This window comes from Ranitomeya variabilis, chromosome 4 (genome assembly GCF_051348905.1).
Source record: "Ranitomeya variabilis isolate aRanVar5 chromosome 4, aRanVar5.hap1, whole genome shotgun sequence".
NCBI classification, from domain to species: Eukaryota; Metazoa; Chordata; class Amphibia; order Anura; family Dendrobatidae; genus Ranitomeya; species Ranitomeya variabilis.
The window spans coordinates 532818470-532890558 of NC_135235.1; the positions used below are offsets into that span (position 1 = coordinate 532818470).

The window sequence follows — 72089 nt, forward strand, 5'->3', positions numbered from 1 at the left end:
AAAAAAAAAACTCCACTGTGTGCATACCCTAAAGTCGGCCATACACATTAGATGGCTGTTGGCCAAATGATGCTTAAGGGTACGTGTCCACTTTCAGGATGGCCGGCGGTTTGGACGGAGCGGCAAACCCGCTCCACCCCCTTCTGTGACGCGATGATGCCGGATGTGTTCATTGCACACATTCGGCATCATCGCACCCCACACATAGGGCCCTGTGTTTTACCTTGCGGCGGCGCAGCGGCGCCGCAAGGTAAACGGACATGCTGCGATCTTAAAAGACACGCCGCATGTCTGGAATCGCAGGGCCACCGGGTGCGTGTTACCACACATAGTGGAGACGGGATTTGATAAAATCCCCTCCACTATGCTGTAACATCTGGACGCTGCGTGTTTGACACGCAGCGTTTCCTGAACGTGGAAACATACCCTTAGCCAACTCTCCCAGACAGTGTTCTCTACGAGGAAGCCGGTGACGGCAGTCTATCCCAGAGACAAAGCAATCAGCAGTCCGAAATCGGACATGAGTAATCGACATCTGCCCCACGGGTTGACTGGCACTTCCATACACATTTGACCGATGGCCAAACCCATCAAAATCAATGAGTTCGCCCAGCATTAGTCTAATGTGTACGGGTGCCTTAAGAAAAAATAGCTGGAAACGATTATGGCACTGGTAAAAGGTAATGAGGGCGCTAGAAGGAGCAGGCTGTGTGCGTGTGATAGGAGGTAACCAAAACAGGAAATGCAGCACTCCCAAGAACTATGAAGATCAAGTGGATTCTTTATTCATCACCTAGTACATATTGGGATAGGAACTTAAAGGTAACCTGTCACCCCCCCCCCCCCCCCCCGCTCAGGCCCTATTTAAAGCTATTTTAAGACCATATTGAAAAAACGGGGTGACAGGTTCCCTTTAAAGGGAACCTGTCACCCCCCCCCCCAGGCGTTTTTAACTAAAAGAGCCACCTTGTGCAGCAGTAATGCTGCATTCTGACAAGGTGGCTCTTTTAGTTCTGGGTGCTGTAACTGCCAAAATAATCAGTTTTGTAATTTGTCCTAAATACCTTTTCTTCAGTCCTGGAGGCAGGCCTTTCCCCCATTACTGCTGCACAAGGTGGCTCTTTTAGTTAAAAACGCCGGGGGGTGACAGGTTCCCTTTAAAGGGAACCTGTCACCCAGTTTTTTCAATATGAGCTAAAAATAGCTTTAAATAGGGCCTGAGCTGTGCTTTATAACCGTGTATTTATTGTCCCGATTCCCCACCTTTGCTGCCAAAATACCTTAGTAAAGTCGCCATTTTCGCCTGTCAATCACAGCGGTCTGGTCAAATGGGCGTTGTAAATTCGCTGTTTCTCCCCCACCTCTTGCTTTTCCCTAAGTAATTTCTTCCCGGCGTTTGCGTAGTGTTTCGCGCCTGCGCAGTTAAGTCTAATGTCGCACCTGCACATTATGCTTTGCCCAACTGGGCATAGCATACAGCTCGTCTCTTTGTAGATAAGCGATTTTCTTACAAAACTTACGCAAGAAGTTCTGGATGGGGAAATTTTACCGGCATCCAGGACACCATTTGCATAGCCAGACTTCCGGGGCACACAGGTTACAGAGAAGAGCCGCGCATGCGCAGAGACGTGCTGAGGACAGTCCTGCCAAAGTCTAGGTCAGAAGTTGACGATAGGTCTAGCCTATAGTGGTTATAGAATGTAGAAGGATTTGACCAAGTTGCCGCCTTACATATAGTTTCAATCGGGACGTCTCCCCTCTCTGCCCAGGAGGATGCCATCGCTCTGGTAGAGTGTGTTGTTATGCCTTCCGGAGGGTTTTCTTTCCTCGCGGAATAAGCCAGTTTGATAGACTCTCTGATCCACCGGGATAAGGTGCTTTTTGTTACTCCATGACCCTTCTTGTGACCCTGGAAGGAAATAAACAGAGCCCTACTCTGTCGCCAGCTGCTGGTCTTTTCAATGTATTTTAACACTACTCTTTTAACGTCTAGAGTGTGATATTTCTGTTCTTCAGGAGTGGAGGGATTACTGAAGAAAGTGGGCAAGATTATTTCTTGTGACCTATGGAATTTTTTTGCTACTTTGGGAAGGTAGGAAGGGTCTGGTTTAAGAATTAACTTATCCTGAAAGGTTAACAAAAAAGGTGGATCTATAGAGAGTGCTTGGATGTCACTTATTCTCCTAGCTGAAGTCAGTGCTACCAAGAGGGCCGTTTTTAGTGATAGACATTTAATGGGTATTGAGGCTATTGGCTCGAATGGAGAGTCTGTTAGGGCTTGTAAAACTAAATTTAAATCCCAGGGTGGAATTCTAGGTATGTTAACTGGATTTATTCTTTCGCAGGCCGTAATAAATCTGGATACCCATCTATCCCCTGCGATGTTATGGCCATAGAGGGCTCCTAGTGCTGAGACATGAACCTTTAAGGTGTTTACAGTTAGACCTAGTTCTCTCCCTTTTTGAAGAAATTCCAGGATAGAATGTATCGGAATCTCTGATGCGTTAGTAAGATGTATGGAATTGTAAAAAATTTTTCCATACTCTCGTATAGATTTTTGTGGTGGATGGTTTTCTACTATGGAGAAGCGTATCAATCAAACCCCCCGAGAATCCTCTCGATCTTAGCATCTGCCTCTCAAGTTCCAGGCCGTCAGGTGGAGATTGTCCACCTGAGGGTGGAAAAACGGACCCTGGAAGAGAAGGTTGGGCGTTGAGGGGAGGACCCAAGGATCTGAGACAGACATGGTCTGTAGCCATGAGAACCATGGCCTCTTGGGCCAGAATGGAGCCATCAGTACAATTCTCGCTCCTTCTTCTCTGATTTTGCGTATAACTTGAGGTAACAATATGATCGGAGGAAATGCGTACGCCAGACTGAACTGCCAAGGGGCTTGGAGAGCGTCCAGAATGTCCGGATGATCCGCTGGAGATAGAGAAGCAAATCTCCGGACTTTTCTGTTTTTCCTTGTGGCGAAGAGATCTATCTGAGGACGGCCCCAAAGAGATATTATGTCCAGAAAAATGTGCTGGTTTAGGCACCACTCTCCTTGTCTCAGGGTGTGTCGACTTAAAAAGTCCGCCTGCTGATTGTTTGCTCCTCTTATGTGCAGCGCAGTAAGAGATGTTAGGTGACTTTCTGCTAGGTTTAAGATTTCTGTAGCAGAAGACATCAGAGTCTCTGATCGCGTACCTCCTTGTCGGTTTAGATACGCCACCGTGGTGGTGTTGTCGTACAGGACTCTGACGTCTTTCCCCCGAAGCTGTGGGAGAAAATGGTATAAGGCGTATTTTACAGCATTTAGTTCTTTAAAGTTAGAGGAGCTGCAGCTTTCCTCCATGCTCCATGACCCCTGGCAATAATCATTCCCCATATGAGCGCCCCATCCATGAGGACTGGCGTCAGTGGTTATGGTATGAGATGGCGTTATTACCCATGGAACCCCACTCATCAAATGGTTTGAGTCTAGCCACCACTCTAAGGAAGTTAAAACCTCCTGAGATAAGGTTATTTTTGCATTTAGGTGACCAAATAACCGTTTGTCCTCTTGTAAAATTTGATGTTGTAGTGTTCGAGTATGGTGTTGAGCCCATCTTACTGCAGGTATACAAGAGATAAGAGACCCTTAATAACGACATAGCTTGTCTTAGGGATATGCGTGGATTATTTATTGCGGCTAGGACTTTGTGTCTGATCAGTAGAATTTTTACCTGTGGCAGAAGACACTTTTGAGATATGGAGTCTAACTGGAACCCCAAGAACGCCTGACGGGAAAGCGGAGTGAGTCTGGATTTGTCGGTATTGATTATCCAGCCCAGGTCCTGTAGAGAGGAAATTGCGTGAGCTAAACGATCAGTACATTGAGTAACTGAATTTCCTATTACCAAAAAGTCATCCAGATAGGGCACAATCAAAGTTTCCTTCTGGCGAAGGTATGCCATCACCTCTAGCATTATCTTGGTGAAGATCCTCGGCGCTGTTGAGAAGCCGAAGGGTAAGGCCGCATACTGGAAGTGACGAACCTCGTTGTTGATTTTTACCGCCACTCTGAGGAATTTTTGGTATCTGGCATGAATAGGGAGATGATAGTAAGCATCCTTTAGATCAATGCCCCCCATCATACAGTTTAGGAAGAGGAGCTTTATGGTGGACCTAATGGATTCCATTTTAAATGTATAGTTTTCAATAAATGAGTTAAGTTTTTTAAGATTTATGATTGTCCTGAAAGAACCGTCGGGCTTAGAAATTAGGAATAGGGGAGAGTAGAATCCCCTACCCTCCTGTCCCACCGGCACTTGGACTAGGACCTGTTTTGATACTAGGGTTTGAATTTCAAGCTCTAGAGCCTGTTGCTGTATAGGCGAGCTGAGAGATGTTATAATATAAGACTCGTGGGGAACACGAGAGAATTTTAGTTTAATTCCATCTCGGATGATATTCAAAACCCACGAGCTAGATGTTATTTTCTCCCATTGAGTGGTGAAAAACTTCAGTCTACCCCCAACTGGTATATACTCAGTATTTGTTGTCTTTTGGGGGGTTGGGTCTTCTAAACATGGTACCTCTCTGCTTGTCGTCTTTAATGGTCCATGTTGTAGACCTATCCGTTTGTCTCCTTTTTCCAAACGGCCTCCTCTTAAAGGCTCTCCTGTAAAAGGGAATAGAGGAATCAGGAAACGCTTTCTTCCTGTCCTTTGCCTTTTTGAGTATCTCGTCTAAGGTTTTGCCAAAGAGGTACTCACCCTCGCATGGGATTGCGCATATTTTGGATTTAGATTGCGCGTCCCCTTTCCAACTTTTCATCCACAGAGCTCTTCTTGCGTTATTCACAAGGCCCGCAGATCTTGCTGCTAAGCGGAGTGAGTCGGCGGAAGCGTCTGCCATAAAGGCCGCTGCTCCTCGTATTAAGGGGATGGCTGCTCGTAGTTTTTCCCTTGAGCTTTTATTCTCGATTTGCTGGTCTAATTGATCAATCCAGATGATCATTGACCGGGCTGCGCAAGTGCTGGCTACTGCAGGCTTGAATATTCCTGTAGCCGCTTCCCAAGACCGTTTAAGGGATGACTCAGCCTTACGATCCAAAGGATCGACCAGTAGTCCGGCATCCTCCACAGGTAGAGTGGATTGTTTAGAGGTAGAGGCTACAGCTGCGTCGACCTTAGAGACTTTGGTCCATGTAAGAAGCTCCTCGTCACTAAACGGATATTTTCGTTTTGACGCTGAGGGTAGAAAGCTTCTCTGATCCTGCTTCTCCCACTCTCTTTTAATTGTTTTCACTGCCGGTATAACTGGAAAACATCTCCTCTTTCTGTCTGCCAAACCCGCGAACATTATGTCCTACGCGGTTTGCGCACCCTTAGTTTCCTCACACCCCATGGTATTTCGGATTGACTTTACCAAGTTGTCCACACTGTCTAAGGGAAAACATGAGCGTCCCTCGATCTCTGATGAGGATGATGATGCTGAACATGATGACAGGGAGGCGTCTGACAGTACAGGTTGGTCACTGTCGGAGTCTGACACAAGCGTCGGTGTTTTGGACTTAGTACTACGTGGTTTGTCCTGTGTCATATTTTTTAGTTCCTCCCTAATAATGGCCCGTAAATCCGTAATGGACACTGCTGCTCCCTGTGTTGTTTCCTTAAAACAGTCCTTGCAACGTTTTTTGGGGTATGAGTCAGGAAGGGGCTGGCTACACAAGGCACATTCCTTGTGCTTCGTTTTTTGTCGTTTTTTGCCCTAAGCGTAATAAGTAGAGAGAGAGAAAAGAGAGAAACAGGGAGATAGCGTCAGCTTAATAGGCAGAGTTCACAACTCACCCAGTGAAGCAAATAATACCGGATCAGAAGGCCGAGATCCTGTTCTGGAACCGTCACTTTTACGAGCGGTCTCCGAGGATCCTCTTGCGTGATCTTTGGCGGGGGGTACTGGATCTCCAGCTGTGGGGTCCATGGCACCTGGGGATGACATCTCTGCATCGCCGTTTTACTGTTTGTGAGCGATTTAAATAGTGCGCCCAAACTTCTTTTTTTTTTTCCCGCGCATGCGCAGATCGGCACCGGCTCCCCCGCCTTGGATCCGGCCTAGGCGCCCCGGAAGTCCACCATTCATTTCCGGGGTAGCCTGTATTGCGGCGGTCGGCGCATGTGCGGCCCGGGATTCACGTCGGGCCGCACTAGGAGTGCAGCCGTTCTCCTACCTCCAGCCGTACCGCCACCGCAGATGATGCCGGGCGGCCCTCCCCGGACGTCTGCGTGGTCCTTCAGACGAGGAGGGAGCCGTCTAACGGAACTCCCCCGACGCTGCTTCTGAGCAGCAGCCCCTGCCGTTCTCGCGGATACTGCACAGGCGGCATGCTTAGCCCAGGTATGTTCCCTTGAAGGAGTCCTGTCGTTCCCGCAGGAACAGGAAACCTAAACTGAGGAGGAGAGGCGGACCGCCCCCTTTTATTTCTCAATAGGTTTCCTGTTCCTGCGGGGCGGATCCCTCTCTCCAGTGGGGTGCTGTCGTGGCGAAGAGTAAAACAGTGAATTCACAACGCCCATTTTACCAGACCGCCGTGATTGACAGGCGAAAACAGCGACTTTACTAAGGTATTTTGGCAGCAAGGGTGGGTAATCAGGGGACAATAAAGACACAGTTATAAAGCACAGCTCAGGCCCTATTTAAAGCTATTTTTAGCTCATATTGAAAAAACGGGGTGACAGGTTCCCTTTAAGATGGGAATACCCCTTAAGGATTGCACGGCTCCGTGCTTGCTGTGAGATGAGTTCCTAAAGATTAACAGTTTGGACCAGCAGAATGGCTGAGCTGCTAGTCCGAACTATATCTTCTCCTACGCAGGTAGGAAAGGCAACTTTGTCCCTGCAGGATGGGAGAAGCGTAGGGGGGCTGAGGCCAGTCGCAGCCAGTCACCTTCAGAATGGAGTGAGCAAAGGCGACACATGATAGTGGTGCATGCTCCTTACCCGGCCCGTCTAGAGACTACATGGTGGCAGTATAAAATTAAAAATCTTTCTGTTCTTGAGAAGGCAGAGGATTTTTAACCGGAGGTAAATTGGTTTTTACAAGCACTTTGCAATTATGCCCAGATAGGAACTTCAGACAACCCCTTTATCTTCCTTACTTTGCCCTTAAAGTTTTCAGTACTTATATCTGACCTTGAAAAGTAAACTTTATTTTGCCGCAATCAGCACTAATAGAAGTTTCCATGACTACAAGACACATAATAAGCGGCTAGTCATATGACTGCAGGTCCTCTGTGCCATGGATTGCATTATGCCGTCGTCTGGATGCCTCTGTGCGCAGGTGGTAGAGGAACACTATTAGCAGCTGCACAACAGTCATCTCACACATGCACATTACATCAGACTAGACACCGGGTCTATTCTACTATTATATTGTTACTATGTGTATGGGGGGATCCATTCATCTAGGTTTATTCAAAATTATGTAGTTGTATGGTAGTTTGATCACACATTATGTATCTTGTGCTTTACATATTGTGCCATACACTGTCATATTTTGATCAAGAAGGACCAACTGAAGTTGAAACACTACATGTCCTCATTGAAAAAGGATCCACTTCATATTTGGTGGGCTGCGGTTCCCATCAAGACACCCCTTTATCTCACACACGTGCCCCCTGTCTCCAGCAGACTTCCCCTCATGCCCCGTCTCTATAAGACCCCCCTGTAGACAACCTCCCTGTAGACCACCACCCTCGTGCCCCATTTGCCGCAGATCTCCCCATCGTCTCCCGCACAACTCCCCCATCGTGCCCCCTTGTCTCCCGCAGACCTCCCCCATCGTGCCCCTTCGTCTCCCGCAGACCTCCCCATCGTGCCCCTTCTCCCGCAGACCTCCCCATCGTGCCCCTTCGTCTCCCGCAGACCTTCCCCATCGTGCCCCCTCGCCTCCCGCAGACCTTCCCCATCGTGCCCCCTCGCCTCCCGCACATCTCCCCCATCGTGCCCCCTCGCCTCCCGCACATCTCCCCCATCGTGCCCCCTCGCCTCCCGCACATCTCCCCCATCGTGCCCCCTCGCCTCCCGCACAACTCCCCCATTGTGCCCCCTCGTCTACCGCAGACCTCCTTATCGTGCCCCCTCGCTTCCCGCAGACCTCCCCATCGTGCCCCCTCGTCTCCTGCAGACCTCATTGCGCCCCTTCGTCTCCCGCAGACCTCCCCCATCGTGCCCCCTCGTATACCGCAGACCTCCCCCTCGTACACCGCAGACCTCCCCCATCGTGCCCCCTCGTATACCGCAGACCTCCCCCATCGTTCCCCCTCGTACACCGCAGACGTCCCCCATCGTGCCCCCTCTGTCTCACGCAGACGCCCTATGCCCCATGTATCTCACGCTCTCTGCTCTCATTATTAGCAATCACTAGAGAAGCCATCTTCCCCACCTTCTTCTCTCACACGTCTCCGTCTCCCACCCGAGAACTCACTTCCTGCATCGTCTGGTCACATGGACATGACGTCACCACAGGTCCTCCTAGTTTCTACCAATGGAAGAGAGTGGCGCGAGATTCCGAGCGCGCGCTGTGACCTGGTTGTAGAGTTTGGCGCGCAGAAGTCAGTGTGCAGCTGGCGCTCGGGGTGGCTGTGTCGTGAGGTCTTCAGTCCCGCACTGCTTGTGTTGTCGCCCTCCTTACAGTAAGTATTTAGCGACTAGTTCTCTACCCTGTAGCAGCGTGTTCTGTGGTGATTTATGGTTCTCACAAGCGGAGCTCTAACCAACATAATGCAGCTATTCTACGTATGTAATCGCATTGTGTTACCGCGTTTGTCCATTCGTGTATATAGCCGCTGAGAACGTGTAACATGCGCCATTAGTGTAAAGTGTATGTCAGCCTTTATATTATCCACTGTGCACATAGGAAAAGAAGCAGCGACCACCAGGCAGCAGTGCCGCCCATTCTGCAGGGAGCTGCTGGCCCCCTTCCCCTCCTGATAGGGATCAGCTGATCCTCCACATACAAGCCTCCTGCATCAGCTGGGGGTTCTCTGCATATTGAATGCGGAAAATAACAAATCCATACCATATTTCCGAGGTTTCTAGTCTGCGGTGTAGCATGTAGGCACCATATGGCGGCACTCGGCACCAGATTAATGACTGAGTGCCGCTGTTAATGGTCTGGACATTAATGTGCCACTTGTGCATGGGATCCCTATATAGGTGAGTGTTCAGGTGGGTTAAAGGGAACCTGTCAGCAGGATTGTGCGCAGTAACCTACAGTCAGTGTCAGGTCGGCGCCGTTACACTGATTACAATGATACCTTGGGTGATGAACTCCGTCTTGTGGTTGTTAATCTTTATTTTCAGCTTTGAGTTGATATGCTCGTGCTCCGGGGCCGCCTGTGGGGGTCTTCATGTGGGGGCTCTGATTAGGTATTCATCTGTATGGGCTTAAATGACCTCAGTGGCTTGCCCCCTATTTTACATAATGCATATTGTTTGCTGAGTTTTTTTTAAATTTTTTTCAAAGCCAAGTGGAGCCAGCGCCTGTGCTTTTTAAAGCCAACACTATTTTATATGCAGTATGTAAACTAGGGGGCAGGTCAGTGACGGATCAGTGACCTGTCAGAAGCCATACTGATTAATACCTAATCAGAGCACCACATGAAGACCCCCACAGGCCGCCCCGGAGCACGAGCATATCATTAACTCAAAACTGAAAATAAAAATTAACAACCACAAGGCGGATTTTTTAATCAGTATAACGGCGGCGACCTGACACTGTCTGTAGGTTACTGTGCACAATCGTTCATCGGAATACTTGTTTTTGCATAAACATTCCGTTAATCAGCCACAGAACGGGCACACCACTCATTCCTCATGTGATTAGATCATTCATGTCAGCATTAAAATCCTCTTTATCTGCAGCACATCGTCCTCTATAAACAAGACTTGTGCTGTCGATAACTGTATTCTGAGCTGAGAGCGATCATTTAACAATCAGCCTGTACACATAGGATTCTTGTCGGCCTAAAGGGGCCATTAAATGTTATCCGGTGTAAAGGCATATTTGTAATGACCCGGCTCTATCATTGGACTCTGTTAGTGATGACCTAGTATAGGATGGGAAGATTTATCGCCGATTGTTTGTGGTCAGCCTTAGAAAATCGCTTCAATCGACAAATATTTTTTTGTGACAATGATTGTGTCCAATGTGAAGTGAGGGCAATAAAAATATATGGGAAATTTATAGTAGAAATAAAATGACCACCAGAAACTATTAGATGAGGGGTCAGATGAGCGATATCTCAACTGCATTGGCCATTAGTGGTTTTTGTTTTTTAGCCAATAATGCAGTTCGAGATGATCAATCGCCGAAAAAATGCAACATACCCAATTATGTTTTTAACGATTTTGAGTTCGGCCATCAGTTTATGGTCAAAAATGACCATGATCTTTCTTTATTCTAATATGTATGGCAACCTATAATGCCAGGTTCCCATGATCCGGAACTAGCAGCGCATGTTCACTGCGTCCAAAGCGCTGCCTTCTATTAAACGCAGGTAAACCTGTATGCGTTCACTTCACTGAACTAGCGTCTCCGCAAGATAAATAGACATGCTGCGGTTTGGAGAGAAGCGCACCGCATGTCATCATCCGCGGGTGATCCGCAGGCGTCTGCACGCATAGTGGACTTGTGATGTCTACAAATCCCATCTACTATGCTGTAACATCTGGTCACTGCGGGTTTGATGCTGCATAAATACACAGCGTCAAAACCGCAGCAGTTCCTGATCGTGGGCATGTACACTGAGGCCCCCACACACGTTGCTTTGATATGTAGTTCTCCCTACTTTCCCACACTGATGTTCGGCCGAGCATTCCTGTGTGCTCTATAATAGGCTCCTCTGGTGGAGATTAATCTGCGAGGAGAGAAAAGGTAGGAATCTTCTCTCCCTTCTCAGAGCTGTGGCCACAGTGATTTATTTAGGTTGTTTTTTAGGGTGTGGGGGTCTCTATTTTTGGGGGGGGTTTTTTGGGTTGTCACATTTCATTTAGACCTTCAAACTGTCATGTTGGCTTGTTTTCATTTTGAGAAGATGCTAAGGTAGCATCCAATATTGCTGAAACACCTATTGCCACTTCTGCCTTATGATGACCCTATCAAAAGAAAAATAGAAAAATGTAATTCAGGCAATGAGCACGTTTTGGCTATTGCACATCCTCATGACTGCTAATAAACAGTCAATTTTATTAATGACAATCCTCCTTACTTTGCTTGCACAATCTCACTTATTTTGTTCATTTTCCAAAGCTTTTAGTTAATACATATTCTAGAAAAAAGCATTGTCTGTTTAGGAGGAAAATGATAATCCCAGTTGTCGCCGAAAGGGTTAAGCTTTGCCACCTGTTTTTCAGCTCCATACTGATTAAATTTGTTAACCTGCGAGCTGCCCTCCCTGTCTCATTCATTAAGCTATAACTGCTCCCTGTTGATGACTTAATCGGGAGCTTCCCAGAAGCTTGTTAATGGGAGGACTGGGCTCATTACAGAAGCGCGGCCTGGAGATTGTACTGTTAAATACAGAGCACCTCTGGTGAGCAGTGTACACTGGTAACATGTGCCCTGCCGGCTGTTATTGAACCACATTATCTAATGTCTCCTGTCTGTCTCTATGAAACACTAATAATCTGATTGTAAAAAAAAATATATAGATGTATTTTATATATTTATGAAGTGTATTTATATATTTTTGTTTTTCTATAGAAATGCCGAGCACACGCTCCCAGTCTCAAAGATCCATTCAATTCCCAAAGACAAAAACTGCCAAAGTTCAAGCCAAAGCACGGCTGCATGTACGTGGCAAGTCAGACACAATAGCTACTGTGCCACGGTCACCTGTGTCCACAGAGTTACCTCTCAGCCCACGGAAGAGGCTTGGTAAGAAGCTCTGTTTTTGCCAATGGCGTAGATCCATGGTCTCTAACCAGGGATGCTACCGCTCCTAGCATGTGGGAGTTCTAGGTTTGCTCCAGTTGGTGTAAATCAATGTTTCCGAAACCTTGTCCTCATGGTCACCCAACAGATCATGTTTCAGGATTTCCTTAGTATTGCTCGGGTGAAAAACCTGTTGTGATTTGTCATGCCGTGATGATAATTCCATCACCTGTACAACGCTAAGGAAATCCTGAAAACATGATGTGTTTGGGGCCCGTAAGGACTGGAGTTTGGGAGACACTGATGTATAGCTCAGCATCTTACACTTTTGTTTCCTCTCTTTTAGGCGATGATAATCTTTGTAACATCCCTCAGTCTCTTCGATGCTCCCCACCCAAACAAAGCTGTAAGGAGAATGGACCTCTCAGTCCAGCCAAAGGGAGGCGTCTTATTTTTGATGAGAACCAGGCTGCTGCAGCCCCTTTGTCTCCCACAAAGAAGCGAGAAGACTTTGCTTCATCTCCTCAGAAAAGAGGTCAAGAAACCCCTTCCAGCTCATCTCAACTGGGGCGGCATGAGAGGAAGAGTGTGGGTACCTGTCTGTTCAAACAGGAAGGTGAGAAGCTTTTAATCCTAATAAACAATTATCATTTCAGTCTGCAGAGGTATATAATGTATTCAGTTCCTTAGCAGTTTGCTTTTATACTCTTGTTAAGCCAGTTGATCATGTTAGTGCTATTCAAAATCGCTCATCAGTGCTTAGATTATTTGAAGTTCATGTAAACGTACACGTTGCCCTCTGCCTCCACAGGTAGCAATTAGGAGAACAGCCTCTTTTTCACTTTATGCCTATTCAGTCCTGGGGATCAAAGGTTTCATTACTGCAAACTTTTTCAGGTATTAATTAATGTTCTTGGTTTCTGTTTTTCACTTTTACAGCATCATGTTATCAGCAGGCCAAGTGTGCCCTTAACACGACTGTGCCCGATCGTCTGCTGGCACGTGAGAAGGAAACATCAACCTTACTGTCCTTCTTGAAGTCCCATGTATCTTCAGGAAAGCCTGGCAGCCTCTACATCTCCGGTGCTCCAGGGACTGGCAAAACTGCCTGCCTAAACAAGCTGCTGCAGGAGAACAAGGTTCTGACTAACGTGTTTTATCATTTGCTGCTGAAAGTTTTGTCAGTGTGTTTTTGTGTTTTTTAATGCATCTTTCTCATGAATTTTATTAGATGATGGGTAAAACACTGGGTAGGAAAGAAAGTGCAAATGAGTGGCTAGTAACCTGTATCTGGATATGTGTATATTAATTCTTCATTACTTGTTTCAGGAGATTCTGAAGAACTGCAAGACTGTTTATATCAACTGCATGTCGCTCCGCAGCTCCCAGGCTATCTTCCCTACTATAGCAGAAGAGATCTGTGCAAATGGGAAGTCTTCTCTTCCAGGAAAAGATATAGTCAGGCAGCTAGAGAAGCTGGTTACATCCAAAGCACCTATGATGTACGTATTCTTATATTGGCCAGCCGGTAATTCCTTTTTGGTTTCTTGGCCTCATCATTCCCAAGTGCTGCTGATTTTAGTTTGGTTAAAGGGGGTTCTCTATTATTAATAAATCAATGCTGTTTTCTTCCAGAAACAGCACAATGCCTTTCAACAGAGTGTGTGCTGTTAGCTCCACTCACTAATGGAGCTGCCAGAGATGAGACACAACCTGATGTAGCGCTCTGTATTTGGATTTTCTAATCCTGGACAACCCTTTGGTTTAGGCAATAGGCTAGTTGTTACTGTAGCCGATATATTATGTGCCCATGCATGGGTTCTGATCACTTTTTTCTGCATTTGCAGCCTTCTGGTGTTGGATGAGATGGATCAGCTGGACAGCAGGGGACACGATGTACTATACACTGTGTTTGAGTGGCCCTGGCTGACTGACTCTAGAGTTGTACTTATAGGTAAGAATTTTAATGTGTCAGACTATGTGGTATACAGCTTGTTTATGAGCAGTCACCCCCTCCCTCCCTTAAAGTCTGGAGATTGACCATTTCTATTCTTTTCCAGGAATTGCAAATGCCTTGGACTTGACTGACCGCATTCTGCCTAGACTACAAGCACGGCCGCGGTGTAAGCCACAATTACTGAATTTTTCTCCTTATACAAAAGATCAAATAGCCACAATTCTACAGGATAGACTTACACAGGTAAGAAAATGTAAAGTGAAATGTGTTATTGGTTGGCTGTACAATCGCCCTGGAAAACTCCAAAAATTTGGGCCAAATGGTTGCAGGCTCCCCATTCTACAGTAGGGTCTGGTTTATCATACTGTGTTCCCAGGTGAGGTAACACTTGTCTGGATCTTTTACTGTAAAGTACTGTATTTTTCGGACTATAAGACGCACCGGACTATAAGGCGCACCCTGGTTTTAGAGGTGGAAAATAGGGAAAAAAATATTTGAAGCAAAAAAATGTGGTAAAATATTTAATAACATACTATTATATGTGGTGTTATTATATATAATATGTTATTATGTTGGAAGCTGCGGGACCAGTATGGTGTCTGTGAAGTACTATATGAAGATGCTGGAGGGTGAGTATAAGAATGGGGGCACAGGGCTTATATTGAAAGCACCACTCCAGCACTGCAAAATAACACTGGAGTGCTGCTTTAAAATCCCATGGGAGAACTATAACTCCCAGCATGTCCTGCAGATCCTATGACATGCTGGGAGTTACAGTTCACTAAAGGAGTGGCAGAGTGCTTTATTGTGTTTTGGAAAGACTAACCTCTTAATTGTGGCAGCCAGCCAGCCACTGGTGAGGTAAAAGCATCCCATGACTGCACACACAGAGCCCTCCCTCTTGTTGCCTTTCCACAGCACAGCACAGGTTATAAGAGGAATCCTGCAGATTCTAGTGGGTGTCTGAAGGACCTGTGATGATGTCAAGAAGAGGGAGGGCTCTCTGCTGCCATGTGATGCTACAGCCCGCCCACTTCTGACATCATCACAGGTCCTTTTTGTGCACACTGCACAGCACTCAGCTCCAGCCCAGGAAGGTACGCAGGGATCTCCTCTCCCCCGGACCCTGCTGCTGCTGCCTCCTCCCCCGGACACACGGATCTCCCCAGCTGCTGCAGGAATCGGCGCTGGGGAAACCATGTGTGTTGCTGCTTAAGTGCAGTATTCATTTGCTGCTCCCGACTCACTGCTCAGCTGATAGGTGGGCGGGGAGTAGCTAATGAATATTCACTGCACTTAATCATCGGGACCACATGGTTTCCCCAGCCTGATTCCTGGCAGTGGGGACATTTTTCTGCCTCCTGAAGTGGAATAACAGTGCGATCCCACTCGCTGCTGCCCCCCTCCCCACATGCTACATCCCTACCATAAGACGCACCCACACTTTCCTCCCAAATTTGGAGGAAAAAAAGTGCGTATGGTCAGAAAAATACGGTATGTTTTATCAGGATGAATAAACTATATTCATTTAAGAGGACCTTCTATATAGACGACAAATGCCTTGGTATCCTTCAGTCTAGTTTCTGCACATAGACTTTAACCCCTTCCCGACCCATGACGCCTATGCGGCGTCATGGAATGATCGCATCCCTGCAGATCAGGTGAAAGGGTTAATTCCTATTTTACCCGATCTGCAGGGAGAGGGGGAGTTGTACTTCAGCCTAGGGGGGGTGGCTTTGCCCCCACGTGGCTACGATCGCTCTGATTGGCTGTTGAAAGTGCAACAGCCAATCAGAGCAATTTGCAATATTTCACCTATGAAAATGGTGAAATATTGCAATCCAGCCATGGCCGATGCTGCAATACCATCTGCCATGGCTGGAAATCATGTTCTGGCCCCCGATCTCCTCCCCAGTCCACCGTTCTGTCCGGTACCCCCCTCCGTCCCCCTGTCCGCTCCCCCGTGCTCCTGTCCGCTCCCCCGTGCTCCTGTCCGCTCCCCCCGTCCTCCGATAACCTTAGGGTTAGGGTTGGAATTAGAGTTAGGGTTGGAATTAGGGCTAGGGTTTGAAATAGGGTTAAGATTAGGCTTGTGGTTAGGGTTACGGATAGGGTTAGGGGTGTGTTGGGGTTACAGTTGTGGTTAGGGTTGGGATTAGGGTTACGGTTGGGATTAGGGTTAGGATTAGGGTTACGGTTGTGTTGCGGTTAGGGTTGTGGTTAGGGGTGTGTTGGGGTTAGGGTTATGGCTACAGTTGGGATTAGGATTAGGGGTGTGTTGGGGTTAGTGTTGAAGTTAGAATTGAGGGGTTTCCACTGTTTAGGCACATCAGGGGTCTCCAAACGCAACATGGCGCCACCATTGATTCCAGCCAATCTTGCGTTCAAAAAGTCAAATGGTGCTCCCGCCCTTCCAAGCCCCGACGTGCGCCCAAACAGTGGTTTACCCCCACATTTGGGGTACCAGCGTACTCAGGACAAACTGGGCAACAACTGTTGGGGTCCAATTTCTCCTGTTACCCTTGCAAAAATAAAAAATTACTTGCTAAAACATAATTTTTGAGGAAAGAACAATTATTTTTTATTTTCACGGCTCTGCGTTATAAACTTCTGTGAAGCACTTGGGGGTTGAAAGTGCTCACCACACATCTAGATAAGTTCCTTGGGGGGTCTAGTTTCCAAAATGGGGTTACTTGTGGGGGGTGTTTCTACTGTTTAGGTACATCAGGGGCTCTGCAAATGCAATGTGACGCCCGCAGACCATTCCATCAAAGTCTGCATTTCAAATGTCACTACTTCCCTTCCGAGCCCTGACGTGTGCCCAAACAGTGGTTTACCCCCACATGTGGGGTATCAGCGTACTCACAACAAACTGGGCAACAAATATTGGGGTCCAAATTCTCCTGTTACCCTTGTGAAAATAAAAAATTGCTTGCTAAAACATCTTTTTTGAGGAAAGAAAAATGATTTTTTATTTTCACGGCTCTGCGTTGTAAACTTCTGTGAAGCGCTTGGGGGTTGAACGTGCTCACCACACATCTAGATAAGTTCCTTGGGGGATCTAGTTTCCAAAATGGGGTCACTTGTGGGGGGTTCCTACTGTTTAGGCATATCAGGGGCTCTGCAAACGTAACATGATGCCCGCAGACCATTCCATCAAAGTCTGCATTCCAAAACGTCACTACTTCCCTTCCGAGCCCTGACGTGTGCCCAAACAGTGGTTTACCCCCACATATGGGGTATCAGCGTACTCAGGAGAAACTGGACAACAACTTTTGGGGTCCAATTTCTCCTGTTACTCTTGCAAAAATAAAAAATTCTGGGCTAAAAAAATATTTTTGAGGAAAGGAAACACATTTATTATTTTCACGGCTCTGCGTTATAAACTTCTGTGAAGCACTTGGGGGTTCAAAGTGCTCACCACACATCTAGATAAGTTCCCTTGGGGGTCTAGTTTCCAAAATGGAGTCACTTGTGGGGAGTTCCTACTGTTTAGGCACATCAGGGACTCTGCAAACGCAACCTGATGCCCGCAGAGCATTCCATCAAAGTCTGCATTTCAAAACGTCACTACTTCCCTTCCGAACCCCGACGTGTGCCAAAACAGTGGTTTACCCCCACATATGGGGTATCAGCGTACTCAGGAGAAACTGGACAACAACTTTTGGGGTCCAATTTCTCCTGTTACTCTTGCAAAAATAAAAAAATTCTGGGCTAAAAAAATATTTTTGAGGAAAGGAAACACATTTTTTATTTTCACGGCTCTGCGTTATAAACTTCTGTGAAGCACTTGGGGGTTCAAAGTGCTCACTACACATCTAGATTAGTTCCTTGGGAGGTCTAGTTTCCAAAATGGGGTCACTTGTGCGGGAGCTCCAATGTTTAGGCACACAGGGGCTCTCCAAACGTGACATGGTGTCCGCTAATGATTGGAGCTAATTTTCCATTCAAAAAGCCAAATGGCGTGCCTTCCCTTCCGAGCCCTGCCGTGCGCCCAAACAGTGGTTTACCCCCACATATGGAGTATCATCGTACTCAGGACAAACTGGACAACAACATTTGGGGTCCAATTTCTCCTATTACCCTTGGGAAAATAAAAAATTCTGGGCTAAATCATTTTTGAGGAAAGAAAAATTATTTTTTTATTTTCACGGCTCTGCGTTATAAACTTCTGTGAAGCACCTGGGGGTTATAAGTGCTCACTATGCATCTAGATAAGTTCCTTGGGGGGTCTAGTTTCCAAAATGGGGTCACTTGTAGGGGAGCTCCAATGTTTAGGCACACAGGGGCTCTCCAAACGCGACATGGTGTCCGCTAACGATTGGAGCTAATTTTCCATTCAAAAACTCAAATGGCACGCCTCCCCTTCCGAGCCTTGCCGTGCACCCAAACAGTGGTTTACCCCCACATATGAGGTATCGGCATACTCAGGAGAAATTGCCCAACAAATTTTAGGATCCATTTTATCCTGTTGCCCATGTGAAAATGAAAGAATTGAGGCTAAAAGAAATTTTGTGTGAAAAAAAAGTACTTTTTCATTTTTGCGGATCAATTTGTGAAGCACCTGGGGGTTTAAAGTGCTCACTATGCCTCTAGATGAGTTCCTTGGGGGGTCTAGTTTCCAAAATGGGGTCACTTGTGGAGGAGCTTCAATGTTTAGGCACACAGGGGCTTTCCAAACGCGACATGGTGTCCGCTAACGATGGAGATAATTTTTCATTCAAAAAGTCAAATGGCGCTCCTTCCCTTCCGAGCCTTACCATGTGCCCAAACAGTGGTTTACCCCCACATGTGAGGTATTGGTGTACTCAGGATAAATTGCCCAACCAAATTTTAGGATCCATTTTATCCTGTTGCCCATGTGAAAATGAAAAAATTGAGGCTAAAATAATTTTTTTGTGAAAAAAAAGTACTTTTTCATTTTTACGGATCAATTTGTGAAGCACCTGGGGGTTTAAAGTGCTCACTATGCTTCTAGATAAGTTCCTTGGGGGGTCTAGTTTCCAAAATGTGGTCACTTGTGGGGGAGCTCCAATGTTTAGGCACACGGGGGCTCTCCAAACGCGACATGGTGTCCGCTAAAGATTGGAGCCAATTTTTCATTCAAAAAGTCAAATGGCGCTCCTTCCCTTCCGAGCCCTGCCGTGCGCCCAAACAGTGGTATACCCCCACATATGAGGTATCGGCGTACTCAGGACAAATTGGACAACGACCTTCGTGGTCCAGTTTCTCCTTTTACCCTTGGGAAAATAAAAAATTGTTGCTAAAAGATCATTTTTGTGACTAAAAAGTTAAATGTTCATTTTTTACTTCCATGTTGCTTCTGCTGCTGTGAAACACCTGAAGGGTTAATAAACTTCTTGAATGTGGTTTTGAGCACCTTGAGGGGTGCAGTTTTTAGAATGGTGTCACTTTTGGGTATTTTCAGCCATATAGAACCCTCAAACTGACTTCAAATGTGAGGTGGTCCCTAAAAAAAATGGTTTTGTAAATTTTGTTGTAAAAATGAGATCACTGGTCAAATTTTAACCCTTATAACTTCCTAGCAAAAAAAAAATTTGTTTCCAAAATTGTGCTGATGTAAAGTAGACATGTGGGAAATGTTATTTATTAACTATTTTGTGTCACATAACTCTCTGGTTTAACAGAATAAAAATAAAAAATGTGAAAATTGCGAAATTTTCAAAATTTTTGCCAAATTTCCGTTTTTTTTTCACAAATAAACTCAGAAATTATCGACCTAAATTTACCACTAACATGAAGCCCAATATGTCACGAAAAAACAATCTCAGAATCGCTAGGATCCGTTGAAGCGTTCCTGAGTTATTACCTCATAAAGGGACACTGGTCAGAATTGCAAAAAACTGCAAGGTCATGAAGGGGTTAAACATTTTGGTTTTCTACTACTGTAACCTCTTTATATCTAGCAATATAAGATCTATACATTATTCTTATTGTATACTGATTGTTGTTCTTGTTCTGCAAAAAATATAATTTACAAGTTGCAGTTTTATTAACATGACTGTATGTCTTGTGCCAAAAATTGGGCCATATTCTTTCATGAATACTTTCCACCCCTGATTGGGTTTGCTCCTCTTTTTGGCACAGAACACTAATGACCCTGAGAACTAAGCTTGATATGTAGTTTGCCACCTTTCTGACATGATTATGTATGATATGGTGCTATATATCTGTATATAACCATCAACAGGGCAATCTTTATAGCTAACCTCCATTATTACTGGTAATCTAATACTTACTCTTTATACTATTCCTACACTTTTATATAGTGAGGAATTAGAATTGTGCCTTATTTACTGCACTGTAATACGTTTAGATTTTTGCTAAGCATTTTTAGTTTTTCCCATGTTCACGTCAGATTCCACTTGTGGCACATGATGTGACTTTGGCAAAGTCAAGATATGAGAGGGTAGTTGAGCTGCTAGGAAGCCACTACTATAAGGTCTACAAGGTAGCACAACTGTTCGTAATGGGACAAGGGGCTACTAAGACAGGACACTATCAAAGTTCTGGGGCTGACGATGGAATTAAAAGTATGTCTTATCCAGCTGTTGAGCCTTTTTCCAGCTAGTTACAGACCTGATACATTCTAGAAACAAATAATCAACTTGTATAATCTCCTTCACATTTTCTAATCTGAAAGTGACTTGGCTATGGAATATTCTTCCTCTATTATGCAGGTCTCGGGTGACCCAGTTCTGGATAATGCTGCCATTCAGTTTTGTGCCAGAAAAGTATCTGCTGTTTCTGGCGATGCTCGGAAAGCTTTGGACATCTGCAGGTAAACTGACACTTGTTGTTGTTTTTTTTCTTTTTAGTTTTGCAGTATGAGCAAATCCTAAAAGTGAAATCTCTAATGCATGAGCTTACATGTGTTTACATCTCTGTATTTCCCATTTGCAGACGAGCTGTAGAAATAGTGGAATCGGATGTGAGGAGCCAGACGGTCCTGAGGCCACGATCTGAGTGTAAGTAGATGGTTATCTCTGTAATTTCCTGGCGGTGTTCAGTATGGTAACTGGTTTGGATTGACAGTTACTTGTATCCTGCCCCGTTCCTCATCTTGTTCTTTTTGTGATACTTGTCAATTGCAAGGCTGTAGCTGTAAAAATGCAGTGTGTGTTAAATGATCCTGCAGAGAGATTTTATTCCTTTTGTCTCTTAATAAAACTTGCTGTAAATCTTCATTTATTTTTTTATGTGTATTTTATTAACGCTTTTTCTTGAACTACTTTGTTATTGCTTTGTAGGTGCTTCACCGGGTAAAGAAACAACATCTATACTTGTGCCAAAGAAAGTAAGTCTACCACACATTTCTCGGGTCATATCTGACGTGTATGGTGACAAAATGTCAGCAGGCAGCGGAGGCGATGAGACCTTTCCTCTGCAGCAGAAACTTGCAGTGTGTTCGCTCCTGCTGCTCACACAACAGAGCAAAATCAAGGAGGTGACCATGGGAAAGGTCAGTCTACGGCAGAGCAGTCAAAATACTATTTTTTGTGTAAATAATTCTCCAATACTACCATTTTGTACTTATCTGGACTACATTTTTGTTCTGCAGCTTTATGAGACTTACAGCAAGGTGTGTCGAAAACAGCAGATGGCAATGGTTGGCCAGTCAGAATGCCTGTCCCTGTGTCAGCTTCTGGAAGCTAGAGGGATTTTGGGTCTCAAGAGAGCAAAAGAAGCCCGCCTCACAAAAGTAAGTATTTCTAATTGCATTAAAGGGTTTTTCCTGAAAAAAAAAAAATGACTGATTCTAAAAACAGTACTATACCTGCTCAGATGTGGTACTGTGCAGCACAGCAGGGAGAAAAATATTTTTTTCTTGTTTCCTACAGATATAGTGGTAATATAGTATTTTATTCGTGTTTGGCTGCGTGAATGTAGCAGATACTCCAGAGAGAACATTAAGTTTTTAAAGTTTTATTCTCTTTGCAGCTGCTCCTTTCCACCTGCTATACAGTCAATGCTCTGTAATCACTCCCCAGCACACTGACTGTGTCACAGCCTGTGACAGTATGTGCAGTTATGGTGCAGGGTGAAGAATTACAGCACACACACTATGTATTGAGCGGTGACACTATTGGCTCTCTGCACAGCCACGATGACTGGAAGACTGCGGCTGCAGGTAGAATAAAACTTAATTTTCGCCCTGGACTATGTTAGATTAATACAGTAAAACATGAATAAAACATACCAGATTACCACTATATTTGCAAGTAAATAACATTTCTGCGGCAGACAGTGCTCCCCTTTTAACCCCTTAACGACCTATGACATATATTCGTCATAGTTCGCTTCCCCCTCTTTGATGCGGGCTGAGCCCGCACCTTTACCAGCACATGACAGCTGGAACCTGTGGTTTTTAAGTAGTTAAATGACTGTCAATCTCTGATAGCAGCATTTAACTCACGCAAACTGGATGCGCATCTGAGCTTTGCCCATTGGCGCCCCATCACATGATCGCGGGGCGCCGATGGGTTGGCATGACAACCCGGTGTCTGCAGGAGACCCCTGTGTGGTTGTCATTGCCGAACTTCTATGAGCATTTTTGTTACTATGTGTAACATAAGCGATCTCCCATGGAGATTATTGAAGCAAAAAAAAGTTCAACTCTCCCACCATTTGCCCCATTCAAAATAAAACAAATTAAAAAGAAACACATATTTGGTATCGCCGCATTCAGAAACGCTCAATCTATCAAGATATAAAAATAATTACCGTAATCCAATCGGTAAACTGCACAATGAGGAAAAACTAAAGCGCTGCGGAATATGTTGGCGCTATATAAATAAAATTATTATAATTATTATTATTATTATTATAAAACTACTGGTAAACGCCAGAATTAAGTTGTGGGTTTTTTTTATTGCTGCAACATTGCAATAACGGGCAATCAAAACATCATATCTATCCCAAAATATCAATAAAAATGTCAGCTTGGCGCCCACAAAAGAAGCCCTCATCCAGATCACGAAAAATAAAGACGCTACGGGTCTCGAAAAATTGCGCCTTTTTTTGTTTGTTTGTTTTTTTTATGCAAACTTTGGATTTTTTTGCCACTTAAATAAAAAAAAACAATACATGTTTGGTATCTACAAACTCTTAATGACCTGGAGAATCATAATGGCAGGTCAGTTTTTTGCATTTTGCTGCACTGAGAACTTCCTTTCCGCTTTCCAGTACATCGTATGGTAAAACCAATGGTGTCATTCAAAAATAAAAACTCGTCCCACAGAAAAACAAGCCCTCACATGGCCGTATTGGCAGAAAAATAAATGTTGAGCAACAATTTAGGAAGATCTAGAGAAGAATCTTAAATTAAAACAATACGTCACCAGTATTGAGGGGGAAGAGGAAGGTCGTGTTTTTCTAATCCTGTTCTTTCTTTAATAAACGGTGGTTGTGTAATTTCCACAAAGTACTTTTGTATGTAAAATGATCTCTTCTGAGAATTGTACAGACTTTTTTACGTTGATTAAAACTTATATTTTGAATTTTTCAGGTATCTTTAAAGATTGAAGAGCGAGACATAGAGCACGCATTCAAGGACAAGGTGTTAATTGGAAATATCCTACATGCTGGGATCTAAAAAAAACAATTTTTTTCTCAGTTTAATGTACTCTGTAAATCTTGAAAATTATTTTAGATTCCTCATATTTATTTTAAAAAATGTTCAAAAAAAGAACCACGTCGTAGCTGCTTACACAATACTGACGTATCGAAGGGTTATTAAATTTGCCGTTCTATTAAAACTTTATTTCACCGACTCTTATATTGTTAGTATGAGATTGGATTAAAGAACCTCAACAGAAGCAGCTCCTTTCTTCTCTATGAGGAGAAATGAAATGTGATTGTGCTGTACTACCAGACACTGCCAGTAAACAAGAAAGGCACTGTTCTTTTTATAGTTTTTATTTCTTATTAAACTGTGGCATGACTTGTAGACATGTGTATACATTTTTAAATGATATGAAAATACTGTTCTCTTATGGTTTTGCCGCATTACGTGACAGACGTTAATGGACGTTTAGTATCTATGGGGTACGTTCTGGTTTTACAGATAGTCTGCATATGATCAGAGATTACTTGTTTTTCAATAAACTTTTAAAAATGCAAGTGTCTTGTTTGTCTTAAACGCTGCTACTTCATCCATCCAAACATTTGATTAGTAATGCAATTTTGAAAGTCCCCAGATTTTTACCACTGTCATGTGACTCTTTATCCAAACCCCAGATGTGCTTCACCATATATCACAATATTGTGGGGGTTACTCTTCTTTTGAGGCAATGCTTTTAAGGAACAATAGCTATATATGTACACTGCTCAAAAAAATAAAGGGAACTCTAATATACCACATTCTAGATATCACTGAATGAAATATTTCAGTTGCAAATCTTTATTCATTAGTGGAATGTGTTGAGAACAATAAAACATAAAAATGATCAATGTAAATCAAAATGAATATCCCATGGAGGTCTGGATTTGGAATGATACTCAAAATCAAAGTGGAAAATCAAATTACAGGCTGATCCAACTTCAGTGGAAATGCCTCAAGACAAGGAAATAATGTTGTGTGTGTGTGTGGCCTCAACGTGCCTGTATGACCTCCCTAACGCCTGGGCATGCGGCGGATGGTCTCCTGAGAGATCTCCCAGACCTGGACTAAGCCATCCGCCAACTCCTGGACAGTCTGTGGTGCAACATTACATTGGTGGATGGTGCGAGACATTGATGCATACCTCCCAACCATCCCGGATCCAGCGGGACTGTCCCGATTTTGACAGTCAGCCCCGCGATCCCGGGCGGGACATTAGTTGTACCGCACTGGTTGGGAGGTGTACTGTGTACATCACCCAGCAGGGACGATACTCACCTTGCTCCAGCGATGCCTGGTCTCGGCTTCTGCAGCGCTCCTGAATGAGCGGTCACGTTTTACCGCTCATTAAAGTCATGAATATGCACATATTCATGACCTTAATGAGCGGTATCACATGACCGCTTACGCAGGAAGAAGGTGCTGCGTCGGGACAGACAGCGAGAGGGATGTGGGCGCGGCCGCGCGGTGAGGAACAGGTAAGTATGAGGGACGGGGGGACAGGGTAGGGGGGGATGAAGGAGGACGGTAAGCCGCGCCACTCAAGATGGGAGCGGGGGGTGGGGTGGAGAGGTGAGCCATGCATACAGGAGGGGGGGAATATGAGCCATGCATACAGGGGGGGGTGAAATATGAGCCATGCATACAGGAGGGGGAAATATGAGCCATGCATGGAGGGGGAATATGAGCCATGCATACAGGAGGGGGGGGGTCATTATACAGTATTATTAAGCATCATGTGGGATCATTATACAGTATGGAGCACTGTGGCCATTATACAGTATGGAGCATCATGTGTGGCCGTTATACAGTATGGAGCATCATGTGTGGCCAATGGCCATTATACAGTATGGAGCATCATGTGTGGCCGTTATACAGTATTGAGCATCATGTGGGATCATTATACAGTATGAAGAACTGTGTGTGGCTGTTGTCCAGTATGGAGCACTATGTGTGGCCATTATACAGTATGGAGCACTGTGGCCATTATACATTAAGGAGCATCATGTGTGGCCATTATACACTATGGAGCATCGTGTGGCCATTATACAGTATGGAGAACTGTGTGTGGCCATTATACAGTATGGAGAACTGTGTGGCCATTATACAGTATGGAGCATCATGTGTGGCCATTATACAGTATGGAGAACTGTGTGGCCATTATACAGTATGGAGCACTGTGTCTCCATTATACAGTATGGAGCATCATGTGTGGCCATTATACAGTATGGAGAACTGTGTGGCCATTATACAGTATGGAGCATCATGTGTGGCCATTATACAGTACGAAGCATCATGTGGGGCTATTAGACAGTATGGAGCATAATGTGGCCAATGGCCATTATACAGTATGGAGCATCATGTGTGGCCATTATACAGTATGGAGCATCATGTGTGGCCATTATACAGTATGCAGCATCATGTGGGCCCATTATACTGTATGGAGCATCACGTGGGGCCAGTACACTGTACGCAGCATCATTATACAGTATGGAGCGTCATGTGTGGCCATTATACAGTATGGAGCGTCATGTGTGGCCAATATACAGTATGGAGCGTCATGTGTGGCCATATTTTTTTTTTTTGTTTATAATTATTGTTTACGAAACATTGTGATCAGAAGTGCTAAATGGGTGTGGTTGGGGCGTGACTAGTTGTGAAATGGGTGTGGTCAGAGGTGTGGCCTAAAATTTGCCGCTGCGCGCGCCGCTGACTTTGTCCCTCTTTCCCTTCCTCGAAAGTTGGGAGGTATGTTGATGTCCCAGATGTGTTCAGTCGGATTCAGGTCTGGGGAACGGGCGGGCCAGTCCATAGCTTCAATGTCTTCATCTTGCAGGAACTGCTGACACACTCCAGACACATGAGGTCTGGCATTGTCCTGCATTAGGAGGAACACCCAGGGCCAACTGCACCGGCATATGGTCTCACAAGGTGTCTGAGGATCTCATCTCGGTACCAAATGGCAGTCAGGCAACATCTGGCGAGCACATGGAGGGCTGTGCGGCCCTCCAAAGAAATGCCACCCCACACCATTACTGACCCACTGCCAAAACCGGTCTTGCTGAAGGATGTTGTAGGCAGGAGATAGCTCTCCACGGTGTCTCCAGACTCTCTTGTCTGTCACATGTGCTCAGTGTGGACCTGCTTTCATCTGTGAAGAGCACAGGGCACCAGTGGCGAATTTGCCAATCCTGGTGTTCTGTGGCAAATGCCAAGCGTCCTGCATGGTGTTGGGCTGTGAGCACAACCCCCATCTGTGGACGTCGGGCACTCAGGCCATCCTCATGGAGTCGGTTTCTAACCGCTTGTGCAGACACATGCACATTTGTGGCCTGCTGGAGGTCATTTTGCAGGGCTCTGGCAGTGCTCCTCCTGTCCCTCCTTGCACAAAGACTGAGGTAGCGATCCTGCTGCTAGGTTGTTGCCCCCTCCACGTCTCCTGCTGTACTAGCCAGTCTCCTGGTAGTGCCTCCAGCCTCTGGACATTACACTGACAGCAAACCTTGCCACAGCTCACATTGATGTGCCATCCTGGATGAGCTGCACTATCTGAGCCACTTGTGTGGGTTGTAGAGTCCGTCTCATGCTACCACGAGTGTGAAAGCACAACCAACGTTCAAAAGTTACCAAAACATCAACCAGAAAGCATTGGTACTGAGATGTGGTCCCCACCTGCAGAACCACTCCATTATTGAGTGTGTCTTGATGATTGCCTATAATTTCCATCTGTTGTCTATTCCATTTGCACAACAGCATGTGAAATTGATTGTCAAACAGTGTTGCTTCCTAAGTGGACAGTTTGATTTCATAGAAGTTTGATTTACTTGGAGTTATATTCTGTTGTTTGTGTTCCTTTTATTTTTCAAGCAGTGTGTATGTGTGTGTGTGTGTGTATATGTATGTGTATATATATTTATATATATATATATATATATATTTTCTTTATTTATTTATTTATTTTCCCACCTCGCTCATGACCGATCCTTCAATGTGGTTTCTTGTCCTTTGGATGTAGGAGCCTTGAGCACATGGCTGGAGCACCAGTGAATCATGGAACATCATGGCGTGTTCTAAAGCAACCTCTAGTAAGAAAGGCTGTGAGTACAGAGGCCCAGTTGGATGCTGAAATGCTAACATTTTCTCAGTATCTGAAATTAAATCAGAATAAACCTTTCCTGTTTGAGGTCAATTAGGATTACCATAATTATTTGCCAAATGCCAGAATAACGAGAGAGAATGTTTAAGGCATTTTTATTACTGCAGGGGCGTAACTACCGCGGTCGCAGGGGTCGCAATTGCGACGGGGCCCTCAGTGCTTAGGGGCCCGCCCAGTCCAGCAGACTGGGCGGGCCCCTAAGAACTCTGAGCTACAAAATGGGCCACCGGCCCTTTAAATAAATCTTCTTTACAGGCCCTGGTGCGCGTGCACTCTCTCAGTGCATGCACGATCACGGGTGGGACTGCACTTGTCCCGCAGCAGAGCCACTCCACCACAGAGAGCCGCACACCACAACTATGGCTGCAGCTGCTCTGTGCGCACAGGACCTGTGATGAGGTCACAGGAGGGGAGGAGTCGGAGTCACATGATCAAGGGCTTCCGTGTAGTGCTGGACAGTAGTGCAGTGCTGGTTGTCATCGTGCTGGAGGAGGGTAAGCTTTTGTGTGAGGTCAGGAGGGGTTTGTGTGGATGTAGCAGAGCAGTGTGTGTATTAGGCCGGTTTCACACGTCAGTGGCTCCGGTACGTGAGGTGACAGTTTCCTCACGTACCGGAGACACTGACACACGTAGACCCATAAAAATCAATGCATCTGTGCAGACGTCATTGATTTTTTGCGGACCGTGTCTCCGTGTGCCAAACATGGAGACATGTCAGTGTTCGTGGGAGCGCACGTATTACACGGACCCATTAAAGTCAATGGGTCTGTGTAAAACACGGACCACACACGGACGGTCTCCGTGTGCAGTCCCTGTGGCGTGCAGGAGACAGTTCTACAGTAAGCGCTGTCCCCCCCACATGGTGCTGAAGCCGCAATTCATATCTTCTGTGCAGCAGCGTTTGCTGCATAGAAGATATGAGTAATAGTGTTTAAAAGAAAGATCTATGTGTCCGCCGCCCTCCCACCCCCTGTGCGCCCCCCCGCTGTTCTGAAAATACTCACCCGCCTCCCTCGCAGTGTCCTGTGCTGGCCGGCCCTTCTACTGTATGCGGTCACGTGGGGCCGCCGATTAGACTCATGAATATGTGGCTCCACCTCCCATAGGGGTGGAGCCGCCTATTCATGACTGTAAATGAGCGGCCCCACGTGACCGCATACAGTAGAAGGCGCAGCCAGACCAGGAAGCATTGACAGCCAACGAGGGACGCGGGTGAGTATTTTCAGAACAGCGGGGGGGCGCACAGGGGGTGGGGGGGCTTTGGACAGATAGATCTTTCTTTTAAACACTATTATTCATATCTTCTATGCAGCAAACGCTGCTGCACAGAAGATATGAATCGCGGCTTCAGCACGATGCAGTGTACCACACGCGTGGGTACCACACGCTCCGTGTGGTACCCACTCGCCACACGGGTGGCACACGTGTGCCGCACGTATGGCCTACGTGAGCTCACGGGCACACGGACACGGATAACTCCGGTACCGATTTTTTCCGGTACCGGAATTATCTGGACGTGTGGGACAGCCCTTAGGTGTACAGAGCGGAGCCGTGTGTGTATGAGGTGTACGGAGCGGAGCCGTGTGTGTATGAGGTGTACAAGGCGGAGCTGGGTGTGTACGAGGTGTACGGAGCGGAGATAGGTGTGTATGAGGTGTACGGAGCGGAGCCGGGTGTGTACGAGGTGTACGGAGCAGAGCCGGGTGTGTATGAGGTGTACGGAGCGGAGCTGGGTGTGTATGCGGTGTACGGAGCGGAGCCGTGTGTGTATTAGGTGTACGGAGCGGAGCTGTGTGTGTACGAGGTGTACGGAGCGGAGCCGTGTGTACAAGGTGTACGGAGCGGAGCCGGGTGTGTACGAGGTGTACGGAGCGGAGCTAGGTGTGTATGAGGTGTACGGAGCGGAGCCGTGTGTGTATGAGGTATATAGAGCGGAGCCGGGTGTGTACGATGTGTACGGACTGGAGCCGCGTGTGTATGAGGTGTACAGAGCGGAGCCGTGTGTGCAAGGTGTACGGAGCGTAGCCGTGTATGTACGAGGTGTACGGAGCGTAGCCGTGTGTGTACGAGGTGTACGGAGCGGAGCCGTGTGTGTACAAGGTATACGGAGCGGAGCTGTGTGCAAGGTGTACGGAGCGGAGCCGGGTGTGTACGAGGTGTACAGAGGGGAGCCGCATGTGCAATGTGTACGGAGCTCAGCCGCGTGTGTAGGAGTAACTGTGTGGCCATTATACTGTAGGCAATATCATGTGTGGCCATTGTACAGCATGGAGCATCATGTGTGGCCATTGTACAGTATGGACAGGGGCGTAACTACCGCGGTCGCCATTGCGACCGGGCCCGGCAGGTCAGGGGCCCGGGGCCGGCAGGTCAGAGCAGGGCCGTACTGGCCATCGGGCACTTGTGGCAAATGCCAGAAGAGCCGGTGCCAGTCATGGGCCGCTCGATCCGCCTCCCCCCGCCGCTGCCGACACCCCCCCGCCGTCTATGACGCCGGTACAGTTGAATGCAATGACGGAGGAGAGAGCGTCTACAGACGCTCCCTCTCCCATCATTCCCCGCTCTGCCTCTGACACTGCGGGTGCGCGATGATGTCATATCATCACGCACCTGCTGTGTCCCGGGCAGACTGCAGCCGAGCCTGAGACCGGAGCAGGAAGCAACGCTGGCAAGAGGAAAGGTAAGGAGAGTGTTTTGGTTTTTTTTACTGGACTGTGGGGGCATTCTCGGGGGGGCAAGAGATGCGGGCTGTGCTGTATATACCACTGTGCGGGCTGTGCTGGATAGACCACTGTGCAGGCTGTGCTGGATAGACCACTGTGCGGGCTGTGCTGGATAGACCACTGTGCGGGCTGTGCTGGATAGACCACTGTGCGGGCTGTGCTGGATAGACCACTGTGCGGGCTGTGCTGGCACCCAACACCATGTTGCAGTGCAGGAGATTCCTCCTGCACGGCAACAGTCCGAGGCTTATCTAGGGGAAGGGGGGAGCCGGGGCACGTGAGAGACAGGAAGCAGCTCCAGTCATCACGATGAGACAGCTTCTCAGTCTGTATTTTTCCCCCCTCAATCATCTCATGTACGTCTGAATGAGATCGTATTTAAGAGAAAGCCAAAACCCCGGGACAGAAGGCGAGAGCAGGGGGGAGGTGCGGGGCAGAGCCGCTTTAGTCAGGAGAAGCTGAGGAGCTGCAGCCGGTTTACATCAGCCACCCCTGTACCAGAGAGGAGATTGTGAGTTCTGTATATGAGCTGGTATCTCTGGTGTGTGTGTGTGTGTGTGTGTGTGTGTGTGATATCTGTAGTATGTGTGTGTGTGTGTGTGATATCTGTAGTGTGTGTGTGATAACTGTAGTATGTGTGTGTGTGATATCTGTAGTATGATGTGTGTGTGTGTGTGTGATATCTGTAGTATGTCTGTGTGTGTGTGTGATATCTGTAGTGTGTGTGATAACTAGTATGTGTGTGATATCTGTAATATGTGTGTGTGTGATATCTGTAGTGTGTGTGTGATATCTGTAGTGTGTGTGTGTGTGATATCTGTAGTATGTGTGTGTGATATCTGTAGTGTGTGTGTGATAACTGATGTGTGTGTGTGATATCTGTAGTATGATGTGTGTGTGTGATATCTGTAGTGTGTGTGTGTGTGATATCTGTAGTATGTGTGTGTGTGAGGCAGCGGCGTAACTACCACGGTCGCAGCTGCAAGCGGCTCTGGCAGGTCAGGGGGGCCGTGTGTCCCCATGTGCCAGTCTCCCTTGCCCATTAGTCCCTGTGTGTCCCCATGTGCCTGTCTCCTATGTCCCCTTCTGCTTGTGTCAGTCTCCTTTGTCCCCTTGTGCTTGTGTCAGTCTCCTTTGCCCACTAGTCCCTGTGTGTCAGTCTCCTTTGCCCACTAGTCCCTGTGTGTCAGTCTGCCTTTCCCACTTGTCCCTGCGTGTCCCCTTGTGTCTCTTGCCGACTAGTCCCTGTGTGTCCCCTTGTGCCTGTCTCCCTTGTCCCCTTGTGCTTGTCCCCGTGTGACCCCTTGTGTCAGTCTCCATTGCCCACTAGTCCCCTTATATCAGTCTCCCTTGCCCACTATTCCCCGTGTGTCAGTCTCCCTTGCCCACTAGTACCTGTGTCCCCGTGTGCCAGTCTCCCTTGTCCACTAGTCCCCGTGTGCCCTTTGTGTCAGTCTCCCTTGCCCACTTGTCCCCGTGTGCCCCTTGTGTCAGTCTCCATTGTCCCCTTGTGTCAGTCTCCCTTGCCCACTAGTCCCCTTGTAACCTTCTCCCCTGCCTCCTAGCCCCCATGTGTCCCCTTGTGCCTGTCTTCCTTGCCCCCTTGTGCCCTCTCCCCTGCCCCCTCGTCACCATTTGCTCGTGTCTTTCTCACTGCCCCTGTATGGAGGGGCTGCATTATACTATGAGGGGGGCTGCATTGTATTCTATGGGGGTTACATTGAATTTTATGGGTGGGGGGGCCCCATTTGGAAGTTCGCACCGGGGCCCATAACTTTGTAGTTACGCCACTGACTTACTGCAAAGTCAAATGTTTACATACACGATGATTAATATGCCTTTTAACAATTCTGGACTGCCCATATGATGATGTCATGTGTTTGGAAGCTTCTGAGTTAGAGATACACCTGTGGATGTCTTTTAATGCACACCTGAAACACACTACTTTATGTAGCATCATGGGGAAGTCTTAAATAAATCAGCCAAGATATCAGGAAGAGAATTGTGGACTTGCACAATTTAGCTCATCATTGCATACAATTTTAAAATACCTGGAGGTGCCTCGTTCATCTGTACAAACAATTATACACAAGTATAAACAAGATGGGAATGTTCAGCAATCATATCGCTCAGGAAGGAGACAGGTTCTGTATCCCTGAGATGGGCGTGCTTTGGTCCGACGTGCATATCATCCAAAGGACAAAAACAAGACCTTGTGAAGATGTTGGCCCAGATGTAGAATCTTGCATTTCTCCCTGTTAAATACCGTTCTCTTAAGGTACCTTCACACTAAACGACTTTGCAACGAGAACGACAACGATCCGTGACGTTGCAGCGTCCTGGATAGCGATATCGTTGTGTTTGACACGCAGCAGCGATCTGGATCCCGCTGTGATATCGCTGGTTGTTGCTGAAAGTCCAGAACTTTATTTGGTCGTCAGATCGGCGTGTATCGTCATGTTTGACAGCAAAAGCAACGATGCCAGCAATGTTTTACAATGGTAACCAGGGTAAATATCGGGTTACTAAGCACAGGGCCGCGCTTAGTAACCCGATATTTACCCTGGTTACCATTGTAAAAGTAAAAAAAAAACACTACATACTCACCCTCTGATGTCTGTCACGTCCCCCGGCGTCCGCGCTGCTGCTCAGAGCTTCCTGCACTGAATGTGTCAGTGCCGGCCGTAAAGCAAAGCACAGCGGTGACGTCACCGCTGTGCTTAGGGCCGGCGCTTACACAGTGCAGGGAAGCTGAAGGCGAGGGACGCGACAGACACGGCAATGTAAGTATGTAGTGTTTGGTTTTTTTTACATTTACACTGGTAACCAGGGTAAACATCGGGTTACTAAGCGTGGCCCTGCGCTTAGTAACCCGATGTTTACCCTGGTTACCTGGGGATTTCGGCATCGTTGGTCGCTGGAGAGCTGTCTGTGTGACAGCTCTCCAGCGACCACACAGCGACGCTGCAGCGATTGGCATCGTTGTCGATATCGCTGCAGCGACGCTTAATGTGACGGTACCTTTAGTCGTTGCCCATTGTTCATTCTTATCTAGATCCTTCTGAATCTTTTCTGTCTTCTCTAGTGTTAAGGTACCTTCACACGAAACGACTTTGTAACGATATCGCTAGCGATCCGTGACGTTGCAGCGTCCTGGCTAGCGATATCATTTCGTTTGACACGCAGCAGCGATCAGGATCCTGCTGTGATGTCGCTGGTCGCTGAATAAAGTCCAGAACTTTATTTGGTCGTCCGATCGCCGTGTATCGTTGTGTTTGAAAGCAAAAGCAACGATACCAGCGATGTTTTACACTGGTAACCAGGGTAAACATCGGGTTACCAAGCGCAGGGCCACGCTTAGTAACCCGATGTTTACCCTGGTTACCAGCGTAAAAGTAAAAAAAACAAACAGTACATACTCACCTGCGCATCCCCCAGCGTCTGCTTCCTGACACTTACTGAGCGCCGGCCCTAAAGTGAAAGTGAAAGCACAGCGGTGACGTCACCGCTGTGCTGTTAGGGCCGGAGCTCAGTCAGTGTCAGGAAGCAGACGCTGGGGGACGCGCAGGTAAGTATGTACTGTTTGTTTTTTTTACTTTTACGCTGGTAACCAGGGTAAACATCGGGTTACTAAGCGCGGCCCTGCGCTTAGCAACCCGATGTTTACCCTGGTTACCCGGGGACCTCGGCATCGTTGGTCGCTGGAGAGCGGTCTGTGTGACAGCTCTCCAGCGACCAAACAGCGACGCTGCAGCGATCGGCATCGTTGTCGCTATCGCTGCAGCGTCGCTTCGTGTGAAGGTACCTTAAGCTATTAGAGATGAGCAAATAGCTTCTGATAACTCATCCGAATAGCTGCATCGGGAACCCAGATACCTGGAGTGCTCCCGATAATCAGCCGTTCGGTGCTGTGTGTTGTGACTGTCTGACAGTCACTACACATGCATGGAGAGCCCAACAAACAGGCTCTCCATGCATGTGTTGTGACTGTCACACAGCCACTACAAATGCAGCTGCGGCACCGAACAGCTGATTATCGGGAGTGCTCCAAGTATCCGGGTTTCCTTATGAAGCTATTCGCTCATCCCTGTTAGCTATCCCTCCTAGCTTTGCATTGTCTGCAAATTTGATCAGTTTACCTTCAGTTCCCTTATCTAGATCAACATTTTTATATATGAACAACAGTGGGGCCAAAACAGCCTTGTGTTACCCCACTTGAAACACGTCAAACTGGATGTGCAGCCATTTATTACCACTCTTTGATTACACTCACTGACCCAATTATGAATCCACCTAACTATAGCCTTGTCAATCTCATACTTTGTCATTTTTTCAATAAGGATATTATGAGATACTTTATCAAATGCCTTGCTGAAGTTGAGATATGTATACCGCATTTCTCTGATCCACTCAGTGATTGTCAGAAGAAAATTAGATTAGTCTAGCATGACTTGTTTGCTACAAACCCATGCTGGCTCTGGTTAATTACTGTATTCTTATTCATGTACTTGCATACATGTTGTTTAATAATTTGTTCAAAGTTCTTCCCTCGTATAGAAGTAAGGTTCACTGGCCTGTAATTTCCTGGCTTCATCTGTTTTCCTTTTTTGAAGATGGCGACAAGATATGCCCTTCTCTAACCTCCTGGGACTTCTGTTCTCCAGGATTTTTCAAAGATTCTTTCTAGTGGCTCTGCAATTTCCACTGCTAACTCTTTCAATACTGTAAGATGCCAATTGTCTCTTCAGAGAGGAAGAGGACTAGTACTCTAGTGCCTCGTCAGTGCAAAGTGGAGATTTGGTTTGGCTGGGTGAGAGGCATCTGACCAGGATCCAAGAAGTATCGTTTCTCCTTGCGGAGAGTGACATGTTAAGCATGTCGAAATGAGGAGACTTAAAGCCACAATGCTCCTCTGGGAAAAATGCAAATTGTCTCTTCAGAGAGGAAGAGGACTAGAACTCTAGATTCCACTTTGCACTGACGAGGGGCAGTACCCCGAAACACAGTGTCTGCAAATTAAGATCTGGTTTGGCTCTTATCCTAAGTCATGTGACAAGGCTCGTTAAAGGGTCGACATTGACTGTTAAGATTGCTACTTCCAATAGGTGGCACTAGAGTGCTAGTCCTCTTCCTCGCTGAAGAGACAATTTGCATATATCCCAGAGGAGCATTGCGGCTTTAAGTCTCATCTTGACATGCTTAACGTGTCACTCTCCACAAGGAGAAACGATACTTCTTGAATACCATAAGATGCAATTCATCTGGACCAGGAGATTTAAATTCAATTAAATTAGCTGTGTTCCCTCATCATCTCTCTGTTTTGTAGATAGTGTGGATTCTTTTATTCCTTCAATGGCACCGTGAAGATCAGTTGATGTTATAATTGCTTTCTTAGAGAACACTGATGCAAAATAGGAATTTAAAAGTTTGGCCTTCCCAACATAATTTTTGACCACTTCACCCTTTTCATCCTTTAAAACTCCTATAGCATCTTTTGCTTTTGACATACCCACCCAAATCCCTTTTTACCGGTTTTGGTCTCCCTTGCAAGCCTCGCTTCATTACTGCCTTTAGCTCTTCTGAGGGTATGTTTCCACGGTCAGTATTGGTAGCGCTTTGGACGCAGCACATGTCCGCTCCGTCCAAAGCGCTGCCGGCTTTTGTACGCACTGTGATTCCACATGTGTTCATTGAACCATGTGGAATCACCACATCCTATACATTGGACTGTGATATTTATCTTGTGGAGACGGAGCACCTCTGCAAGATAAATTGACATGCTGTGGTCTAGAAAGAAGCGCTGCATGTGTGTATACGCAGGGATGCCGGAGGCGTCCCTGCATGCATAGTGGAGAAGGGATTTCATATAATCCCATCCACAATGCTGTAACATCTGGATGCTGCGGCAGTACGCAGTGTCCAATCTGCAGCGTTTACTGACCGTGGAAACACCGCCGACACCAGATCCGCAGCATCGCACCACTGGAATACCCTGGGACTGCAGCTTGGCTCCACTTCTGCCACCGCCGGCTTCCTGAGGAAAGGACCATGGCTCCTGTGACCCCGCTCTACCACCGCTGGCCCTCAGGTAAGATACCTTAACTTCGGACAATAAGATGGACCCCCATCTTATGAAAATCTTTTTTCTGCTATTTTCCACCCCAACATTTGGGGTGCGTCTTTTGGCCGGTGCGTCTTATAACCCGAAAAATACAGTATATAGCGTTTCTGACTGACAACTTTCTTCTGTGGTACAAAAAGAACAACCGTGCCATCCGTAGCAAAATCATCTTCATGCACGCTTGGACGGGCCAATAGGGGAATCCTCTGGTGGGCCCCTGTGCAAGAGTGGGCCAATAACCTTTTATATGAGCAGTGCTTGGCACAATATACTTGAATCACTATGTACAGACAAAGGCGGCATCTTATTCATTTAACAATTTACCCAGTTAATTGTATAAATTTGTGATTGAGGATAATGTCACATGTAACTGAAAAGTGGGGCCCTCGAGTTGGTTACTGGTGGGCCCTTAGCACTCCAGTCCACCCCTGTCTTCATGCATGACAATACACCATCTTATGCTGCAAAGAATACCTGAGTCATTGGCTGCTATCGACATAAAAGGAGAGAAACTTATGGTGTGCCCACCATTGTCCGCTAACCTCAACCCTACTGAGAACCTTTTAAGTATCTTCAAGGAAAAGATCTATGAGGGTGGGAGGTAGTTCACATCAAAACAATAGCTCTGGGAGGTTTTTCTGATATCCTGTAAAGAAATTCTATCAGAAACTCTCCAAAAACTCACAAGTTCATTGGATGCAAGAATTGTGAAGGTGGTATTAAAGAAGGGCAAATATGTTAACATGTAACATGGCCTGTTAAGATTCTTTTTTATTGAAAAAGCTTTTGATGTGATGTCTTAATGCTGCAAATTCAACAAATGACCATTTTCAGTTCTTGACAACCTATAAAATGTTTGTAAACTCTGTTGTGCATAGTAATTTGGAGCAGTGCATTTTGAGTTTTTTTAGTTTTGAAAAAAAAAAAAAAACCGGTTGATGATTTGAATATTGTACTGGCTTATTTGCATCAACCATTTAGGAAAATTCCTGAGGAAGTGACCACACGAAACGTGCGTTGGGGCAGTTGGAGCTCCTGCATTATAACTTGTACACCCTTGTAAGTTCTTGTCTTTACTCTTTACATATAACTAATATGCATGCATTATAGCAGCTCTTTATACCCAATGCACTTTAGCAACTAGGGGCTTAGGTCCATTATTTATCTGTATACATACTTACAATTGGTTTTACTAAAGGTTTATAATACGATGGGTATCCTATTCTCTGTACTTGGTATTGCAGCCTTTGGCACTATTTATTTAGTCTATATTTTAATATGCATTATTTAACCCCTTCCCGACCTTTGACGCAGCGTATGCGTCATGAAAACCGGTGCCAATCCGACCTGTGACGCAGCATATGCGTCATGGCCGGATCGCGTCCCTGCAGGCCGGGTGAAAGGGTTAACTCCAATTTCACCCAACATGCAGGGACAGGGGGAGTGGTGCTACAGCCCAGGGGGGGTGGCTTCGCCCCCCCGTGGCTACGATCACTCTGATTGGCTGTTGAAAGTGAAACAGCCAATCAGAGCAATCTGTAATATTTCACCTATGAAAATTGGTGAAATATTACAATCCAGCCATGGCCGATGCTGCAATAGCACCGGCCATGGCTGGAGACCCCGATCTGGCCCCCCTACCGACTGGCGGCGATCTGCAGCCGCCGTCAGTGTTCCCTACCCCTCCATCCTGTCCTAAGCGCCTTCCTCTCCCCTCCGCCCCTCCCCCGTCCTCCCCTCCGCCCCCCCCGCTGTCCGATCGCACCCCCCCATACTTACCTAGTCCCGGTGTCCTCCGTCTTCTCGCATGGGCGCCGCCATCTTGGAAAATGGCGGGCGCATGCGCAGTGCGCCCGCCGAATCTGCCGGCCGGCAGATTCGTTCCCTGTACATTTTGATCGCTGTGATAAGTTCTATCACAGCGATCAAAATAAAAAAAATAGTAAATAAACCCCCCCCCTTTATCACCCCCATAGGTAGGGCCAATAATAAAATACAGAAAATATATTTATTTTTGTTTTTCCATTAGGGTTAGGGTTAGGGGTAGGGTTAGGGGTAGGGTTGCACTTAGGGATAGGGTTGCACTTAGGGATAGGGTTGCACTTAGGGATAGGGTTGCACTTAGGGTTGCACTTAGGGATAGGGTTGCACTTAGGGTTACACTTAGGGATAGGGTTGCACTTAGGGTTGCACTTAGGGATAGGGTTGCACTTAGGGTTGCACTTAGGGTTGCACTTAGGGATAGGGTTGCACTTAGGGTTGCACTTAGGGATAGGGTTGCACTTAGGGTTGCACTTAGGGCTAGGGTTGCACTTAGGGCTAGGGTTGCACTTAGGGCTAGGGTTGCACTTAGGGCTAGGATTGCACTTAGGGTTAGAATTAGGGTTAGAATTAGGGTTACAATTAGGGTTAGAATTAGGGCTAGGGTTGGAATTAGGCTATGTGCACACGGTGCGGATTTGGCTGCGGATCCGCAGCGGATTGGTCGCTGCGGATTCGTAGCAGTTTTCCATCACGTTTACAGTACCACAAAACCTATGGAAAACGAAATCCACTGTGCCCATGGTGCGGAAAATACAGCGCGGAAACGCTGCGTTGTATTTTCCGCAGCATGTCAATTCTTTGTGCGGATTCCGCAGCGTCTTACACCTGCTCCATAATAGGAATCCGCAGGTGAAATCCACACAAAAAACACTGGAAATCCGCGGTAAATCCGTAGGTAAAGCGCAGTGCGTTTTACCTGCAGATTTTTCAAAACGGTGCCGAAAAATCCGCACACAAATCCGCAATGTGGGCACATAGCCTTAGGGTTAGGGTTGGAATTAGAGTTAGGGTTGGAATTAGGGTTAAGACTAGGGTTAGGGGTGTGTTGCTGTTAGGGTTGTGGTTAGGGTTGGGATTAGGGTTAGGGGTGTGTTGGGGTTAGTGTTTGAGTTAGAATTGAGGGGTTTCCACTGTTTAGGCACATCAGGGGGTCTCCAAACGCGACATGGCGCCACCATTAATTCCAGCCAATCTTGCATTGAAAAAGTCAAATGGTGCTATCTCCCTTCCGAGCCCAGACGTGTGCCCAAACAGTGGTTTACCCCCACATATGGGGTACCAGCGTACTCAGGAGAAACTGGACAACAACTTTTGGGGTCAAATTTCTCCAGTAACCCTTGGGAAAATAAAAAATTGCGGGCTAAAAAATTATTTTTGAGGAAAGAAAAATGATTTTTTATTTTCACGGCTCTGCGTTATAAACTTCTGTGAAGCACTTGGGGGTTCAAAGTGCTCACCACACATCTAGATAAGTTCCTTTGGGGGTCTAGTTTCCAAAATGGGGTCATTTGTGGGGGGTTTCTACTGATTAGGCACATCAGGGGCTCTGCAAACGCAACGTGACGCCCGCAGAGCATTCCATCAAAGTCTGCATTTCAAAACGTCACTACTTCACTTCCAAGCCCCAGCATGTGCCCAAACAGTGGTTTACCCCCACATATGGGGTACCAGCGTACTCAGGAGAAACTGGACAACAACTTTTGGGGTCAAATTTCTACTGTTACCCTTGGGAAAATAAAAAATTCTGGACTAAAATATTATTTTTGAGGAAAGAAAACGTATTTATTATTTTCACGGCTCTGCGTTATAAACTTCTGTGAAGCACTTAGAGGTTCAAAGTGCTCACCACACATCTAGATAAGTTCCTTTGGGGGTCTAGTTTCCAAAATGGGGTCATTTGTGGGGAGTTTCCACTGTTTAGGCACATCAGGGGCTCTGCAAACGCAACGTGATGCCCGCAGAGCATTCCATCAAAGTCTGCATTTCAAAACGTCACTACTTCCCTTCCGAACCCCGACGTGTGCCCAAACAGTGGTTTACCCCCACATATGGGGTATCAGCGTACTCAGGAGAAACTGGACAACAACGTTTGGGGTCAAATTTCTCCTGTTACCCTTGGGAAAATAAAAAATTGCGGGCTAAAAAAATCATTTTTGAGAAAAGAAAAATTATTTTTTATTTTCATGGCTCTGCGTTATAAACTTCTGTGAAGCACTTGGGGGTTCAAAGTGCTCACCACACATCTAGATTAGTTCCTTGGGAGGTCTAGTTTCCAAAATGGGGTCACTTGTGGGGGAGCTCCAATGTTTAGGCACACAGGGGCTCTCCAAACGCGACATGGTGTTCGCTAATGATTAGAGCTAATTTTCCATTCAAAAAGCCAAATGGCGTGCCTTCCCTTCCGAGCCCTGCCGTGCACCCAAACAGTGGTTTACCCCCACATATGGGGTATCAGCGTACTCAAGACAAACTGGACACCAAGATCTGGGGTCCAATTTTTCCTGTTACCCTTGGGAAAATAAAAAATTCCGGGCTAAAAAATCATTTTTGAGGAAAGAAGAATTATTTTTTATTTTCACGGCTTTGCGTTATAAACTTCTGTGAAGCACCTGGGGGTTTAAAGTGCTCATTATGCATCTAGATAAGTTCCTTGGGGCGTCTAGTTTCCAAAATGGGGTCCCTTGTGGGGGAGCTCCAATGTTTAGGCACACCGGGGCTCTCCAAACGCGACATGGTGTCCGCTAACGATTGGAGCTAATTTTCCATTCAAAAAGTCAAATGGCGCGCCTTCCCTTCCGAGCCTTGCCGAGCGCCCAAACAGTGGTTTACCCCAACATATGAGGTATCGGCGTACTCAGGAGAAATTGGCCAACAAATTTTAGGATCCATTTTATCCTGTTGCCTATGTGAAAATGAAAAAATTGAGGCTAAAACGAATTTTTTTGTGAAAAAAAAGTACTTTTTCATTTTTACGGATCAATTTGTGAAGCACCTGAGGGTTTAAAGTGCTCACTATGCATCTAGATAAGTTCCTTGGGGCATCTAGTTTCCAAAATGGGGTCACTTGTGGGGGAGCTCCAATGTTTAGGCACACAGGGGCTCTCCAAACGCGACATGGTGTCCGCTAAAGATTGGAGCCAATTTTTCATTCAAGTCAAATGGCGCTCCTTCCCTTCCAAGCCCTGCCGTGCGCCCAATCAATGGTTTACCCCCACATATGAGTTATCAGCGTACTCAGGACAAATTGGACAACAATTTTCGTGGTCCAGTTTCTCCTTTTACCCTTGGGAAAATAACAAAATTGTTGCTAAAATATCATTTTTGTGACTAAAAAGTTAAATGTTCATTTTTTCCTTCCGTGTTGCTTCTGCTGCTGTGAAGCACCTGAAGGGTTAATAAACTTCTTGAATGTGGTTTTGAGCACCTTGAGGGGTGCAGTTTTTAGAATGGTGTCACTTTTGGGTATTTTCAGCCATATAGAACCCTCAAACTGACTTCAAATGTGGGGGGATCCCTAAAAAAATGGTTTTGTAAATTTTGTTGTAGAAATGAGAAATCACTGGTCAAATTTTAACCCTTATAACATCCTAGCAAAAAAAAAATTTTGTTTCCAAAATTGTGCTGATGTAAAGTAGACATGTGGGAAATGTTATTTATTAACTATTTTGTGTCACATAACTCTCTGGTTTAACAGAATAAAAATTAAAAATGTGAAAATTGCGAAATTTTCAAAATTTTCGCCAAATTTCCTTTTTTTTCACAAATAAACGCAGAAATTATCTACCTAAATTTACCACTAACATGAAGCCCAATATGTCACGAAAAAACAATCTCAGAATCGATAGGATCTGTTGAAGCGTTGCTGAGTTATTACCTCATAAAGGGACACTGGTCAGAATTGCAAAAAATGGCCAGGTCATTAAGGTCAAAATGGGCTGGGTCATGAAGGGGTTAATAAAATATATTTTTTTACTTCACATATCCTCCTTTTCTCTATTGTTGATTTAATCCAACTTTTTAAAACAATGCAAAATTTAAAGCAACTCCACTCGAGTCCCCTCTTTACCTGGTGTATTTTTGAGTACAACAGTATTTTGGCTCTATATTTGCGCCATTTTGAAAAATGTGCAACTTTTGGCGCCATGAGGTTGCAAAAACAGTTCAAGACAGAAAAAAATTTTCTAAGACAAATTCATGAATCGCGTGCACCATTTTTAAGGATTTGGCTTCAAAGACTCCAACTAATACCACAAGCAAAAGAGGAAAGGGACTTAAAAAAACGCAACTTATGAATCAGGGCCATTGTATTTATAATTCAATTAATTTATTTATCCTCAGATGTCACATCTGGCCGTATTTGAAGGACCTTGAACCACCTGGTAAGATTATAATTGTTGGAATAATCGTTATTACTGTATATTTTGCATTAACTACTATTTAAAACTGTTTAATAGTGCATTAATTTCTATCTTCAGCAGTAGTGCTGTATTGACAATAATACATTGTTAAAAAAAAAACATTATTTTCTTGTTCATTGTGTAGTGTAGGTGAAACACATTTTACTTTTACTTTGCAAACTGATAGACAAGATTGTCACGGGTTTACTGCAACAGAGAGGAACCAGGAGACCGCAGCGTCTGATTCCTCCTACTCCTGCACTGATTAGAAGCACTTCCCCTTCATATTAAACAGTATAAATTTCTTTTAGCAGTGCAGGGGTTAATCTGCTCAGTTGAGAGCTCCTGGAAGTTTTCCTGCATTAAGTCTCTCAGCTGTTCACTGTTAGCCACTCCCATCTCCTATAGAATCTGGGCCCTGGCTACCACTCATTGTCAGAGAGAGCTTATGCTGCATGGCTGGAGGTTGTTGGTTATCATTGGAGAAAGGCGTTTATGGTGGATATGTCTGTGACTGTTGCTAGGTTTTGAGTGTGTGATAATTCTCTTTCTTCTCCTACTTTGGTTTAACTCCATCCTCCACTCCCAATTGCATTCCTCTGTTGCATGTGTGAGTATATTTGAATGGTTGGTATTTTCCGTCATCGCTATCCGTATTACCTTTTTAGTCTGGTTGGTGTATTACAGTACACTAGTACTCCCCTCTTCCCTGGATGGGGTGAAGATCCGTGCCCCAGCGTCTTTACCAACAGAGGTAATCTGGGGAACAGTGTGAGTTAGGGCACCCCTAGGGGGCAGGGAGGGAGCCCCTGGTCCCAGGACACCCGACAACAGAGTCGTGACCAAGATTTTAAGATCCTAAGCTATAAGAAATACCAGTTGTAAGCTTTGTTATTTTTGTTTCTGAATAAATATATATTCACTGTTGAGCGGCTGGACAGTACAGAGATTAGTTCACCGCCAATAGGTTGCGGGCCCAGAAACCCAAAGAGCAGCCCGGAGGAGAGAGAGCAACAGTGTACGATACGATACGATACGATACACTTTATTGATCCCGTGGGAAATTATGGTATCACAGCAGCACAACTTAAATCATAAAAATCATAAAATGAACTAGATGGGCATTTCCTGAAGGAAATACATGGTGCTTGAACAGCGCTGCCAGCTTTACAGCAGCACTTTTCACACACGGGACCAGGGGGGCCACTTACTTTTCCACACCCGGGACCAGGGGAGCACTTACTCTTCCACACCCGGGACCGGGGCGCACTTACTTTTCCACACCCGGGACCGGGGCGCACTTACTTTTGCACACGGGGCCGGGGGCGCATTTACTTTTGCACACGGGGCGCACTTACTTTTGCACACGGGGGCGCACTTACTTTTGCACACGGGGCCGGGGGCGCACTTACTTTTGCACACGGGGCCGGGGGCGCACTTACTTTTGCACACGGGGCCGGGGGCGCACTTACTTTTGCACACGGGGCCGGGGGCGCACTTACTTTTGCACACGGGGCCGGGGGCGCACTTACTTTTGCACACGGGGCCGGGGGCGCACTTACTTTTGCACACGGGGCCGGGGGCGCACTTACTTTTGCACACGGGGCCAGGGGCGCACTTACTTTTGCCACACGGGGCCGGGGGGCACTTACTTTTCACACACGGGGCTGGGGGGGCACTTACTTTTCACACACGAGACGAGAGGGTGTCATAGTCACTTTATTCTGATGTTTGACTTTGATAAATGATCATGTCCTAAAATGGACACCGTACATTTGCATAGCTGCCATCTTTGGAAGGTCAAGTTGGGGGTAATGGAAAGTTCGCCATTATTTCCTATGGGAATTTTTTTTTTTAAATGCGATTTAAAAAAAAAAATACATATCGGATCGACTATAAACGTCATAGCACACCTGTCCCCACCAAGGCCTTGGAAACGCCACCTGAACGGGGTCTCTGCGCCGAGCGGTTCGGGCCGCATTAATTGCGGAAAACGCGGAGAAGAATAATAAGAAAATATAAGAAATCGGATTACAATATGTGGCTTGAACCTAGAGGGATCAAGCACCATAATTACTTAATTGACATGACAGTGGAGTTGACAGAAGAATATTATACATTAGAATAGGACATACACAACGAGTGAACTGAAATGTAGAGAAATAAAGTAGACATTCACCTTGATGATTTAACCCTAATGTTATTGTTGTACATTCCCATAGCAGTTGGCACAAACGATTTCCTATATTTTTCCTTCTTACACCTCAGAAGTATTAGCCGGTTACTGAAGGTGCTCTTCTGTCTCATGAATAGCTCATATAATGGATGTGCATTATTGTTCATAATTGCCATACACTTTTTCAGAGTTCTTCTCTCCACTACCTCCTCAAAAGAGTCCAGATTGCAGCCAACAGCAGAACTTGCCTTTCTGATAAGCTTATTCAGCTTATTAGCATCAGACGCCCGCACACTACTACCCCAGCATATGATTGCAAAAAAGATGGCACTTGCCACTACAGACTGGTAGAACATTTCTGACATTTTGCTGCACACATTAAAAGACCTCAGTTTTCTTAGGAAATACAATCTGCTCATCACCTTCTTGTAGACAAACTCTGAGTGGCATCTCCAGTCCAGTTTGCTATCCAAATGGACCCCCAAATATTTGTAACTCTCCACCTGCTCCACCTCCTGACCAGCAATAGTGATCGGTAAGCATTCCATCTTTATCCTGCTATAGTTGGCCACCAACTCCTTGGTTTTCTTAACATTTAGTTGTAGATAGTTACCATTGCACCAATCCATGAAATTCGACACCACCCTTCTGTATTCCTCATCCCCCTGATCTTCCCTAATACATCCCACAACCACGGAGTCATCCGAAAATTTTTGAAGGTGGCAAAGATCAGATTTATACTGAAAGTCTGAAGTATACAGTGTGAAAAGAAAGGGCGCAAGCACCGTTCCCTGGGGGGCACCTACACTGCTCAATAATCTGCTTGACAACAGCTCCCATCTGTACAAACTGTGGCCGATCTGATAGGTAGTCAGTTATCCAATTTCTCATCCCCTCCTCAACCTTCATATCAGTCATCTTTTTGTGTAGTAAAAGTGGCTGCAGGGAGTTAAATGCACTCGAGAAATCGAAGAACATCGCTCGCACCATGGTTCCGTCAATCTCCAGAAATGAATGTACACTATGTAACAGAGAAAGAATAGCATCATCCACCCCCAATCTATGTCGGTAAGCAAACTGAAGGGGATCGATAAAAGCATTGACCCTTGGTCTTAAGTGAGCAAGCACTAATCTTTCCAAGGCCTTCATAGCGTGAGATGTTAAGGCTACAGGACGACAGTCATTTAGGGTTGCAGGAGAAGAAGTCTTGGGTACCGGCACCAGACAGGAAGTTTTCCATAACACAGGTACCCTCTGTGTTTGTAGACTTCCATTAAATAGGAGTGTAAAGACAGTACACAGCTGGTCTGCACACACTTTAAGGACGTCAGGTCCTGCAGCTTTACCAATGTTAAGTGACTTAAACTGCCTCCTCACATCATTTTCGGATACTCTAAAATTAGTCTGCTCATCCTCCAATATTGATGTTGCAGAATTTGCACCCAATTCCCATCCACTAACAGTTGGCAGTACACACGTACTGCTAAACCTATTGAAATACTCGTTCATCTCATTAGCCTTGTCCAGTTTTCCTCCCCCATGTTCAGACCTCACCTTAAGCCCAGTCAGTAATTTCATTCCTGACCAAACCTCCCTGGCATTATTGTGGGACAGTTTCTTTTGGGACAGTACTAAGAAGAATAAGCAAAGATAGCCGCCAGCAGCAACTCTGTGAAGTTCACAGGTGCCGCATCTCACCAGAACTACCAATCCTGGAAATTCAAGGGAAAGATCTGCTGATAAGAGAAGTAATGCGAAAATACACATGGGAGTCTAGAACTGACTCATTACCAGAAGACTGTGTAGAGAAAGATCAAAAAGCAAAAGGCAGATCTCCCTTAGTATAGATGATGATCCTATTGGGCATGTATGTAAAAGTGAGACTGCCAAAGAAATGTGGGAAAAGCTGCAGAAAGTGCATGAAAGGATAAATATCAGCAATAATCTCTATTTAATTAGAAAGCTGTATCAGTCTAAAGGTACCGTCACACTCAGCGACGCTGCAGCGATATAGACAACGAGCCGATCGCTGCAGCGTCGCTGTTTAGGTCGCTGGGGAGCTGTCACACAGACAGCTCTCTCCAGCGACCAATGATCAGGGGAACGACTTTGGCATCGTTGAAACTGTCTTCAACGATGCCGAAGTCCCCCTGCAGCACCCGGGTAACCAGGGTAAACATCGGGTTACTAAGCGCAGGGCCGTGCTTAGTAACCCGATATTTACCCTGGTTACCATTGTAAAAGTAAAAAAAAAACCACGTCACCGCTGTGCTCTGCTTTACGGCCGGCCGGCGCTGACACATTCAGTGCAGGGAAGCCGCCGGCGGGGGACATGACAGACATCAGAAGGTGAGTATGTAGTGTTTTTTTTTTACTTTTTCAATGGTAACCAGGGTAAATATCGGGTTACTAAGCACGGCCCTGCGCTTAGTAACCCGATATTTACCCTGGTTACAAGTGAACACATCGCTGGATCGGTGTCACACACACCGATCCAGCGATGACAGCGGGTGATCAGCGACGAAATAAAGTTCTGGACTTCTAGCTCCGACCAGCGATATCACAGCGGGATCCAGATCGCTGCTGCGTGTCAAACACAACGAGATCTCTATCCAGGATGCTGCAACGTCACAGATCGTCGTCGTTCTCGCTGCAAAGTCGCTTAGTGTGAAGGTACCTTAAGCTAAATAAGGGCCTTGATTTTCAGGATTACATAAGAAATACTCCAGAAATTCTGGAGCGGCTGTAGGAATTAGGGAAGATCTAAAGGATTTCATTGTTGCTGCACTACTATTAAGCGGTCTACCAGAAAGCTAAGACGCACTTGTAACTGCACTAAATGTGCGCCCAGATTATGAGCTTAGACTGGAGTATGTCAAAGTAAGGCCGGGGTCACACATGCGTGTTTTACAGACGTAAGAGCGCAGAAACTACGTCCGTAAAACTCGCATTACATACTGCACAATGATTCTCAATGGGGCTGCTCCTATCAGCCGTATATTACGGATCCGTAATATACGGCTTTCTACGGCCGTACAAAATCGCAGCATGCTGCGTTTGTCAGCGTATTGCGCAAAAAAAACGCCAATGGAAGTCTATGGGGGCGAGAAAAATACGGATTACACACGGACCAGCAGTGTGACTTGCGAGAAATACGCAGCGGTGTTAGTGAAAAGTCGGTAATTCAATTGCCGGCTTTTCATTTCTCCTGCCTAAACCCGACAGGATATGAGACATGGTTTACATACAGTAAACCATCTCATATCCCCTTTTTTTTTGCATATTCCACACTACTAATGTTAGTAGTGTGTATGTGCAAAATTTCAGCGCTGTAGCTGCTAAAATAAAGGGTTAAATGGCGGAAAAAAATGGCGTGGGCTCCCGCGCAATTTTCTCCGCCAGAATGGTAAAGCCAGTGACTGAGGGCAGATATTAATAGCCAGGAGAGGGTCCATGGTTATTGGACCCCCTGGCTACAAACATCTGCCCCCAGCCACCCCAGAAAAGGCACATCTGGAAGATGCGCCTATTCTGGCACTTGGCCACTCTCTTCCCACTCCCTGTAGCGGTGGGATATGGGGTAATGAAGGGTTAATGCCACCTTGCTATTGTAAGGTCACATTAAGCCAGATTAATAATGGAGAGGCGTCAATTATGACACCTATCCATTATTAATCCATTTGTCTGAAAGGGTTAAAAAACACACACACACACACACATGATTTAAAAGTATTTTAATGAAATAAACACACAGGTTGTTTTAATATTTTATTGCTCTCTCAATCCATTTGCACACCCTAGCTTGGCAAAACAATAAACACACAATATACATACCTTCTGATGTCCTATCACGTCCCACGAGGTAATCCATCTGAAGGGGTTAACTAATATTACAGGCAGGAGCTGCGATAAACCACTCGCTCGTGCCTGTAATCCCCGGGTGCTGAAAGGAAAGCAGTGATCTATACTTACATTGAGTCGCGGTGATGCGCCCCTGCTGGATGTTCTCATGAACTGCAGCCTGGGAACTTTTTCCCACGCTCCAGGTCATATGAGGACATCCACCAGGGGGCGCATCACCGCGACTGAAGGAAATGTAGGTCAATGACCTACATTTCATTCATTCGCCGGGGAATTACAAGCACGAGCACAGCTGCATTTGCAGGGCTCCTGCTTGTAAATTATTTTAACCCCTTCAGATGGATTACCTCGTGGGACGTGACGGTTCAACAGAGGGTATGTATTTTGTGCGTTTATTGTTTTGCCTAGCGAGAGTCTGCTAATGGATTGAGAGAGCAATAAAATATTAAAACAACCGGTGTGTTTATTTCATTAAAATACTTTTAAATCATGTGTGTGTGTGTTTTTAACCCTTTCAAACAATTGGATTAATAATGGATAGGTGACATAATTGTCGCCTCTCCATTATTAATCTGGCTTAATGTCACCTTACAATAGCAAGGTGGCATTAACCCTTCATTACCCCATATCCCACCGCTACACGGGAGTGGGAAGAGAGTGGCCAAGTGCCAGAATAGGCGCATCTTCCAGATGTGCCTTTTCTGGGGTGGCTGGGGGCAGATGTTTTTAGCCACGGGGGGGGGGGGGGGCAATAACCATGGACCCTCTCCTGGCTATTAATATCTGCCCTCAGTCACTGGCTTTACCATTCTGGCGGAGAAAATTGCGCGGGAGCCCACGCCAATTTTTTCCGCCATTTACCCCTTTATTTTAGCAGCTACAGCGCTGAAATTTTGCACATACACACTACTAACATTAGTAGTGTGGAATATGCAAAAAAAAGGGGATATGAGATGGTTTACTGTATGTAAACCATGTCTCATATCATGTCGGGTTTGGGAAGGAGAAATGAAAAGCCGGCGATTGAATTACCGGCTTGTCACAGATATCGCGCTGAAGTAAATATAAATACAGACTATATATATATATATGTGTCTCAATGACATATATATATATATATATATATATATATATATATATATATATATACTGTATATATGTATTCCCGAACATTTGAGCACATAAATCCATTAGATGTCGGTTTTGCAAGCCTGCGCGAAAATCTCGCAGTACGGATGCCATACGGATTACATACGGAGGATGCCATGCGCAAAATACGCTGACACACCCTGACTACGGATCAATATTTTGGGAACATTTCTCCGTATTATGGCTGTAGTACGGACGTACAATACGTGGCGTATTGTCTTACGCCAAGTGTGACCCCAGCCTAAAGGTTGTAGAAGAGTGTAAGTGAAAGACAGAAAATGTAAGCAGCAGTGGGGTATCCAAAGCAAAGTTTGCTTGAAAACCCAAGATCTACACAAAAATAAAATAATTTGAAGGAAACATGTGAGTGTTTTGTCTGCAAGAAATCAGGGCACCTAAAGGCTGACTTCAGAGCCTGGAAAGCTACAATGAATCAGCTGAGAAAAAACAACAGCATAATAATCATCAAAGGTTTAACAGTGCCATTACTGAAGAATATGACACTTCAAGTACTGAACTGTGTTAACGTTAATGCAAGTACATCAAAGCATGCATGGTGTATAGTCTTGGGGGCAACTAGTCATATGACTAATGACAGAAGCTTCTTCTCTAACCTTTACCACAGTAAGTCAGAGAAAGTGATATCGGCTAATGGTCAGTACATGAATTTAGAGGGAATAGGAGATTATTACATTAAGTGTCAAGTCTCCTCAACAAAAAGCAGAAAGATCACAGTAAAGTGCATGCTCCATGTGTCTAGTCTTGAAAGCAGTCCATTGTCTGTGAAGAAACTCTCAAGACAAAGAAATGAAGTTACGTTTCATTTAAAGATGACAGCTGTATCATCTCAAAAGAAGGTCACACACTAGCAAAAGGAAACATCAAAGATGAGTTGTACCAGCTAAAATGCAAGGAAAGGGCATACACTGCTAAACATGACTAGCACAATTATTGTATCCATGTATGGTAGGAGTCTTGCACATAGAAACCACAAAGCAATAAAAAAGTTAATTAAAAAACAACTTGTTGATGGTATTACAGTCAAACTGTGTCATCAGACAATGAAGTGTACTAGCTGCCTTAGGGTGCGTACCCATATGCGAGAAAAAAAAGTTCCGATATCTGGACCGAAAAAACGGACAAGTGTCATGTCATGCGAGTACAATACGATTTTCACACCTAGCATCCAATTTACATCCTAGTGCATTGCAATTGTTATCTGATTTAACATGAGCTTTTACATACAGCAATTCTCTATGTCATTTACACATCGTTTTCAAAGGAAATTTTTGTCACAACACACATATATGTGTGTGTGTGTGTGTGTGTGTGTGTGTGTGTGTGTGTGTGTGTGTGTGTGTGTGTGTGTGTGTGTGTGCGCGCGCGCGCGCGTGCGTGCGTTTTGATGGATAGATAGATATCTTGGGAAAGGTTCCTGTTGGGACTGAAACGTCGCTTTCTGGGCTGATTAAATAACTCCTTTTCACTACAAAACGGTGTGCTGCCTCCAATTTTTCCGGATTTTTATCATTGAGGTTTGGTATTTGCCTGTGGGGGCTCTGCACCCGGACTCTTTCTTTGTGCTGCTCTAATTCTCTGATAGATAGATAGATAGATAGATAGATAGATAGATAGATAGATAGATAGATAGATAGAAGACAAGCCAGCAATTCCTGCGCGCGTACAGTAAAATCACACTGACAGGTTATAATAGAATAGATAGAATAGATATATACACATAGAATACATATATATAAGTATGTCAGTGACACACACTGATACAGCTCATGCAAAAATTAAGAGACCACTGCAAAATTTTCAGTTTGTCTGATTTTTCTCTTTATAGATATATTTTTGAGTAAAATGTAAATTGCTCTTTTATTCTATAAACTACTGACAACATGTCTTCCAATTTCCAAGCACTAAATTTTATATTTATTTTCAGAAAATGAGAAATGGTCAAAATAACAAAAAAATGCAGTGCTTGCAGACCTCAAATAATGCTAAGAAAACAAGTTCATAATAATTTAGAAACAACAATACTAATGTTTTAACTCGGGAAGAGTTCAGAAATCAATATTTTGTGAAATAACCATGATTTTTAATCAAAGCTTTCATGCGTCTTTGCATGATTTCCACCAGTTTTTCACACTGCTTTTGGGTGACCTGGTACAAACATTTAGGCTATGTTCACACAGTGCAGATTATTTGCGGTTTTTTAGCGTTTTTGCGCTATAAAAACGCTATAAAACCGCAAATAATCTGCATACATTAAGCATCCTATCATTTTTAATGAAATCCGCAATTTCTGTGCACATGATGTGCGTTTTTCCGCATGAAAAACGCATTGCGGTAAAAAACCGGACATGCTCATTAATTTTGCGTTTTTTTCGCGGTTTTCCCACTGTCTAATGCATTGGGAAATGTTTGGGAAAAACCGCGTCAAAAACGCGTCAAAAACGCGTCAAAAACGCATGCGGTTTTCATGCGGAAATCCGGCAGAAATGTCAGGATTTTCACAGGAATTTTCTGCATCAATTCCTGAACGTGTGTATGGGGCCTTAAGCAGTTCTTCTTTGTTTGATGACTTGTGACTATCCATCTTCCTCTTCATTACATTCCATAGGTTTTCAATAGGGTTCAGGTCTGGAGATTGGGCTGGCCATGACAGGGATTTGATGTGGTGGTCCTTCATCCACACATTGACTGACCTAGCTGTGTGGCATGACACATTGTCCTGCTGGAAAAAAGCAGTCCTCACTGGTGGGGAACATTGCCTGAGCAGAAGGAATCAACTGTTTTTCTAGGATAACCTTGAATGCAGCTTGATTCATACGTCCTTCGCAAAGATTTACCTGCCCAATTCCAGCCTTGCTGAAGCATCCCCAGATCATCACCGATCCTCCACCAAATTTCACAGTGGGTGCAAGACACTGTGGTTTGTACACCTCTCCAGGTCTCCGTCTAACCATTAGACGACCAGGTGTTGGGCAAAGCTGAAAATTTGACTCATCAGAGAAGATAACCTTACTCCAGTCCTCTATGGGCCAATCCTTATGGTCTTTTGCAAACTTCAGCCTGGCTTTCCTTTGCTTCTCATTGATGAAAGGCTTTTTTCTACCCTTAAATGACTTGAGCTCTGCCTCTATGAGCCTGTTACGAAGTGTTCATGCTGTGTACTTCACCCTAATTGCCATTTGCCATTCCTTTTGTAGGTCACTTGATGTTATCCTGCGGTTGCTGACTGACATTCGAATAAGATGACGGTCATCCCGGTCAGTGGAGAGTCTTTTTCGCTCTCTGCCGGTCTGTAGCTTTGTTGTCCCCAATGTCTGCTGCTTGACCTTGTTGTAATAGACTGCCATCTTAGAAATTTTAAGGATGGAGACAACATGACGTTCACTGTATCTCTCTGCTAGTAAAGCCAGAATTGAGCCCTTTTCCTCACTCAAGACTTTTCCTTTCAACTTCTTTGGCATGGTTAAAAGTTATTTTTTCATTCCTATTACTTTTGGTTTGGGATATTACTAGCACTTGTTTTGCCATCCAGCTTGTCCTATTGCAAGAGGATTGTGAACACAACAGCAGGGTTTTTTATACTTTCCTTCATTAAATAAGATTTGGTTCAGGTGATCACCTAATCGGAAGCACATTAAGTAGAATGAGGTGTACTCTGGTTGGAATTCAACTGACACTGGAATGGAATAGCTGTCATAGAGATGCTGATTTTTATAAAACTGCAGTGGTCTCTTAACCCCTTCCTGCTGCAGCCCTTTTTCATTTTTGTTTTCGTTTTTCGCTCCCCTCCTTCCCAAAGCCATAACTTTTTAATTTTTCTGTCAATATGGCCATGTGACGGCATATTTTTTGCAGGGCGAGTTGTACGTTTGAGCGACACCATTGGTTTTACCATGTCTTGTACTAGAAAACGGGAAAAAAAATTCCAAGTGCGGTGAAATTGCAAAAAAAGTGCAATCCCACACTTGTTTTTTGATTGGCTTTTTTGCTAGCTTCACTATATGCTAAAACTGACCTGATATTATGGTTCTCCAGGTCATTACGAGTTCATAGGCACCTAACATGTCTAGGTTATTTTTCATTTAAGTGGTGAAAAAAAATTCAAAACTTTGCTTAAAAAAAAAAAAAAAGCGCCATTTTCCGATACCCATAGCGTCTCCATTTTTCGTGATCTGGGGTCGGTGCAATGGTGCGGCGACCAAAAAAACGTAATTCTGGCATTTTAAATTTTTTTCTCGCTACGCCGTTTAGCGATCAGGCTAATGGTTTTTTTTTTATTGATAGATCGGGCGATTCTGAACGCGGCGATACCAAATATGTGTAGGTTTGATTTTTTTTAATTGTTTTATTTAGGATGGGGCGAAAGGGGGGATGATTTAAACTTTTATATTTTTTTCTATTTTTTTCATATTTTTAAAAACATTTTTTTTACTTGTGCCATGCTTCAATAGCCTCCATGGGAGGCTAGAAGCTGGCATAGCCTGATCGGCTCTGCTACATAGCAGCGATCATCAGATCGCTGCTATGTAGCTGAAATGCAGGCTTGCTATGAGCGCCGACCACAGGGGGGTGCTCACAGCAGGCCGGCATCAGTAACCATAGAGGTCTCAAGGACCTCTATGGTTAAAATCCTGATGCATCGCCGACCCCCGATCATGTGACGGGGGTCGGCGATGCGCTCATTTCCGGCCGCGCGGCCGGAAGCGCCAGTTAAATGCCGCTGTCAGCGTTTGACAGCGGCATTTAACAGGTTAATAGCGGCGGGTGAATTGCGATTTCACCCGCCGCTATTGCGCGCACATGTCAGCTGTACAAAACAGCTGACATGTCGCGACTTTGATGTGGGCTCACCGCCGGAGCCCACATCAAAGCAGGGGACCCGACATGCGCCGTACTAGTACGGGGCATGTCGGGAAGGGGTTAGTTTTTGCCAGAGCTGTATATATATGTATTTATATTGCATAGAGAGATAGATAGAAGAAAAGCCGGTAATACATCTGTCGGGATTACATACAGTAAATACATATAGAATAGGTAGATATATAGATGTATGTGACAGAATCCAGAATCGCAAAGCGGATCCAGACTCAAAGAATCATGATGACTGTCCAGACGCCAACAGGGAATCTGAGTGAGAATAAAACTGTTATCGACTGAAGGAGAGCTGAGACCACTCTGTCCAGTTACCAAAGAATCAAAGAAACTGCTAGAAAGATGAGAAGGAAGACTAAAAGGGAAAGGAGAAAGAAAGTGTACGACACCAGAGACAGGCTACCCCAAAGGCACACGGGAGGCCGCTAGGAATGAAGTAAGTGTGCACTCCCCACAGGAAAACTCGAACAAATGAAAAGAGAAACTGGTTTCCCTGAAAGGAAAGCATAAACCTGTCCCAATGTTGTCGAGGAAGAAACTAGGTTCCAGGTCTGACAACAGGGAGGAGAGTAAGGGGAAAATAAAAGGGATGCCGTACTTAGATCATATTGATGTCGTGAATGGAGAAACCGGAGCTTGGATGCTGCAGTTCACTAGTATGCTGTGAAAAAACTGGAGCCGTTAAATTGAAATACCAAGGTGATGTGTCTGGAAAACAGATACAGAGGTTTCCAGGAGGAGACTGTATGGAAGTAGATTACTAATATGTTAGTCGAGAGCAGGCGGAAAAAGGAAGGACTTGAAAGTAGGCTACTGCGAATGTGCTGGAGAGCAACCGCTGAGTCGTGGGATCTGGAAACATACTGAAGGGAAACCTCGTATAGCACCCTGGATCTCTTCTGAACGATGTATGGCATGGTCCATCAAAACGACTTAACAAGAACCGACTGATGAGACACACCTTTTCCTATCGAAGGCCCTTCGCAAACTAAGAAGTTGGTAGAATGTAATTGACCGTGGACAGCCCCCCAAAGTTGACCGGGATAGCTGTACAGCTGGGCAGCCGAGAGAATTCTGGGTTTCGTCATGTGAGGAACAAAAGAAAAAATACCTACCACTCTCCAGGTTCTTGATGAAAAAAAAAGAGAGGAGAATTATTAATCTGTGGGCAATCCTGGGCTATGTGACCCTGAACTAAGGTTCCTAGCTGAGAAGCCAGAAGATGCCAGGTGTCCCTAACTTTCCTCTGTCTGAATTAACAATTACAAAGTATGAGGGTTGAACCTGCCAGTACGCAAAGATAAAAAGGTGAGAGAAAGTACAGGAGGGAAGTCAGAGTAATGGAGTTCCGACGAGGAAAGAAGACAACCCTTCTGGAAGGAGTACTATGTATGTGGATTGAGACAGCATGTTCCGAAACTAGAGATTGGATTGAACAAAGTGCAACCTGACCTGATGAAGGCCGAGCCCAAGCGGAAGATTGCTCTGAGAAAAAAGGCAATCCATCTCACAGCATGTAGAGAAAGAGGAGCACTGGATTCAATGTGAAATCCCTGCAAGGACGCTGAAAAAAAACGGCTAGGCCGATGACTGCCCCTAAGGGTGGCAAAGAATCAAGGAGTCTCTGCAATCCGGTAGAAAGGCACTGGAGCAATTTCAAGCGTACTGGGATGAGGATGGTCGAAGGGTCTATGGAAATAGTCATATTGGCGGGCATTGTAAGGCACATTAGTATATGACCGTTGAACTCAAACAGAAAGGTAGGTACTGTCCTACTTGGAAAAGAGAGAAATCAAATGAAAAGTCCCTAAGTAGCTGGCGAAAACTATGCAACACATGGGAAGGAGACCAGCCAGTTACTTTGAAAGTTATCCATGGGAAGGACAGCACCTAGAAACCAGAAAAAAACCCGGAATAACCTCCCATATGACTTCTTGGGCAAAGTTTATCTGGCATGGACCATTTGGGAAGGGAAGGGGGCGAGGAAACTCGTGTGTGGAACCGCTTACCTTGGTATGAGTCGCAACACAACCGATGATCATGGTAAAGATCGGTAAATGTTGAAGGCTGAAAGAACAACACAAACAAGGACTAATATGCACAACAAGGTCCCACCATTCGAGATAGAGGGGATCCTGGGATGACGCCTGACGCCTTCAACTAGAATAATTGGTGTAGGCAACTGAAAGGGGGCGGAGGTCACCTCACTGGCACAACCAGCTGGCTATGAGTGCTGACCCCAAACACCACGGGGTCCAACTTAGCCAGGGATACTGTAAATTGGACTGGGCTGTCTGGGTGAGACAGTGTTGGACCCGAGAATCAAAATATAATAACCAGGAGAGGAAAAGAAAATATGGCTCTAAATACTGATAAGGATACGATTCTTGCCGAAGGAATAAACTTGCTCTTGTAATGCTCCTACAACGGATCCAGACTTGGAGCAGCTCTCGTACTATGGTCGTTGCTTGCGAAGGGTAAGATGTTATCCGATCTAATTCTTATCGGAGGAGGGAACCTGTTCCTGTGAAATATGGAAATCAAATCCCAGAGCTGAACAGGCGCTTGCATTCGTGGCTTTATAAGATGTCTGTAAGGAAGAAGAGGTAAGTACTGGCAAACAGGCAGGAACCTCCGGTTTTGAGATAGCTCAAGGCCTCTAGGACTACACTGCGATCAGTCGTGAGAATCATGGTAAATGAAGGATCTGAGTCACTGAGGAATAGACAGAATGCCTAAACTGCAATTGGTGAATCATATATGGTAGGTGTAACACGCTGGATAAAGGGTACAGCACATGGACAGTACTATAGAAAATAATGTGGTCGACTATAGCTGGAGATCCTGATCTACTGGATAGTTAGCGGTAGGCCCCAATAACTGAATGATGAGCTGGGAAGCATACGCACACAGGGAATGGTGTGTTTCAGAAAGATAATCTGACTCGCTAGATCGCGGAAAGAGCACTTGGAACGCTACTACAACTGGTTATCTGGTACCTGATACATGTGTGCCTGACCAACCTGAAAGTGAACTGGGCTCTTATACTGCTGCTGTGATCAACCATGTGGTACCTGGTAGAAGGTGCGTCTGACTCACTTGAAAGTGGACTAGTACCACTGCTGCCTTCAACTACAAGGTACGTCTGACGAATACAAAACACATCTGATTCACTGAATAGTGAATAGAAGGAAGCGTAGGCAGATTGACCATGGTACATGGTAGAGGATGCATCTAAATCACCTGAATATGGGACAGAACACTGATACCGGTGCTGTAATCGAATGTGAGGAACATGATAGAGGGTGATTCTGACTCACCTGAATATGGGACAGAACACCAGTACCACTGCACTGATCCACTGGAAAGATGGGTGCTGCTTTTGACCGTGATGTACTGTACCTGGTAGGTGGTGCATCTGAATCACTGGATAGTGGATAGAGCACTGGCGTAATCTGCTCTTGGTATCCTACGACTGACTAACTGTGGACAGAAACAGAAAGAAAAGGCTGTAAGAGAGAGCATTTCATGGTCAAGGTCTGGACACCTGACGGCGTAACAGAATAATTCCTCTTACGTCTGGCTATATAGTACGCCATACCACGAAGTCTGTCCTGGAGAATGTCCTGCCCTGCCATCTCTCCTGAGGACAGAACCGCCGGGGCTTGTAGATCAGAGGGAGACTGCTGGAGGATATGGAGTCTTTTACGCAGTCAGGAGCTGGTCTCAAACACTGCAGTAGTGAAAGACTATGTGCAGCTCACCCCTCTTCCTAAAGCTATGTAATGCCAGCATCTGAAGAGGGGCTGCAGGGAGATTGCAGGAGAATTGACTGTGTAGCCTGAAGAAAAATGCCACCTTCCGGGTCCAGGTGCCTGCAAATGGCGACCGCAGGGAGGAAGAGGAAAGACCTTTTAAGTGAAAAAAGGAGTGCAGCTTCTGCGCTGCTGAAGGAGGAAGAGGGGGCGTATATGTAACAAGCAGGAGAAAAGTCATGGCCACACAAGGCCCATTCATGCAATAAAAACACCAGAGACAATAAGTGGAAGTAATGGCCGTGTCATTTATTTTGAGTAACTTTAAAAATCCATAAAAACACCAAATAACTCTCTTTAAATTATTAACTCTTAAATAAACGAAAGTTTAACCACGATCAACCAATCCACCCAAAGGGCGATTTTCCATAAGCCAGGGATCAAAGAGACCTGGCCCCCCCACCAAAGCACAGCCATTTCTCCACCATTGTCTGCAGGTCTAAATTAAAAATATCTAAACCTATATCGGAAAGATGTACCGAATCATTCCTGTATAAACCGGGTAAAAAACCTTCTAGCTCCAAGTGTCTGAAAGAAAAACCCTTTATCATTGGCAAAAAACGACACACACTTTTGTTGACTCGTTTCCGAATCTTCTCAAGAAAAGAAAGTCCTTTCGTAGACCAGATTAACCTAGGGATGATCTCAGAGAATGCAAAACAAGTAAAAGGAGAAGATTGCTTAAAATAAACAAAATCTGATCTCAAAAAGGATAAAAATTCCAAAGTTTTGATTTTACCGAGATCATTCCCCCCCAGATGAAAAATTATCATATCCGGAGGAGGAAATTTAACAAAACACCTATTCAATTCTGGGGCTAAATTAAGCCAAGACAAGCCTCTAACGCTGTGCCAAAAAATTAAAACCGAATCTTGGCTAAAAGAAAGGTTTTCTGAATAAAAACGTTGTTTTGCTCTTTTCTGCGCCCAAAACACATAAGAGTGTCCCACGATCCATACCACCTTGGGACCTGAAATGAGATCAAAGTCAGTTATCATACAGATCATGTCGGATATACAACTTAAATCGTCCTGACTCCCATCTTCCCAATTGCATAATCTGAGAATTTTGTAGACCAGCTCTCGCTGCCTCCGTCGCTGCTCCTATACGAAAGGAATGTGAGGTAAATTTTAAATGATCTTTTTTTAAAAACCGTAAGCATTTTTTCAAAACCGCGTTGAATTGGAAAATAGTTGCGGGAGAGCCATCTAAATGAACGAATAAAGGGCCAGGGATGGAAGGCCGAACGCGAAGCCAATTACTGGTATTCCTTAATGGGCAAAAAATTTCGTCGGGTTTAGCCTCGATTTTTAGTCTAACACCTCTGCCTAACTGATCAGTCTTAGAGCGTTTAACAAAAAGAAACAAATGCGAATCCATAAGGGACACGTCTGAAACCATAAGACCCGAAGGAATAGATTTTTTAAACGAAACTAATTCTCCGACCCGTAAAGCCCCAAAATACGCAAGCGAAAAAGCCGAAGAAAATAAAGCTGATTCAAAAGAATTAGAACAAACTTCAAGAAGGGATAAACAAAGGTCTTTTAAAAATGAAAGGGAAATCGGGCGTCTATTATCAGGTTTGAAACTTGACCTTTTAAAACCCTTCAAGAATTGCTTTATGGGAAATAAACTTGTCAACGGGGTTTTACCAAGTAATTTCAGGAAAAACGAGATCCCCGCCAGGGATTTAGCCACCGCTGAAAAAGATAAACCTTTATTACAAAGAAATTCAAGAAATCGTAAACCAGAAATGGGACTGGAGATACTAAAATTAAAATTATTTAGATTACAAAAATTAATCCATTGCTGCCATGCGGCCGAATAATCGGCCCATGTTCTAGCTGACAAGGAATTTTCAATAAAATAGGGAATCAACGCAGAACTATTTCCCAAATGTTTTGAGGACAAGCTGTTGGATCCACATCCGCTGACGGAACCTGTTGGCGAAAAATTTGCCATTGTTAATAGCAAAGGGAATCAGTAATTTCAGCTAGACTACTCGTTCCAATTTTAGCTTTCAGCCAGATGTTTAAACTCAAACAAAGCAGGACTAGTTGCCGAATGATTTTCATAGCCCACATATTCTTGGAAGAAAGAGTGTTAATTCCAAGAATAACACCCGAATTGTTAGACACAATTAAAATCCTGCTATCTCTCATCAGGTGTCCCCACAAAGTTAGGCCAAGAAAAATGGAAAAGAGTTCTAGAACCATAGGGTTAGTTACTATCATGTTCTGAACCCAAGAATCCGGCCATTCGTGGAAGAACCAATGAGGAGAAAACAGGATGCCACAACCAAAATCAGCTTTGCAAGAAAAGGCAAAATTCAAATTATCAGCAAGGATAAAGGCCGATTGCCAGCAAGATTTACCATTGTAATTTGTTAAAAATGACCGCCAAATCTTGGCGTCTTCTCTTAGCTCAGACGATACCCTGATATGCGACTCAGGGGAAGAAACACCTATGGTAGAGTCATAAAAACGCCTGAAAAAACTCCTTCCCATAGGAATTACTCGTAAAGCAAAGTTCAAGAGTCCCAGTAAGGATTGCATTTCTTTTAAAGTAACCTTCTTACGCTGTAAAAAATTATCCAGAGCCTTGCATAACTTTACAATTTTTTCATCTGGTAGTCTACTTTCCATTTGTACTGAATAAAGGGTGATGCCTAAAAATTCGATAACATTGGTAGGTAGACAGGTTTTGTCATGAGCTAAAGGAACCCCAAAATGTTCACACATTGAAATAAAACTCTTCAAAGTTGCAAAGCAAGAATCCGAAAAAGGAGGACCGACAAAAAGGAAGTCGTCCAAGTAATGGAGAATTCCAGAATCCTGAACGTTTGATTCCAAAACCCAATGCAAAAAACACGAAAAACTCTCAAAATAAAAACAGGATAACGCAAAACCCATGGGTAAACACTTATCAAAGAAAAATTGATTTTCAAAATAAAAACCCAAAGAATTAAAACCAGGATTAATGGGAAGCAATCTGAAAGCGGATTTTATATCAGCTTTTGCCAACAAAGAAAATCTGCCAAATTTCTGAAGCAGATCAATGGCAGAATCAAAAGATGAGTATGAAACAGAACACTTGGCCTTGTCCACCTCATCATTCAAGGAGGAACCTAATGGAAAGGACAGATGGTGAATCAGACGATAACTCCCAGCTTCTTTTTTAGGAACAATCCCAAGAGGGGAGACCCGAAAATCAACAAACGGGGGGTTAGAAAATGGGCCCGCGATTCTTCCTAATTCTAATTCCTCAAAAATTTTTTTTTTCTTTGCAACATCACGGTGATGATTCAATGAAGATAGGTTTTTAACCAAAGTGCATCCGGGGCCTTTGAATTGAGGGACATCGAAGCCAAAACAAAATCCCTTAAACAAGAGACTACTAGCATCCTGTTTTGGGTAAGTGTTTAGCCACCAGAGCATTTCTGGAAGCTTCACTGGCGTCTGTGCCTTTAGGAATGGGTTCTTTGGACTGCTTACGAAAACACTTGAACAGGGGGTGTGAGTTTGCACAAAATGAGCACTCGTGACGAAATCTGCACGAATTACCCCATTTGCATGCAGACTCATTAAAAGCAAAGCAGATGCCCTTTTTCGGTAAACCAGGGACCGTCTGCTTAGAGGGGTAATGCCGCTGTGGAAGCATCAAATTGATCCATAGGCCTACATCTTTAACCCCCCAATTGACATCCGGGTGAACGGCTAATTTTTGCCTAAAAGCCTCATCGTAGAGGAGCCAAGCGACACCTCCAAAGTTACGATAGGCCTCCAAAATAATATCAACATGTTGGAATAATTTTGAACAAAGATTGGGAAACTTTTCTCCAAGGACCGCAGAATAGATCGAGAATGCCTGTACCCAATTATTAAAGGACTTAAAAGAGCCCCGTTTAGAATCATCGCTCTCAGGCTTAAGATCTTTATCTGATCTATTCAGCTGATCCCTGCGAGGAAGTAAAGAGAATAAGTCTACATAGCTATTACTCCAAATAAGGTCTTTGACAGATGAACTCAAGTGAAAACCAAGAGGTGAGAGTTCACATGTCAAAGCCTCCTTAAAAGTGTTCTGAGGATTCAAGTTAAAATCAGCATTAAGGGATGGAGACGGATTAGAAGGAACATTAAGAACATCCCCTAATGACTCAGCCAGAACACTCTTTATAAGATCCCTGAGTTGGTCAGGATAAACAGACAGGGGTACATTAATTAACTCACCCCTTGCGTTAGCATCTCCTCTGGGCATCAGATCTGTATTACAGCCAGCGCTCAAGCCTTGGAGGGAAGGCGAGCACAGCTGAGGATTTCTTGGAGCAGGAGGAATCTGAATGCTGACCGGGTCTTCAGCTGGTACGTTGGAGTACAACGCAGGAGTCTGCAGGCTGGAGTTCCAGTTTGAAATTGCCGCGTCCGCCTGACAGGAAGATGCCGCTGCAGCGCTTTTACGGCTGCCAGCGGCGAGCAATATGGCGGCGCTTGCTGAAGGATTAGGAGGCGGTTCTTGATGATGTGAACGGGAGTCACGCGTGGTACTTCGGGAACTACTTGATTGACGGCGCCTCTTCATACTCACGTCCTTCGACCGGCTGGCGGGGCTAGCCGGCGGAAGTGACGGAGATAAAGAACTCCTGGGCGTCTTCTTCCTGGAACGGCCCACAGCGCGCGCTGTCACAACCGCCGCCATATCTTGAACTGGAGGCTGCATCTCAGGGTTCAGCTCCGACGAAGGAGGAACAGCGACGACCGGTGAAGGTAATGGCTCTGCGGTAAGGCAGTTTCTTAGCCAAGCTTCACCATCTTCCTTTCCGGCTCTCAGCAGAAGCTGCTGCATAAGGCTCTCCATTCCTCGATCTTCGGTTTCTTCAGGATAACCGTCGACTGAGGAGAAATTCGAACTGCAGGGCTTTTTATATCACAGCAAAAAGCCCGCCAATAAAGTAACTGCCAATGAACACCTTTGAAAATAACCGCCAAAATAAGATAAAAACCGGTTAAAACCTGCTCTTGGCAACCAAGCCAAAGCTTACCTCAGCAAACCAATTAGTTAAAATTAACAAAATAATTGTAAAATACATTAGCTTCAGAGCCTGTGAGGCCATGAGACCCCCCCTATAATGTAAAATTATGGACGGGGGAGGGCTAACAGATCGATAAAGCCGGGCGGAGCTAACCGACGAGACTCGGCCGCCGCCGCCGCCCCGAAGTCGGGGCGGCGCGGAGGCCCAAAGGTCACCTCAAAAGTAACTATGTGCCACCAACCCTGCTGTAATTAAAGAGGACAAAGCACATATAAACCGAAAAGTCTATACTGACCCTCAGAGCCCTGTGGGAATAGAAATGTGTGGCACTTCATCTTCATTCTTCTACTTTATCTTCATCTTTATCATTATCTTCTCCTCATCAGCTCTAGGAAGGAACCCGATAAAGAAAAGAAAGAGATGTACCTCTCCATCCCTGAAGATGACAAGACCTTCAATAGACATCTGAGCTTCTTGGGGCTGTGGGACGTCCATGCCCCCTGAAACCGACAGGCTCTGGTGGGCGAGCGGGCAGGAGAAGGGGGCCAGGGCCAATGTTATACACGGGGTGGCAGTTCACACCGTACTCATAGTCTCTACGTGGGAGTACAGTGTGACTGTTCACACTGTATCCCTCCAGCGCTAAGGAGAAGATCCACCTAAAAAGCAGAAAAGGGAGATGTTACTAGAATACGACGAAAACCGAGGTAGATATGAGTCTAGTAAAAGACCCGTGTCCACCTCCTACTGACACTAAGCTGAGACTGGCCAGTATAGCTCCATTCAGTGGGTGTATACTACTGAGATTTTTTTTGTTTTTATTGCACAGTGTCAGCCTCCTAGCGACAGTAGCATGCACCCAAGGTTTCCTGTGTCCCCCAATGAAGCGATAAAGAAAAATAAATAATTGATGGAAAAATAAAAACGTTATAGCTCTTGGAAACAGAGGAAAAAAACAAAGTAGTAAACATGTAAATTTGCTGTGATGGAAAAGGTTTAATAATGACCAAGCAATATTGTAATTGTATATACGCTTAGTTTAGATTTTGTAAATTTGCCGTGATATGAAAGTGAAAATCCATTGCCATTCATACATGGCAGGTGACCTTATTTCTTTACACCAACAGACCAAAGCTGTTCACATTTGTGTAAATAAAAAGGAAAAAATAATTATTAAGCATAAAATGAGCAAAGTGCAAGTGATGATTGTACAACAAAATAAATTATTTTATTAGGCCATTGTAGTACTCATAAGTGACCAGTTGGTGGCGATAACTACCTGCTTTTCAAAACCAGTGATTGTGTTCCCAGAGCAGTAACATTGGGATGTCTCCTGCTAATGTCCTGGGGTAAAGTCTTACTTTCCTGCTGCCTCTCATTGCCAGCCCTATGGGAATGAGCAATCCAGCTGTTGTAAGAGACAGCTCAGAATAGCAGAGTGTCAGACTGCTTGCTTAGCTGGCTCCTATCATGCCAGTGGGCGAGGGCAGGATTTCAGCATGATATAAAATGTTCAATGTCTGTACATGATTGGCTCCATTTGGATGACTTTGCCGGGTGTGACATTTCACTTTTCTCTTCCCAGCTTGTTGGCAGGAGCTGATGTGAGAGAAAATAAGGTAAAGAGCTGGAATAAGTTTTCAGGGATTATTGAAATGTGATCACGTTGTTGGATCTCAAATTTTATTCAGAATATGCCCATTGAGTGTTTATTCTTCACAGGATCAACGGGTTGTGGTTTACATTTTCAAAAAACTACAAAGCCCAGCATTATTTACAGTCATTGTAGCTTAATGCCTGGGTGATTTTTCATTTTTGCACTTTTGTTTTTTCTTACCTTTCCTCAAAAGGGCCATAACTTTTTTTTCCTGTTCATTTTTTTTGCAAGTTGTAGTATTGAATGACACCATTCATTTTTACTATACAATGGACTGAAAAAACTGGAAAACAAAAAAATCCGCTTGTGATAATGAAATAGTGACAGAAAGTGCAATTCCACCATAGTTTTTAGGCTTTTTGTTTCTATGGTTTTTGTTGCTTGGTAAAAATTAACTTAAAACATGATTCTACAGATCGGCACAATTACTGCGATACCAAAGTTGCATAGATTTTTATTGTTATTATTTAAAGGGGTTGGCCAAAACTAATGTTGATTTTAATCTCAAATGTTTATATATTGCAATAATATAATTGGTTTTCTAATATACCTTAATAAAAAATTCCCTACCATTCTGTAACTGCTTTATTTTATTTCATTATTTATAGATTTCAATTTTGATGGCCCTCTGTTTGAGAACCCCCAGTGCTTACTGGGATTCTCAAATGGGGTGTCATCTGGGGGCAGTGGCTGCGGTCAATGCTGCAGCCTCTGTCCCCAACCATAATGGAAGCATTATCATGCTCTAGTGAGCATGTGCGGCTGTCCGCGTACGTCTGGATGTGTTGTGGCCTGAAGTGTGCATATAGGATACTTGTGGACACATGATCGCTTGATCGTAGAATGCTCACTGCATGCGCAGAGAGTGATTGCAGACTTCTGAGGAAAACCTGGACAACCCCTTTAATGATTGCTTTACTCAATTATGTTTAGCTCACCAATGTCAAAGAGCCTTCAGCCACTTTACATTGTGCGTCGTACACAAACGTCATATGTCTGCGGCCAGTGTATGGATCGGGCTCAGGAGCTGAGTCTGTTTTAACCTTACAAATGACACCGTCAATAAATCCCAGTGACATTCAAGGCACATATTTGCAGTATCGTGCTGTTTACAAAATTAACATTTTTTAATCACCCCCTTTTTTCCAGTTTAAAAATACAGAAAAAAACATTTGATATTACCGCATTCCTAGTCCGCTCTAACAAAATCTAAAATCGAAACACCAAAATCTAAACATATGTATATGTACCCGAAAAAAGGTATGAATAAAAATGGCACCTCTCCTTGCAAAAAAACAAGCCTTAACATAAGCATATCGACAGAAAAACAAAGTTATAGATCTAAGAAAGAACCTAAGAAGAAGAGAATCCAAAAACACAATGGTGGAATTGCATTTTTTTTTACCATTTCCTCCCACTTGTAATTTTATTTTTTCAGTTTTTCTGGTAAAATAGTGTATTTCAAAACTACAAGTCGTCCATATAAAACAAGCCATCACATGGCTATGTCAGTGTGCCCACCATGAGCTTTGGGTGAGTTTTTGATGCTGTTTATTTCCGCAACGTCAAAAATGCAGTGTCTTACAGGTCCAGAAAAGTGGATGGGATTTATAGAAATCTCCTGCCCACTGTGTTTCAAATCTGCAACAAGTCAATTTCTCTTGCGGGTATGCTGAGTTTTCTGTTCAGATTTTCCCATAGACTTGCATTAGATGTGGAAAATCCACAATTAAAAAATGTATATGTGATTTTATTGCTTTTACGTGGCAAAAACATGTAAAAACATATGTAATCCGCACCTAAGTATGTCAATAAAAATGAACAGGCAATGCATTGTCTATGGATATGATAATGCTCAGTAATATATGGCATGGCATTCTTCGTTGGTTTCTGTTAACAGTCCAGCTGAACAATACAACAATGTGGTTCTCCATATCCGGAAGTGGCTGATAACAGTGAAGGTTAGATTGCATACAGATAAGGTAGATTGCAGCATCAGTGTAGTTTTGGGAAAAAAATCCTATCCAGCATCTGAATTTTCACTCCTTATAGGACATGTTCCCACGTAGCGGAAATGCTTCATTTTTATTCAGTTTTTTTGTATGTAGAAAATCTGCTGTGGTTAATAGTTCCAGCAAGGCAGATGTGATTTCATGAGAACTCATGCCCGTTGTGGGTTTATAGACGTCCAATTCACTTTTTTTTGCACGTCTTTTCCCTACTGGTCTTAAAACAGCTTGTAAAAATCACAGTTGAATTCCAGTGTTTCGGCTCTAAAAGTACATAAAAAATACTGCTTTAAATCTGTAATAAAAGAAAGGGAAAATGCATCAAAAACTTAATAATCAGAGCAGATTGCTAATGGGTATTTTGGTGCCGCCACCTGCAGAAAAAACACCGTAAAAACAAGTGTTTTTACCCTTGTGTGTATAGGGCCGTACATCTGTGCCATCTTAGGTTAGGTGCACAGAGCCTAACAGTATACATCTGGAGCTTTACCCAACACATACTGTAATGTGGCCATAGGCGACCATTCACCAGGCGGGAGCCAAAAGGGTGTTCTTTCGCCCTCCATCGGGCAGGTATGTGCCGTTATACTGGGCGACTGTATAGAGAAATGCGCTTTCCTATACAGGGGGCTACTACAAAGATACTTTCGATTCTTTACACTGTGTCCCTATGATGGACGGATGCCTGTGTATCCATCCTGATTGTGACCACTGCCGGGTGTGTACCTCCTTAGCGTAGTCATTCGACAGCGGGCACAGATGCAGTCTGAACCTGGCCTTATACACAGTTTTTTCTGAGTAAGAGCATGGACTGTGAATTTGCCTATAACCATTGTATTCAATGTGCAATCTTAATAGCATCATTTTTGATAATAAAAAATGACCGAAGGGTTAAACATACCTGCAGCTTATCAACCCCCCTTACGGGACCCCCTTTCTAGGCTGACTGCATTTGTTTCATAAGAGTCTGCATCTCCAGCTGAAAATAGGTCACGCACACACACATAGAGACACACAGATAAACCGATCCTCCTCCCAGGGGGTGATTTCGGGATAGAATTGCTGGTACACTGATTGTGGGAACAGGCAGCTGCCATTACGCTGTTTGTCGAATAGCAGCATACGGTAAAATTCCTATAATCTGGCACATGACACTCAGGATTTCCTGATGGTTTAAAAAGTGTGAAAAATAGTGCGAAATATAACTGTAGTGGTACCGAAATTTCAGGATACAAAGTCTGAGATAAAAGGGGGAAGAATGTTGGATTGGAGGACCAAAACCTGTGTCACCGAGCCTTACAGATAAGGGATTAGCTTCCAAAATATTGATCCAGATTTACAGCTTGTGTTATGCTTCAGAGATGTACTCACAGACTTCAAGGTTGTTGTCAGGCAGGTCTTTAAAAATGCTCAAGAGGCATCCAAATCTCCTTCTAAAATGTGCTTTTGTTGCTGGACACAACTATTTGGTGCCCAAAGCCACCTGTGCATCGCTCGCCGACTGTGGCTTCAGGTGTTGTACGATTGTCACACCCTGTCTGACATTGCTGATCCCACCGCAAATACAGTATGGGTTATTGTTGTTGGCTTGACAGCCAGTCCACTCTCTTGGACCTCATATCTCCAGCCACAGATTGCAAATTTTGGTAAAAGGTGCATCTAGAAGTTATTGTCACTTCAAGATCAGGAGTGACTGAGATCATGATGTTCTGGTATTGAGAGTCCATCCATCTGGTAAGAGTAGAGCGGCTGTCGCGGTGTGCCTCCAGGAATCATGACAGCTCCTCTCATCACCACATTTAGAGACCATTGATGACACGGGCAGCATCTGTATTTTGTTGATGGTTCTGAAAAGCAGCTGGGGAAACTAAGGTTTCCATATATCATTGCTGGTTGTCCTCCACTTTGTAAGGCTTTTTTTTTTTTACATTGTTTTTACAATACCCTTTTGAGAGGTACTGCTGCCTCTAGAGATGCCACTTGATGGGTGTACAATGGCACTCCCATTGTAAAAAAACAAGAAAACAAACGTATACCACAGTACACATTTTACTGGATGCTGCTGTATAAAACAGTGCTCACTTTGGCCTCTTTTCTGTGAATGAGGGACTAGAGATAAGTTTGACGTATGCGTGAGAACTTTCCCAACACAGCACAAACGTCAGATATACATTGCTAACTCAGAATGACAATATCAGGTCTCCTAACTGCCCCAAACTGCCCTATATTTGATAAATATACAACTTGTGTATTCTATAACGGTCTTTGCTGTCTTTTAAAAATTAATTTTCATTCTGTAGCCCGCCATAGGGAAATGAATCAGGACTAATCCAGTAGGGTGTCTCTACCAAAGGATTCGTCCTGCCTTTGAATTCCCTAATAACTCCCCCCCCCCCCCCCCCCACACCAATGTAATCGACATCCTGTGATTTTAAGGCTACCGTCAGACAGCCGCAGATTCTCTAATATTATAGAATCGGGCCAATTATGCAAATAGCACTATGATCAGAATTTGATCCAAGGGTCAGCATTGTGTGATCCAATTATCTTGGAAGAGAAGATGGAGAAAAAATGTCTCCATCTTCTCCATTGTGTGAGGAGAATTGGGGAGTGTCTTCTGAATTCAAAGTGAAATTGCCTTGTGCTGTGACTTTTTTCACCTACATATTCTGTCAGTGAAAAAAATCATGCATCAGAAGAATTCCATTGAATAACATTGGTCTAAGGGCTATCTGAAAAAAAAAAAATCAGATCTCACTTGTCTGATGTATACGCTGGTGTGAGTGAGCCCTAAGGCCATGTTCTCATGTTCTGTATTTGGTCAGTATTTCACCTTTTAGTATTTCTAAGCTAAAACCAGGAGTGGGTGATAAATACAGAAGTGGTGACGTGTTTCTATTAGGCTATGTGCACACATTGCGGATTGTGCTGCAGATCCGCAGCAGATTGGCCGCTGCGGATTCGCAGCAGTTTTCCATGCGGTAAGTACCATGTAAACCTATGGAAAACAAAATCCGCAGTGCACATGCTGCGGAAAATACCGTGCGGAAACGCTGCAGTGTATTTTCCGCAGCATGTCAATTCTTTGTGCGGATTCCGCAGCGGTTTACACCTGCTCCTCAGTAGGAAAGTGCGTTTTACCTGCGGATTTTTCAAAAACGGTGCGGAAAAATCCGCACAGAAATCCGAAATGTGAGCACATAGCCTTATACTTTTCCTCTGATTCTTCCACTCCTGGTTTTGGTTTACAAATATTGAGGTAAAATACTGACCAAATACTGAACGTGTGAACATGGCCTAAGACTGGTGGAAATCTCACTCACGTACAGGCTCGGACTGGCCAACAGGGTAACAGGGGAATCCCCTGGTGGGCCCCTCTGCAGATCTGGGACCCCAACCCCACTGTATGGGCAGTACTTGGCATAATTCACTTGATTCACTCTGTACAGAAAAAAGCAGCATCTCATCATTCATTAACCACACTACCCAGTTTATTATTATATAGAGATATAGGTAAATTTGTGAACGAAGGTAGTATAATATTTGTATGCAGGTGAAACGTGGGCCCCCCAAAGTCAATGTTATTGGTGGGCCCTTGTCACCCCAGTCCGACACTGCTCACGTACAAGCCATACCAGCAGTCCTAGCATAATGTGGATTTTATAGAGGATGACAATTACGACCAGGGAGCATGACTAGGGAATCCAAGGCAGGACTAGTGTGTGGAAACAATGCCCTGCTGGACTAGTCCTGACTCATTTCCTTTTTCCAAGCTGCAGAATAACAGTCCATTTTTAAAAGAAATCAATAAGTGTGCTACAAAAAACCTTATTAGAATAAAGAAATTCCACCTCGTTTTCGCAGTAACAACTAGGCAATATGGCGGCAGTATGGAGGTTTTTCACGGCATGATAAAACAACATCTGGTTTTCAGTTGTTTAGTTTTTTCCCCACATGATTTTCACAGGTGACACGTGTGCATTATAAAGTTGCCTTGTGTACATACACCTCAGAAAACAACCCTGTGTATTTGCGGCTTAGGCCTCTTTCACACTTCCGTCGGTCAGGGTGCGTCATAATGCAGCGAATTGACGTATCGACAGACGTCGTGAAAATAGAGTAAAACGTGTGTAACGCATCCAGTTTTGTGACGGATGCATCGAATGTGTTCCTGCCAGAATAGAAAGAGAGAGAGAGAGAATTTTCCCCAGACTAGAAAATCCTTCCACGCATGCTCAGAATAGAAAAACGCAATACGTCGCTGGATTCCTGCTTTTCACAGGCAACGACGCATCCTGCATCCATAGGCTGCCATTATAGCCAACGACGTATGCAGCAGGATGCGTCGTTGCATGTTTTTCTGACGCTGACAAAAAACGTTTAATTGAACGTTTTTTCCAGACGACGGACCGCTATTTTCCGACGGATCCAGTGCACGACGGATGAAACGGATGGCCATCCGTCACAATCCGTCGCTAATACAAGTCTATGGGAAAAAACAGGATCTGCAGAAAAATTTGCAGGATCCTGTTATTTCAAAAGTCGACGGATTTTGACGAGAGGAAAAAGACAGAAGTGTGAAAGAGGCCTTAGATGACTTACATCACACGTTTAATTCATGACCTTTTTTTTATCGCCCCTGACGCTCCATGTATATATATATGGATTCTGACTGCATCTGAGTGTAAATGCCCCGAAGGGGAAATTGGCCTTTCACTGAATTCTTCTGCCTATTGGTATTTTAAAGAGGGATATTGTGTGTGATGAGGATGCTGTGTACAGTGTAGTTGTCCTAATTG

The 72089-nt window shown here is 44.8% G+C and overlaps 1 protein-coding gene across 1 annotated transcript; it reads left to right on the plus strand.

The window, feature by feature from the left end:
- The first annotated feature begins 8406 nt into the window (after window positions 1-8406).
- CDC6 (cell division cycle 6) lies at window positions 8407-24002 on the plus strand. Its single transcript, XM_077252390.1, has 12 exons — window positions 8407-8662; window positions 11734-11907; window positions 12251-12520; window positions 12844-13043; window positions 13234-13406; window positions 13752-13858; window positions 13965-14104; window positions 20563-20663; window positions 20786-20850; window positions 21133-21344; window positions 21444-21584; window positions 23391-24002. Exons 2-12 carry the CDS (start codon window positions 11736-11738, stop codon window positions 23475-23477), a joined length of 1668 nt encoding a protein of 555 aa, XP_077108505.1. The 5' UTR covers window positions 8407-8662; window positions 11734-11735; the 3' UTR covers window positions 23478-24002.
- Window positions 24003-72089: the final 48087 nt, after the last annotated feature.

What these genes read in the sequence shown, in the direction of transcription:
- CDC6 (XM_077252390.1), top strand. Translation starts at nt 11,736, where the DNA reads ATGCCGAGCACACGCTCCCAGTCTCAAAGATCCATTCAATTCCCAAAG. An exon ending in ACATCCAAAGCACCTATGAT is followed by an intron (nt 13,407 to 13,751) that starts GTACGTATTCTT and finishes CTGCATTTGCAG; the next exon opens with CCTTCTGGTGTTGGATGAGA. An exon ending in AAAGCTTTGGACATCTGCAG is followed by an intron (nt 20,664 to 20,785) that starts GTAAACTGACAC and finishes TCCCATTTGCAG; the next exon opens with ACGAGCTGTAGAAATAGTGG.